The sequence below is a fragment of the Quercus suber genome, unplaced genomic scaffold, assembly GCF_002906115.3.
Source record: "Quercus suber isolate HL8 unplaced genomic scaffold, Cork oak 2.0 scaffold_147, whole genome shotgun sequence".
NCBI lineage: Eukaryota > Viridiplantae > Streptophyta > Magnoliopsida > Fagales > Fagaceae > Quercus > Quercus suber.
In genome coordinates, this window is record NW_027069608.1 from 1,193,271 (window position 1) to 1,265,359 (window position 72,089).

Below are 72,089 nucleotides of genomic sequence, written 5' to 3' on the forward strand. Positions count from 1 at the left end.
AGTTGAACACTGTTTGTTCGTTTAGACCCTTAAATCCAGATTGTTTAACCTAATAGATTAACCAAGTAATTACTTAGATTAATTATTCAAATCTAGGTTGAATAACAATAAATCATAGCATGCAAAGATGCGGAAAAGTAAATAACACATGATATAATGACCCAAAAAAACCAATGAAACGAACTGTTTTAAGGTAAAAACCTGAAGAGGATTTAACCTAGTTATCCTCAAAGTAAACACATCCGCTATAAGAGAATTGAAATTTCTACAATCAGATTTAATCCTAAATCTACTACTACCTCATGTAGTAACTTATTGACACGACAATGTGCAAATTCTGAATCCACGAACTCCTTCTCTTCTTGGATTTACACCAACACAAGCACCCTTGCTTGTAACTTTGAGATCTCACTCAAAAGTTTAGCAGCACAAACTCTCTAGTTTGTGACTCCAAGACTACCCTTGAAGGTTTAGATCATCAGTAGTTTTTGATCTTCTTGTTGCAACTTCATATCTACCAAATCTAATAATATGAAAATAATTTCCGGTAATGACTTTGAAAGAGGAAGGCACAATACCTTTTAGATCTCACAAGAGCACCTCCAAAGTCTCTCAAAAGCTTTGAAAATGTAATTAGGGTTTTCCTTTATATACTAGAAGTGTTTCACTTGAAACCCAAAACGTTTAGGCAGAGTTTGTGCTGAAATAAAATTCTGCAGAAATTTCATGTCTGCAATTTTTGATCGGTTGAATCTAATTTTCGATCGGTCAGATTTCACTAAATTTGAATTCTTCTTTCTGCAGCTTGTACATTCTTGTGTTCTGACTTGTAACACCTTGAGCATTGTCTAATAAACTCTATTGACTCTAAGATCTATACCTAGACAAGTTTGTGCTCACAATTTGCCAATTGTTCTAAACTTTTAGAACCTAACAAACACTCTTCAGATTCGAATTCAAAAGCAAAATCTCACTTCTTTCTCTTACCAATAGCTTTATAGTTTAAAGTCACTTCTTATTCTTAAAGCGAGGAGCTTTGGCTTCAATTCATAATGGGCACAAAATGTGAGGGGGTTAAGAATCTTTTTATCACTTGTAATGGCTCATGCCCAATTATAACATTGTCCACAAAAAGCTCCTCACTTTAAGAATAAAAAGTAACTTTAAACTATAAAGCTATTGGTTATTCCAAGTTTTATATGAATGATGTATGTATAAAGAAAAGAAAAGAAAAATGGTAAAAAAGAGCAGGATTAGTGGGCCAGATGGCATGGGCCATAAAAAAGATGGATTAGTAGAATCTAATCCCAAAAAAAAAGTGACCATCGGAAAAAAAGGGTGTGCGGTGTCAAATAAATGAGAGAGAAGTGAGATTTTGCTTTTGAATGTGAATCTGAAGAGTGTTTAACTCAAACGCTTGCTCGCTCGCTCTCTCTCTCTCTCTCTCTGAGGAAGAAGAGTCACCGCTAAGCCCTCTCTCTTCCCTAGTGTATTATAAGGTAACCCTGACCTTAACCCTAATTCATACCCATGTATTTTATGCAAATGACCAATTATCAAATTCATTTTAAATATCCCAGAATGTTACCTCCATTCATTCCAGCTTGTGAAAGTAAACGTTTTGAACCCATTTGATGCGATGGGAGTTTTTGTAAAGGCAAGTAAGATTAACACCAGCTATGGAAGTAAGGACTGACTCCTGCTAGTATCGCAGCCTAATGGTAGATCATAACTAGAGCCAATTAATAATTTGCCATGGATTAGAAACCAATTATTGATATTGAAATAGACTTATAAGAGCATCAAATGATACAATACACCGATATACTCTAAGCACCTTTCTCTCATTACGTTGGTTGAATTAATAGAATAAATTTAGTAACCTCTTATTTTATGTTAGCTACAGCACAAAGCAAACTAAAATTACTATAAAGGTAAATAAACTTTTCCCTACACAAATAGGTCACTTAGCACCAAAGTTAAGAAACTTAAATTAAACTTAACCTCAAATGTGTACCAAAGTCAACAATCATACTTAAATTGAAAAAATAACAGATTCACAACTAACAACTCTTAACTCCATAATTGGTTTAGCACAAAAAATCAAGTTGTAAATCAAGTGGTTTCATTCAATAATAAAATATAATCAAAGCATACCCAACCCAAAATATATACCCAACTTCAAGACCATACCCATGTTGGAAAAAAAAAAAAAAGGATAACAAAAGAGACAAAAAAATATTACAACAAATTTGAGGTGGCAAGTTATTATTGATGGGTAAAGCGATGACAGTAATATGCAAAAATTAGAACCAATAATAACATACTACTTAAGATTTGTTGTGAAATTATTAAGAATAAAATGTGGACCGAAATAGACCAAATGAGAATAAGTGGACCGAAATGGACCAAGATGGACCAAATAAACTGATGTGGATCGAATTGGACCAAAATCAACTAAATGGTCCTAAGTGGACTGAATTGGACTGAAATATACCAAATGGACTGAGGTAGACCAAATTGGACTAGGTGGACTGATGTGGATCTAATTGAAGGACCGAGTGAATCAAAGTGGACTGAAATACTACGATGATATGGTTCAATAAGTGTAATAACAATTAATGCTCAAGTTTTAGATATTCTATATAATATAATTCATAGGCTTACATAGAAACCTAATAAATTTGCATTGCGGTTTGTGTGTGTGTGTGTGTGTATAGGAGAGGAGGATGTCAACCCCCACATGCTTAGGGAAAAAAAAAAAAAAAAAGATAACAAAAGAGACAAAAACCGAAATGAAAATTGGCATTGAACACAATTGGAGTGCATTTAAAATATGGAACGCAAAATTAATGGCATTTAACACAATTTTTAAAATTTTTTAATACAAGACATAAATTTTACTCTAGCAAAATCTAAGTATATATGTGTGTGAAGCTCCTTCTTGAAAATTTGAATTCCAACTCTTGCCCCCCACACCCCACAAGTATTTATAATCTTGGAGTCACAAGCACTTATACTCTTGGAGTGATCATCACACCAAAGGTATGCAATGAACACAAAATTAAAATGTAATTAAAAATTAATTTTAATTCTTGATTTGACTTTCTTCTATTTTCTACCTTTTATATTATATTTGCATCAATATTCAACAATATCTACCACCGCAGCCCTTGTCCCCTGCACCCCACAAGCAATTATACTCTTGGAGCCACAAGCAATTATAATTATGGAGGACCATCGCACCAAAAGTGTGCAGTAAACACAAAAATAAAATGTAATTAAAAATTAATTTTAATTCTTGATTTGACTTTCTTCTATCTTTTACCTTTTTATATTATATTTGCATCAATATTCAATAATTTCTACTACCACACATCTTTGGTGCAACAGTCACTCTATAAGTATAAGTGCTTGTAGTGTATAGGAAGCAAAGGCTGAGGTTTGAGCCTCCAAGAGAGAGTTTCACACATATATACACATATATTAAATTAGAGTAAAATTTATATATTGTATCAACAAAAAAAATAAAACTAAAAAATAAAAAATCTAAAGGTGCGGCAAAAAATAAACCCTCCACTGGCAATAAATACTTCAGCAGGTCGCATGTTAACTCGGTGCACCTTTGTCCATTTGTCCTTCGAATAAGTTTGTCCATTGTCGTTTAAATTTGTAAATTAATATTACATTGAATTTAATTCGGTATTTTATTATTAATCAATAATTTCAATTTAGTTGAAAATTTTTAAGTGAACTCTAGATAAGTTTTATCCTTTATTTTTTCACATTTTTTTACTATGGCCTCTTTGGCCATTGCATTGCAAGCCATCTTTTTTGACATCACCATTTCCATCTAAATAATTAAACAATGTGAACCCAAAAGTTCGAAAGGACTTTACTCGTCCTCTAGGTGATCTGACCATCCATGTCAACTCATAATCAAATAAACAAGCCATACTAAAACCAAAAACAAACAAACAAACAAAAACAAAAACAAAAGCAAAAGGTTTCCTCATAATTTACAAGCCACAACTAATTTCTATAATTCAGGTTAAAAAATTGCAATACAGCTAAGTATCAGCTAATATCATCATCACCTCTTTGCTTTCCTCTATATCCTATTTCTTGCACGTAAAAAAATCAAATCTCTCGACTACCGCCCACATACTTTCCCGAAAAAAATGTGATCCTATGGAAAGGTGCCCCCTTGGTTGCAACTCACAGTTACCACCCACCATCAATTTCAGCAGAAGCAGCCAACTATAAATATACACCACAGTAGCATAACCCCAACAAAGGTAATACACCACTGAATCCATCCAATCTTAGCAAATTCCTTGGATAATGACCAGTCAGATAAATTCAAGTTCAGCTCAGCTTGCCTGAGTTAATATTCTGATTCAATGGACCCCCATTTTCTTCACAAGTAGAAACGTTAGGCATTGATGATGTAAGTGGACCATATCCATTACTCTTGATAGACCCAGGAGGGCTTTCTCTTGAATTTGTAATCCTTGTTTGCTCTGAATTTTTAACATCAGGTTCTTCAGTAACCACAGGCTGTTGCATTTCTATGTGCCGTGAAGATGGCACATCGCCTTTGCAGTACCTCTGCCACATGTTTCGGTATGTTGACTCAAGACTAAGGATATAGTTTTCTCCATCACAGACGGGGGACTTAGACATACGGTCTCTGAGAGCCGCCCTCAAATCTGAGAGGGCTGTAACGTCAGAGGCCAACTGCAGTGCCAATTGGACATATTCGTCTTCATTTTTGGCAACCAGATGTCCCAAACCTACAAAGCATCAGCCAGAAGTCCACCTTAATTAGGATGTTCGGGAAAAAAAAATCTTAAAAAAATACACTCTACCACTGCTAGTGCAATAAAAAAAGGCTGAAAATCTGAACCACAATGCTGGCCTGTTATTCCTTAATATTAGTCCCATTTGGTATTACCTGGTCTGAGATGCACTATTAAACTATTGTTATTAAAGAGTTGAATTGTTGACACATGCATTTTAGGCCTTGGAGTTACCAAATTTTTATCTTTAGAGGATATACATCTACACTCTTACAGAATGCAAACAGAGAATTGCATCTTCTTGGTGCTCCCCTTCCTAATCACAGATGTCTAAAGCATGGAAGATATATACTTCCTTCTTAGTCATATACAAAATATGAAATATGGCCTTATCTTTTTCAACAAATCATGCACATAAAACAAATACAAGTAGGCATGTCACAGAAATTTAGGAGACAAAAGATGGACATTAACAAAAAGGGAAAGCGAAAAGGTTCTCACCAACTTTGCTGAGAAGACTCACGCCAACATTGTGAGCATGCACTGATCCGGCCATAGTAACACATGGGACTCCCATGTACAAAGACTCACATGTTGTGGTGGTTCCAGCATATGGGAAAGTGTCCAGGCTACATAAAGAGAACATAAGTAAGAATCCCTTTATAGTTCGCATATGAAAAGCCACAAGATACATGGTTTGTAGTCCAATTGGCAGCATGTTATACATGACAAACATTGAGAATGGCTGAAAACACAACAACTAGAAAGGAACTTTAAGTGGACACTATTGTCACTGATTTTCAACAAAATTGTTTTATCTGACATAGAAAACACGATAATTCCAATTCCAACACATATCACACAAAGGAGGAAGAACAAAGAGCTAATTTTAGTCCTGTATAAAAGTAGGATGGGAGATCAAAAAAGAAATAAATAAATAAAAAATTCTGTTTATTTACATTATATGCTAAATAAACTAGTGTAAGCATCTCTGAGATTGGTATGTACATTTTGTGCTGAATAAACTCAGGCATTGGTGTGCAACCATAGAAAATGAGGAGAGGTAATTGTGTAGGACACACTTCTTAAAATGAATGATATGGTACACTGAATTAAGAACTTTTGTCAGACTTTGGCACCCATTTGATTCATTAAATAATACATAAATATTTCAAGTAACTTTTTCTATTTTGTCACTTACATACACATCCAGTGGGTCTTGGACCTGACCTCACCCTCCACCAAGCTCTTATAGATGGAAGGAAGAGGTGCCATTTGAGCTAGTATTCATTTAGTATGCAAAAAACTTCAGAGAAAAATTCCCTGTTAAAAAAACTCATTGAGTATACAAGTCACAGCAGGTTTGTCACTTTGTCTAACATATTCCATCCTTTGCATCCTTGCCCAAGTCAGATACTTCACTTTTTATTTAATTGGTAAGTTACAATTGAACCAGAGGGTTTTGAACCCACGACCTAAAGGTATTTCAAAAATCTTTTAAGTTGTGTAATGTAAGAAGTTATGATTTTATGTCACAAATCATTTGCATCAGAAAGAACTATTATACTGTTCAACTAAAAAACATATTATGCTATAGTTTCCTCTCAGATGCCAAGCATTAGACATTTTGTTCATAAAAATTGGACAGGTGTTTTATGTTAGCTATCGGCCACAAATCACAACTCCCCTCTGGTGTTCAGGCACAAAATTATGTTTGAAATTGTAAGCACAACGAAGGAGGTCAGTTAAAAAGAACAAACTTAAAAACTCATAAGTGCAGCATTTTATAATGGTCAAAAGGTGGTTTCTGAGGACATAAGTCATTGTGGGAGTGAACTAAAAATTCTAGAATTGAAAGTTGAAGCTATCAAATTCATTCCATTCAATAATTTCTTTGCCTTCCACTTCTAAAAAGTTGCCATTTCAGATGTCCTAGTAAAAAAAAGTCCTAGAAAGGCACCCTTGTCAAGTCCTAATAGTTAATGAAAACTGCCACTAACTAAAACAAATTAAATCCAATATAGCCCAAAAAAGGATAAAGAGCAAGGTCATGGGTTCAATCCCATCTGTGTGGCAAGAGTTGTATTAACCTTTTAAATAATTTTTCTTTTAAAAAAACTATAATGATTATTAATAAAAGATATAATTATATAAACAAAAGTCCATAATATGTAGAAAATATCTGGCTTCTACAGAAGCAAAATGTAAAGTTACTGGCTTGAGGAATGAAGATTTAATTACCTAATGTCCATAAGAGAATAGGCTTGCATATGATCATGGTTAAGAAGAATCAGTGGCAGAAGATCAACACGTAATGATTCTAAACCCAGTTGCTCCAATGTTGAAAGAAATCTCTCTCTTACACTATCACAACAAAAAGGTTTACATTTCACCACAAGGCGAGAATTTGGAACAGCACATAAAATCCTTGCCCAAACTTGCAACACCTTAGGGGTAATCTGATGAAGGACAAGCAAATGGAAAGGAAGATAAAGAATAAAATCAAAGGATATCAGAACATCAGTTGGACTTCAATAAATATACATTTTCAAGTAAATCAGTGATCTCATTCCAGTATAACCAATACCTTAGCTAGATTATTAAAACTACCAAATGTAATAAAGCCATTGGAAAGAGCAGGAGCTGGGGGAACTGGCCCAGCCTCAGGGGAAGGTGTATAGCAAAGGAAGCATTCTGGCAATCGAACCAACTCTTCAACATGCCTGCCATGTATTAATAATATCATTTTAAGAGAAAAGTGGAATAATATACCTCAAAGATCAAATTTAGTGCATTAAGTTGTACATGGAAATGTGCAAACTAAGACCTACTTTTGCTTTGTATCGGGAGGATCTGCCAATGAATCAGTGATTCTATAATCAATCGTAGGCAAACCAGTTGTATTTGGGTAGCCAATCCAAGTCACCTACAAATTCAACAACAGTCAATTATTTTATATGTATAACGACCAGCCTACCAAAGGATGCATTCCATTGTTGCAAATGCATAATATGTCATTCCACTTCAAAATGATGCCAAAATTTGAACTTAAATATAAAGGATACAAGACCATGGACCACCAATGCTCGCCATTCTCAAAGTGACGACAAATGCATAATTAGACTGCCAACAGTTTGAAGCAATCATCCCATACAATATGCAAAAAACCAAGCTGATCATTGCTTAATGCAAGTCTGTATGCTTGGAGTTGCATAATATTTTTTGGCAAGAGGCATTGTATAATATTTAGGTTCAGAAGATAAAATAAATCAATAACTGGCTTTTCATAAGACAATAACAGGTATATCAATTTTGCAAGTACCCATGTATTCTAAAAACAGTTCAATCATTTCAGCTCCACAAAAACAATAACTCGAAAATTAATTATACCAAAAGCTTTGGAACTTCTCCATTAAAAAAAATTAAAATAGGAGAGGTACAATAGCCTCCAACATACCTGTATGGGTGCAGGTCGACAAGCCATCATTCCCAACTTATTGTTAGCTGTATGACCAGTAAGTTCTACAAGGATGTCAACTTTATCTTCTCTCACCATGCTTGCCACCTTCTTTTCATCAATCCCATATATATCCCTCCATAGCCCACCCTTTTTTATGACTCTCTCTTTAAACCTATTAGTTTTTGCATCTGCCTGTAACATCATTTAAATAAAAAATGCTCTGTATTAGGATTAATAACGACTTGTGGAGACCAGCATGCGGAATAAGCATTGAAGAATTCACTCTAGCTTTAAAAATGCATGCGCTTGCATTCTCAATTATATACAGACATCAATTTTATATTACTGTAAGACTAAATTAATTTGAGTGTAAAATTCAAAATTCTAGTAATTACTCATCAGATTTTAAAATAAAGAATTCAAAGAAAATGGAGGGCATTTCTCAGATAGAGGCAGTGATGCCAGAGACTTTGGTAGTGTTAAATAAAATCATTGTAATGATGGAGGCTGCACTGATGGGAGTAGTGACGACCACAATAGAGATGGGGGTTGAGTAGCAGTTGTGGTGGTGAACTTCAGAGTGCTAACATCAATGTCGAAAAGCAATGGCAGTTGTCTTAGAGGTAGCAGTAGTGCGTCTGGTAAAAATTAGATGAAGTTGTGATAATGCTAACAATGCCCAGTGGTTGTGATGGAGGCAATACTGCTCATTTTTAGAATGGCGTTAGAAACAGAGGCGACAATAGCCACGTGCAATAGTGGTTACAATAACATTGACAGCGAAGACTGGCAATTCTAGTGGCAGCAATAGCATTAATCAGGAACACACAATGAACCAGAGCAGTATTGTCATAGGTGAAGCCAGCAGTGGTACTTCTGTCTTTCCAAGGATCAAACTATAAATTTTGGGCAATCTAATGGGCTCCCATAAAAATGATGAAGAAATGGTGCCATGAGTTAAGCAATTAACTTTTTTGAAATCCAAGCAATCAAACGTATAGAAACCACACAAAGAGGAGACCAAAAAATAGATGTATTGAAATAGAAACGATTGCCACAGTTTGGCAAACAGCGTAACATCAATAATATGGTTGTACGTCAGAGGATAATACCTTCACCACCGCTGAATAAACAACCACCTTGTACTTTTCATAGTTGTGATAGACTAGGGGGGCTTCTATAAAATATGATACAGAATGAGTGAAAAAATCAGGAGATACATATCCAATCACAAGCGGTCGTTCCAGATCCTTCCGGTTGTCCCATGATGTGTACTGTGGAAATAACCTCATGAAGCGCTTACCCCACTCCCTGCATTTAGGCTTTCAATTTAGATGAAAATGATCAAAGCTAGAAAATTTTCACTGTATATAAACTTCCAACAATCTAGTATTAAACCCATGCAATTTAATGAGAAGAGGGACCACCACTTGCAAACCAAATACAAACCGAATTTGTGTCAAAATCAATTTATATGAGATCCCTTATTCTAAATTAGGTGGTGACACCCACTAATGCAGTTCACTGAGAAGTGTCCCTGACCTCCAACTGAGATTTTCGTTTAGGGCAAATGATTAACATATAAAACAGTTTCCATCTAGCAGCTTGCAGAGTAAATGTACTATAGAACTCAAAAAAGATGCATTCAAGGTAGAAAAGTAAAAAACTTAACCTTGTACTCAAAATTGAAAACTAAGAAACAACTAACCTCACAATTTTCAAATCAGGCTTCTGGTTAAGACCCAATATTAGAAATATATATATATTCTAAAAAAGGTCAGTTTAGGTCTGGGAAGGTTAATAGTGAATACAGTGTGCTACTTGTCTTGACACAAAAATTCTTGGCTTTTATGGCTCAGTAACACAATAAAATCTCCCTGCATGTCTCATAAAGCACAAATTAAAATGAATATAAGTTGCTGCTTTAACATACATGCATATGCTCACAGCAACATGTAATGACTTTCTAGAAATACAGAAACCTTTAAAGAAAAATTATATGAATTCTAAAACAGGGCTGACAGATGAATCTCGTGATTAGATTCTCAGCCAAAGGAGGGGGTGAAGGCCTCTCTACATAGGTTCATAATGAAAAACTACATTGGTCACATCCAGTCATCTCTTAGAAAAGAATTTTTAATTGAAAAAACCATATGTTCCATTCCGCCAGAAGTCTGAGTATTATGTTCTTTCCAAACAGTCCACATAAGATAAGGTGGAACAGACATCCAAAGAGATGATACTATTATCTCAACCAAAATTTGCCTTCCAACATTTGAAAAGCACATTAATTGTGTTATGTATCACCACAAAATAGATTTACCAACCCCCCCACCCCCACCATACACACGCACAAAAAAAATAAATAAATAAATAAACAAATAAACAAAAAAAAAAATTAGAAGTTACTCCCAAGGGAAACACAAGAACATTTCTGGTGATGCAGAAATAAAAATTCTTACCATGATCCTGCGAATAAATCATACATTTATAATAAATATATTTTAATTTTATATTAGTCATCCAAGAATGAAGAAAAAATACATGACAGTTAATTAGTGATGGATGAAACCTGTGAGCCTCAAAAAGTTTATCATCATGTCCTTCATTTATGTAATTCTTCGCAAGCAATCGATTCTGCAAAAATGGTCAATCAACCACAGATAAGAACAATGTGGTTAAACAAGGGGGCCCAACCACCAAAAAAAGACAACACTAGCAAAGAATCAACACACAGGCATGTGGCCCTCAGATAAAATTACCATAAACTGTGCAATATGTATTACAAATTTGAAAACGTTCAGTGGTATTTGAAGAGAAAAAATCATATTTTTAAACTGCTGGCTACAAAAACCCATTAACTTCCTGATTTAGTTACAGCACAAATATTTTTTTTTTTTTTTGGATAAGTAATAGAATTTTATTGAAAATGAAAAGGGCTTCTCTATGTTCACAATGATGAACATAAAGCACCTTAGAAAATACAATCAGTTCAAACAGAATATCTAAGGGAAATTTGGAAATCAAAAAATTGAAGTACAAATAGTAAAACCCCATGTCCGAGACCAATCAAACAAAGTATGGAGCAGCAAAGACTTCAATTGATCAATAGATCTTTCAATCTCCTCAACTATGCGATTGTTTCATTCCTTCCACACTAACCACATCACACATGTTGACACCAAATTCTATACATTCAAGGAATGTTTGCCAAACCAATTTCACCAACCGAAAAGAAGGGATGCTACCTTATCCGGCAACACCCAATGGATCCCAAAAATAGTAAACACTTCACTCCATAAGGCATGAGCAAATGAGCAAACTCACAACGAATCAAAAGGTGAGTTACAATATTAACACTATATTTGGGAGGAGGGAAAGGAATAGAATAAAAAGAATTATTTTGGAATATTAGGTTTCATTTCCTTGTTTGGGAGTTTTAATGTAGGAATAGAAAGAAAATTCCCTTATTTGGTTGTTTGGGAGTATAAGTGGGAGAGAATGGAATGGTAGATGGGAACACTCATACCTCCCTATTCCCTTAAAACCTCAAAATTTCATTCCCCTTGGGAGGAATTAGAGAGTATGGAATTAACTTTAATGAAATTTTCACTAAAACTCCCAAAATACCCATATATATTCAAACATTTATTTTAAAATAAGGGTATAATAGTAACATTGTTATAAAATGAATCTCTTCCATTATTTCTAATGTTACTACCAAACAAAGTTACTTATATTCCATTCCTTTCCATTCTTTTAGTCCAAACAAGATTAGTTAATTCCATTTCATTCCATTTCTTTCTTTTCCTTTCCTTTCCTTTCCTTTATTACATTCTATTCCATTCCATTTCATTCCGTTCCTTTATGAACTCCTAAATGAAGTGTAAGGGATGAGGAAAAGTGTAACAGTATTTGTTTGGTACACGAGACAAGCACGAGGTAGTAACTCAAATAAATTAGGTTGTAGCTCAGACAATAAGTAGCTAAGCCTAGTTAAATATACTCTTTTTTTGATAAATAATAAGTATATTGAAATAAAAAATGAATACCCTAGTACAAGGGAGTGAACAAGGGAAAGGAAATCAAATACAAAAATTACAAGAGTCTAGGAAATCAATAAAAGAAGGGAATGATTGTTGTTGCAAAGCAAACAACCAATCCCTTAAAGTTCTAAAAAAGAGAAGCTTGAGGTCCGGAATAGATCTCTCAATATCTTCAAAACATCTACTATTTCTCTCCCTCCAAAGACACCACATTAAGCAATGAGGAACGATGGACCAAATGTAACCATTTCGATGACGACCAAAGCCGCCTTGCCAACACCCTAACAGCCCCAAAACAGTGTGTGGCATGACCCAAGTTACTCCAAATAGACCCAAAACCATAGACCATAGATCCATAGCAGAAGGACAATGAAGGAATAGATGGTCAACCGATTCACCATTTCTCTTACACATGTAGCACCAATCCAAAATCCACACCTTCCTTTTTTGTAAATTATCAATCGTCAAGCATTTCCCTAAGACAACAGTCCAAACAAAGAAAGCTACTCTAGAGGGAATCTTCTACTTCCAAATACATTTCCAAGGAAAACCAAAGAAAGTGTTGCCAACTAAAATTCTATGATAGTCTCTATCCAAGAAGCCCTTATCTTTGCTAGGAATCCAACGCATTTTATCCTCCCAAAATAATCATATCACTGTGGCACATTAAAATAAGTCCGTTCTAAATCTTGTGTGCCCAAAAGCACATCAAGTCTCCCACAAACACACCCACCCCCCCCCCCCCCACCCAAAAAAAACAACCCAAGAAGAAGAAGAAAAAAAAGACGGCCCTACACTGCATTTAATGTTCCAAATAATATTCTGGGCAACCTGAAAGATCATTCAAGGCTGTCAACAGTTTTCTAGAAGCAACACAAACATTTCACTCCAATTATAGTTACACATGCAACATTATATTACACTTTTTGACAATGAATTAATCAAAATTGTAACATTTTGGATGATAGGATGCCAAATGTTATGTTGTGGTAATTGTCAATCAAATAGTTATTGTAATTTCTTCTAAACTGAAAATTACAGTTCAATATTTATTGAATCAGAGTGCTCTGGGACCAAAACATTTTAACAGTAATTATCGAGCCCATCATCCACATTGAGCCCCATTCAGTATTTCAAAACACACATCAAGCTCAATTTCAGATATGATATTATTTTTTTTTGAAAAGTAATATTACTATTCTGAAAGAAAATTAAGACTGCAATGGAACAAAACACTCGAAACAATACTTTTTATGTGATGAAAAAGTTTGAAAGACACTTAACAAGCATCTAAGATGTGCAGGAGTTAATTTGCATGAGTTAAAATACCTGGCCTGCATTTCGAGAGTCAGGATCTATCTTAAGGCATTGCTCATAAGCATCAATAGCAAGAGTTATGTTGCCAGCATCTCTATAGAGAACCCCTACAAAGGACACACAGAAACAAATTTATAACAGAAGTAAATAGAAAGAGATTGCAGGAAGATAAGAGATAATATAAGCAAAAAAAATCTGCCCTGAAAAAAAAAAAAAAAAAGAGAAGAAGAAGAAGAAGAAAGGCATAAAAAAAAGATAGTTATTAATCCACTGCACCAATTAATTCAAAACTCCAAAATACCTGAAATCACCATGATAAGACTAGGTACCCCACTTTACATTACCCTATTCAGAAAATCCTATATGATCCTGGTTTTTAAATCCATTCTGCATAGCATCTGCCTTGTCCCCAAATTGATCTTTACACATACTTAGATTCAGGGGAGACGTTTTTTGTGAATTCACAATGAGCTTGTAAGCAGCTGTTGGGTCAATCCCCCACTGGAGTTCTTGCACTCAGATTCTCCAGCTTTTTGTAAGCACCCATCCCTTCAGTTAGACCTTATTAACTTACATATAGATAGACCAGGAAATGCTTGACGACAAAAGCCGGTACCCAGTGTTGGTCCAGCCAAAATATTGCAGTCAGGTTTAGGTAGGCAGACCAGATTTTCTAATTTCCTTGCCAAAGGTGATTCTTATAATGTAGTCAATTAAGTTGAAAAAGAATTCCCGTACCCAAAGATATACTGTCAAAGTAATCTACAGTTCATCAGACCTAAAAACGTCATTTCTTGCAGCAACCTAATACTGAAAGCATTTCCAACATGAACTAACTTAAACTGAACTAACAAACTTATTTTCACATCATAGGAAAATCAATTTTGCCAAATCATGCACATAGTCCAATGAGTTAAGGACCAAAGGATTTCAGAAATAAAACATTCAGGCAGACAACAGACTAACCCAAGTTATTATATGCCTCTGCGTATGTAGGATTTGCAATGATAGCTTTCTCAATCAAATTCGCAGCGGCATCCATTTTACCCTGCCAATAATGAAGGTAGTTGACTGTCTTAGACTATGGACATTTCACATATCAATCATCAGGAAGAAATTCAAAACCAAACCTGGACAGTGAAAACAACACCAAGATTGTTCAATGATTGGGAGAAGTTCGGTTTGATTGACAAAGCCAACTGCAAATGATCATAAATAACGAGGACAATGTTAAGGATGTTGATTATGGCAAAGACATGCACTCCACACATGAAGGGGGGAGTAAAAACAACAATAAGAAAAAGAAGAGGTGTCTTGCACAAGTGTTGAAAAATTACTTGATAACACTCTACAGCTTTATCAAGGTTGTCTCGATCTTTATATATTACTCCCAGATTGTTGCACGCCTCCGCACAATGGGGATTAAAGTGGATGGCAAGTTCATAGAAAACAATAGCCTTCACAAGTAGACACTAATTATTGAATCTCAGGTTTTCCAACTACAGCCAATCAATATAACCTAAAAAAAAAAGGATGAACTTGATGCTTGGAAAGAGAGAAATAGACAACCCCCAAGAATCACTTACCATGTCAAACTCAAGCATTTCACCATAAGCAACCGCTAAATTATACATAGCATCAGCATAGTGCCAATTATAATACAAAGCCTTTTTGTAATATGCCACACCTTGATTGATGTCACCCTCCAATTTAACCTAAAAAATGCCGAATCCAATATCACACATGGAACAATTGAACAGTTGTTAATAAAAGAAAACAGAATCCACAAACAAAAATCAGGGGACAGAGAACCTGTTAGGATATCAAGCTAACACAAAAGAAAACAGAAATCAATAAACAAAAATCCGTGGAAGGACTACATATTAGGATATTTAGCCAACACATAATGGTAAAAGAATAACACAATCATAGATATGGCAACCATTGCAAGTGCATGATTATCATGTTGACTGTTATGATTCAAGTAAAATAGGACAACCAAGTTTCTACAGGAAAAAGGCAAAGGCTAGTGATCAAAGTGCAAGATGCAAAGTGAGAGTGAAGAATTTTGAAAGGAATTTGTCACAAAAGAGGTTGCAGAGTCTCTCCTTTAAGTTGCTGATCTCTTTCAATAGTGACAGATAACTGCAAATGGAATTAAGCCACAACTTATACCGCTATTCTTCCGAGAAATTCTAAGCCATGAAGAAGAAATATTATCCATTTCTAGATTCACAACATTAAGAGTGATATGCAATCTTTTCCCTTATATGTCTAGATAACTCCGTATTTAGTTTTTTTTGGGTACACAAGGTTACAATCTATTCTGAATTCCAACCAACATCGAGAATGTTATGTCCCTTCACCCAAAGTTAAAAATGGGATTTTGTCAGCCAATCAACAACCATAAACCACGCCAGCATAAGCAGATATTAACAATGGTTTAAAAAAATAAAATAAAAAATAAAAAATAAAAAAAATAAAAAAAAAAAGCAAGTTAACCCTTGGGGTTGGTAGTTTTTAAGATAGTATCAAAATCCTGTTTATCTAAAAGGTCCTTGGTTTAAGTCTTGGTGCCACCCAGTTTATCAGTTTCTTCTTTTCTGTATAAGCAAGGCCTATGGTTGGCTCAGGATTGTTGGGCAGGCCTATAGGAAGGATGAGTGCTAGTGTATCTGTGAACTCAATATACTTTATTGACACAATTTCTGACAGCTTAAACTTTGAAGGCCGATGGTTACCAACACAGAACATAAAATGCAAATTCAGATGTAGTTACAAGAAGTAAATGTTCAGGAAATAAAAAAGTAAATGAAAACAAACAGATGAGAAGTCACCTTTGTTCCTAAATCTGTCAGGGCTATTGCCATATTATTCTTTGCAATCTCAAAGTTTGGTGATACAGCTAGACACCTGACACAGCAAGGCAATTAAGCACATATAGCATCAGTGGTAAAACCATGAAAAGAAAATTACAGAAATCACGTGCGAGGCCCAGCTCAGATCTAAAAAAATTAATTAAAAAGAAAAAGACTTTGAAGGCCCAACAGACAGTGTACTGGCAGATTACCTCTCATAACAAGCAATAGAGGACTCCAAGTCATTACGATTTTTGTATATGACTCCCAAGTTGCAATATGCTTCAGCATACATAGGTCTCTCCAATACAGCCTTCTCATAGCAATTCAGGGCCAAGTCGAATTGCATCATCTCAGAATAGACTACACCAAGATTATAATATGCAGGCTGCATGTATCAAAGTGAATAAGACTATAAATTTGCTTGTATACCAAAAAGAAAGGCAGACAGCAGCAGAAAGTGTGTTAATGAAATTACAGCATAGTGTGGATCTATTTTGAGTGCTTCATAATACTTCTGAATTCCCTCCTGAACGCTCCCAGCAAGCTTAAAGCCAGTTCCAATATCTGTTAAGACAATGGCTAGGCATTCTGCAGCTGGTTTGTATGCAGGGTCTGCTCTCAGAGCTTTCTGATACGACTGTAAATCAAATTGATCAAGTCTTAGCAACAAAATTCAGTAAATGGCTCTAGTATAAAATTGTAATTAATTACTCGATGCAATATGTAGATCAAGTTCAAATTAAAGTGATTATCAATACTTTCTTTTCTTCTTTTAATAGGTAAAAACTTAACAACCCATGCACCTGTACATGATTGAACCCATAAACCTATCCTCCTCCCTTTACCTATGGGGTCATAATCAATGACTGCTAATAAGGCATGTACAATATGTTACAGGAATAGCTGATAAATGGTCAAGTTAGGTCAAGCTGATAATTAATTGAGCTCAGCTAGAATCATGATACCTAAAACCAAACTCAGCCATAGCCCTAATTATTCAGCCCAAGTTTGGCCCCCTAATATGTAACAGACATCAAGCAGATTCCGAACACCAAAATTAAACTACTCATGAAATTTTTTTCTTCACTCTAATGAAGTGGAAGATTGAGAGTCAGGACCTACAGGCCAAGGGCCAGTCTCAGGTAGACAGTAGAGTGCAAAGGCAGAAGGAAGCTTCACTGCAAGACCCAACCGTCAAGCAAAAGAAAGGTCACGTAGTTGAAATGTTATCAAAATATAGGTCTACTTTGGAGTAGGCTGGGCCTCAACTTCTATGCTAAATCTACCAGTTTAGTATAAATTTTGGCTCACATGGCAGCACATAGGAGAATAGCCAAATAAGAAAATATGAATTGATATGAATTCTTCCAAGTACTTTTCCTTTCACATTTCAGACATTCATCCTCCTTTGTTTCTGATAAGTACATTCATACTTTCAGACAAAAGCTTTTGATATCTACTAGACTAGTAGAAAACAGCCTTCTTGTTGATGTGAAACTCAAAAAGGAACACCATAAATCTTGTACTACACACGTTAATCGAGTGCCAAGTAGCAAGAGGCCCATGAAATTAAAGATTTTTTTAATTGTGAAATCAACTACTGATTAATCCAAATTTTAAAAAAATTAAAGTCTTTCTTTTGCCATGATAGAACTAGAAGTGACTTAACTGTCATGAGCATACCTCAGCAGCCTCCACTAGGCAACCCTCCTCTTTGTACAAAATACCACAATAAGTGAGGGCACAAGCATTCTCTGGCTCCAATCTGATGGCCTCGGCAAAGCTTTCAAACGCAAGCTTTGTCATATTCTGCATCTGCAAGCATATCCCTTTACCAATGTGAGCTTCCACATTACTACTATCCTTCTCCAATACACTCTCATAAAGAGCAAGGGCATCAACAAACTTGTTCCTCGAGCGGAGAATGTTAGCATAAGCAATGGCATCTTTCCCTTCAAACCTCTTGTGCAGTGGAACAACCCCCACAAGAGAGCCGCTAGTACTAGGAGACGACTGTGATCCATTCAAGAAACCATTATCTCTAACCGGGTCACCCTCTCTCCCATTCCCAACAACTTTTTCCGGCCACGCCATCCTAGCACCCCCCCCTACAACCTCAATTCCCTGAACCAAAAAACCATCATATACAATTCAAACCACATACACAAAAGTTGCCAGCTAGTACATTCAACTTATTAAATAAAACCAAAGTTCCAAACTTTCAAACTTTCAAAACACTAGTTCAATTGAAAAATCAATTCAGTTCAATCAACAAAAAACATTACCAGCATAACAAGAAATAATCACCCAAAAAAAAAAAAACCCCAAAAGCTGAAACCCTAAGCTGATATGATATAGCATGATCACAGTAGCTACTCTCTAACAAAGACTGATCACAAATAATATAATATATCAAAAAACCAAAAAAACCCTAGTGAACAAACTGGCATTAAAGAAAGCAAGATAGTACATTTATGAAAGATTAGGGATTCAAAAGAGAGAGAGAGAGAGAGTGAGAAATTGCTCAAAAAGATTAGGGATTTGGCGGCGCTTACAGTGAAGGTCGACGAGTTTGTTTCGAGTACTAGAAGCACATAGTAAAGAGCTAAAGTTCTTTTCTTTTTTGGGCTCAGAGAGAGAGAGAGAGAGAGAGAGAAAGAGAGAGAGAGAGCCAGAAAGACCCTCTCTCCGACAGAGTGATTCGATGTATCCTAAAACCCCAGAGGCAAAGAATAGAGAGAGAGACAGAGAGAGAGTCCAATGGTTCGGTCCGTTAATTACAATAACAAAGTAAAACAATAACAGCAACGTTTGGAATATAAGAAAGGGCAAAGTAGAAGAAGGGGGGGATTTGGTTTGGTTTTTTTGTTTAATGTTTTTTTAACCCTGTTGTTCGTCGGTATTTGCTGTTAATACCACTCGAAGCTTATGGCGTTCATTATTGTCATTTGTCGGTAGCACTCGTTGTTGACATGTTGTTAAATGATAATGCTAAGCTATCGTGCTCCTGCAACCGGCTCACTCCACCAATTTTGAACTGAGAGCTTTCTCGTCAAGAATACTAAAATTTTTAGCATTTAATATTTTAAAATTTTACTTTATTTATTATATAGTCTCATTTTAAAATATATCAAATATCAAAACTTCTACACTTTTTATCATTTCATTTAAATAATATAAACTACTTATTAAAATAATAATAAAATAACTTAACACAAACAACCAGCCAACCACTTCACCAACATGAGAATAAAAAACTTTTTGTTTTTTACAATTCATGCTACAGTGAGCTTGTATTAATACAAGCTCACTGTGCAAGTATGCCAAAAATTTTACAATTTGAAAGTTTTGATGGAGTTGCTTTTTTGGTGTTTTGATGCTAAAATTTAGCATATACCCCTTTCAGCATCCTTAATGAGGATGCTCTAAGGATCGCAGCTTTCAACACACACCATCACAGTCTAGTTATTGAATCATTTTCAAAAATATTTTTATAATTACATTTTTTATGTGTTTTTTTATTTTGTATATATTTACAAATATATATATATATATATATAAAATAAACTCTTTTAGCAAGCAAAAAACAAGATTTTTTTTTTTTGGGTAATTCGGAAATGACTACTGGCTTAGAAGTTAGAACTAAGCGGAAAAATGTTTTACCACTTACCAAACTAAAGACCCGATCTTAACTAATAATTACCCATTAATACGGGCTTACAATTTATTAAGATTTTTTAGAGTTTGATTAAATTTTCTAAGGTTTAACTTTATCATGGAGTTAAAAATCTATTCATTTTGAAATAAGTGAATTGGAACAAGTTGATCAATTTTTAATGTTTTTATTAATTTTTTTTTTTGATAATATGATAAAATATAATCCAAATAGAACTAATTATGATACAAGTAAATCCATTCATGTCTTTTGTTCACTTAATTACTTGATTTTCTTAACCTTTGTATCTCTCCTTCTAATTTCAATCATACTCATATTGTGTTGGTTCCAAAAAATAAAGATCCCAAAAGAGTGACTGGTTTCCATCCTATTAGCTTATGTAATATTGTTTTTAAATCGACATCTAAAGCTATAGCCAATAAACTCAAAAGGATCTTACCATCCATTATTAGTGATACTCAAAGTGCTTTTTTGTGCATGGTAGATTGATCAATAATAATGTCCTGGCTGCTTTTGAGAGTACGCACCATATTAATCAGAAAAAATAAGGAAAAAGAGGGGAGATGGCATTAAAGCTTAATATGAGTAAAGCTTATAATAGAGTGAAATGAAGTTCATGTCTTGAGAAAATTATGGAGAAGCTGGGGTTTGATCCAAAATGGAGAAGCTTGGTGTTGAGATGTATCTCTATTGTTACTTATTCGGTATGAATAAATAGGAAACCTTGTGGCAATATCATACTGTCTAGGGGACTTTGCCAAGGTAACCCTCTCTTCACATACCTTTTTTTATTATGTGTTGAGGGTTTATCAGCCTTGATAATAAAATCTGTATGTTCTATTGAGTTGGAAGGCATTGCGCTTTGTAGTGGGGTCCCAAGTTGTCTTACCTATTTTTTGTAAATGATAGTCTAATTTTTGTAGAGCTACCCTTAAAGAATATGACTCTTTGCAACGTGTCTTACATGTGTATGAAAAAGCTCCTGGCCAACAATTAAATAGAGCTAAGACTACCCTCTTTTTTAGCTCGAATACTGACAATGTCATTCAAGAAGAGATTAAACTCAAATTTTGGAGCTCAGGTTATCCAACAACATGACAAGTATCTTAGCCTCCCTTCTTTGGAGGGTAGGAAAAAATGTAACACATTCAATGACATTAAGGAGAAGCTTGCAAAGAAACTAGCTAGCTAGTTAAAAAAAGTTTCTTTCGAAGACGGGAAAAGAAATTTTGATCAAGACAATAGCTCAAGCTATCCTAACTTATATAATAAGCTGTTTTAAACATCATAATTCTCTGTGTGATGAATTGACTAGCTTGATTCGTAATTTTTGGTGGAGACAAAAAAGGATGGGAGGAAGATGGCTTGGTTGAATTGGGAGAAACTTTGCTTACCTAAATCACGTAGGGGATGGGTTTTAAGCAGTTTAAGCCTTGAATCTTGGCGCTAGCTCTTAGATAAACAAGGATGGCAGCTACAGAATTGGCAGAACTCCCTGGTGTACCAAGTGCTTAAAGCTAGATACTTTCCAAATTGTGACTTTGTTCATGCAGCTTTGGGCAGCAATCCATCATATATTTGGCGAAGCATTATGGCAGCCCAACAGGTGGCTTAACATGGTCTACGTTGGTTTGTGGGGAATGGTTCTAGTATACGGATTTGGAGTGATCAATGGCAACCCGATTCCTCTAACCATAAGGTGGTGTCCCTAAGAGCTAATATTAATCCAGAGTTATGAGTTGCTGACCTCGTGGATTTTGTTAGTTTCTGTTGGAAGAAAGAAGTACTTGACAACCTGGTTTCACCTTTTCAAGTTGACGTCAGTCATCAAGAGCATACCTTTAAGCAATAGGTAGCCGCCTAATAAGTTGGTCTGGTCTGGAACTCAGAATGGTTGTTTCACTGTATGGAGTGCCTATAAGTTTGCATTGGAGTTATCCTCTACCTCGTCTACGGGGTCCACGTCAGATGAAAGCCGGCTTCGTAAGTTTTGGAAACTATTATGGGGATTAGCGATTCCTCCTAAAATTCAACATTTTGCTTGGCGGGCTTGTCAGGATATTCTTCCAATGAAAGAAAATTTTGTGCACTGACATGTGCTTAATGATAATGTATATGAGGAGTGTAAAGCTGGTTGTGAATCTACGGGTCACTTATTTAGGTCTTGTCCCAGTGCGTGTAAATTTTGGAATTGTTCTGGAACTTCTGGGCTGTCTTGGTCGTATTAGTTCAATAGTTTCTATGATCTCCTTTGGCATATTATGATGGTAGAGAAGTTTGAAGAGGATAAGATCGCTCTTGTAGTATCTATGGCTTAGAGTTTATGGGTTAATCAAAATGAAATTCGACATGGAGGGAGGAGGAAGGGCGAGCTGGAATTGGTGTAGTAGACTTTGAGATACCTATACGAGTATCAGGTTGCCAATGTGGTCTCTCCACATCTGCCTCCAGACCTGAATGCTACCTGGGTGCCACCCACGGGTTCCTTTTATAAGATGAATGTGGATGGAGCTGTGTTTTCGAGTCAGAAGGAAGCCAGTGTATGGGTTATTATCAGGGATGATAAGGGATTGGTGGTAGCAGCTCCAAGCAAGAAGATTCTCGGTCCTTCAGGTGCTCTAGAGGTGGAGGCAAAAGCTTTTGAAGCTAGTATTCAATTGGCAAAAGATGTGGGTATTCATGAACTTGTGTTGGAAGGTGACTCAATTATTGTTTGTCGGGCTCTTAATAGCATCTCTCCTTCTCCTACTTCAGTAGCTCCTATTATCTATGGTATTAGGGCAACTTCTCATGATTTCGCTTTGTAGTATTTTCTCATGTGTGTAGGCAAGGAAATAGACCAATCTATCTTTTAGCTGAACATGCTTTTAGCATTATTAATTTTTCTATTTGGATAGAAGAGACTTATTGTTTCTTACAATAAGCTCTTCATCATGGTGTAATGTCTTTGTTTATTTAATGAAAGTTTTAGTTTTCCAATAAAAATAAAATAAAATAACTAGAGGATATCATATCATATATCATATACACAATTCACTCTCGTTTTGCCACGTGGCTAAAATAAATAAATAAAACTATTCAAGCCCAATCTACATGCAATAACCACCTTAAAAAAGTAAAATAAAATAAAATAAAAATAAAAATTGGTCTAAGCCCAATACATCCACAATGCAACCTTAATAACAGAAAGCAAACGCCGTTGCTTAACACATTTGCCTCCTAAAAGTTTTTTATTTTTATTTTTATTTTTTTATATACAAGATAGAAATTCTATTTTATTCTAATTTAAAGTGTATATGTGTGTGAAACTTCCTCTTAAAGACTCGAACCCCGACCTTCTCCCCCCCCCCCCTCCTAACACCCTACAAGTACTTATATTTGTAAAATAACTATTGCGCCAAGGATGTACAGTGATACCTCTTAAATGTTACCACTACTACTGCAACAACAACAACATAAAATCCATTTACAGATGTGCATGAATAGTTTTTATTTTAAAAATATTTTATAGAAATAGAAATTAAAACTGTTTTAAAACAAAGATAAAAACATCTTTTTTTTTCTTTTACCTGGTTCACATTATCAATGAAATACTTAAAAAAATTTAAAAAATTAAAAAATTAAAAAAATTATTAAAAAAAAAAAAAAAAAACACCACTAGCAAAAAAGGGAGGTTTAAACATAGTTCTCCCCATTAATGAAATACTATGACTCCATGATTTAGGCTGCATTTTTTTTCGCATGAAATGCATTTCAAGAAATCATTTTACACTTTGCTGTGTGTTTGGTTGCGCATAGAAAATTTGGTCAAACAAAAAATCATTTCTGTTGACTGTAAAATATACCCACTTTAACCATAAAATTAATGACACTCTCATTTTACCTTCAAATGAATTCCAAGACTCAAGAGAGAGAGAGAGAGAGAGAGAGAGAGAGAGAGAGAGAGAGAGAGAGAGAGAGAGAGAGAGAGAGAGAGAGAGAGAGAGAGAGCATAGGGGTTCGAAACCCATCTCCCCTTTACTCCACCCCACGCACCAACGAGAGAGAGACGCAGCTCCACCCCACACGCAGACGCCGGTCTGAGGTCCCCCACACTTCGACGAGCAACACTGCCGTATCCGATCCACTCAACCTCACCTCTGCCCACTTTGAGCTCAACATGTACCCGATCCACCAAGGCAAAACTCTCCCTCACGCTGGCGAAGCCCATCTCACCTCCAACATCTCTGATTTGTCGCTCCTTCACGCCAGCGAAACACTTCTGTCAAACCCACCCTATACAATACCTGATCCACCCAAGACTGATCCACCCAAGACCGATCTCGTTGCCACCGCTGAAGATCGTCACCTGAACCAAAGACTGATCTCATTGATTTTGATTTTGTGGATAAAAGATATTGTGGTCGGTGTTTCTTCCTCTTCTCACCGAGTTTTTGAATAAAAGATGTTTTTATTTTGAATTTTGGTTGTGTTAAGTGTATATTTTGAATTTCTCTATTATAAAATGTGTTAGGGAGCTGAGAAAATGTGAAAAAATTGTAGGAAAATAACATTTTCCGAATGTTACCAAATACCGAAAATTGTTTTCTAAACTATTTTTCATTGTAGAACCAAACATCCGGATTTCATTTTCCTTACGGAAATTTACTTTCCCCTGCATTCATTTTACACTCAGAATTCGATTTACATTGAAACAAACACAGCCTTATTTCTATTTGAAATGGAATTTGTTAGTTTTTGCCTTTGTGGTAGCTGGTAAATAAGGATGGCAGATTGTTTCTGTGTTGGGTTGGAGAGTATTTACTATTTAGGCCTAGCCCAAAATAAAATTAATGAAAGAACAATTTTGAAGGCCCACCATTTTAGGTTGTTTGGGTTTAGGATTTCGGGTATCACGTGCCGGTTTGGATAGAGATTATAGTTGCGTTGCGTTTTACTTGTTGCGTTTTCTCTCTTCTTTTTTTCTTTTTTTTTTTTTGGCCAGATTTCTTGACTTTATGGGACAAAAAATACTGTTCATGAACAGTACGTGCACTGTTTACGCACTGTTCATATATTGTTCACGATTAAAAAATGTTAAAAATGGGTCTCACGGTACTATTTATACATTTAAAAATTATTTTGCTACAATGTTTTCAGCAATAATCAGTTTTCAGGAACAATAAGTTATATCCAAACAAGCCCAATTGGAAACGCAGTGAGCAGGATTTGTCCAACTTTAATTCTTTTACAATTACATGTTTTTAAGGGCTTTTTCCACCTAATTACTCACTCTTTCACCGGGAAAACTAATGGTGCATAACATCCCGTTGAACAAAAATGGGCTTTTATTTTCTCAAATTACTTTTTTTTATATCTATATATTAAGAGGATTTAGAAACTAGGGTATATTTGGTAACTGTTTTTTTACCTTTATTTTCTGTTTTCAAAAATAATTTTTTATTTTTGAAACTAAAAAACTTGTTTGGCAACTAAAAATGAACAAAAAACAAAAACTGTTCTCAAAACTCAATTTGTGAAGGAAACTGAAAACATACAAATGTTGTTTTCAATTTTTAATTTTCAAAAGTTAATGAAAATATGCATTTAATTTTATAAATCTGTCTATTTTAATGAGTTTACATTAAAGTTCAAATTCTAATAACAACATATTTTAATATTTTCTATTTTTCTTTCAAAAAAATATTTTTTTAATTTCAACTAACCAAATATGTTTTTGATTTCAAAAATACAAGAAAATTGTTTTTTCTTTATATTCCTGTAAACAAGTTTTTGAAAATAGAAAACAAAAACTGTTAACCAAACATAACCTTTAGTTACCTCTATTTCCATTGATTAAAATACCCCTAATATATTATATTATTACTATACATAAAAAAAAAAATGGTGCATATAAGGAAATTCAATCACTAAATTCAAAAAATAAAAAAAATAAAAAATCAAATCTCACCTTTCCACAACCAAGCATTTACACAACCATTTTTTTTTTCTTTAATAAGAAATTAGAAAAAGAGGTTAAACAACCCACGTTTTCTCTTCTTCTTCTTTTTTCTTTTCTTTTTTAAAAAACACCCTCATTTTTTAAAAAAGTTTAACACATCTTTTTCCTAAAGGTGAAAATACATTATTAGTCCCTCAAGTTTACATACTAAGTGCTATTAGTCCCTCAAGTTTGAATTGAGCACTATTAGTCTCTTAGGTTTAAAAAATGATCTCAATTGGTCATTTCGTTAACAACAATTAGTTTTAGTAACTACCTGGCTAATGGAGTTACGATGTGACAAATTTTAAGTGACGTGGCATCTAATTTATTATTAAAAAATTAATATCCAATATCTGACTCATTAAAAAACCATTAATTTATTAGAACCCAGCTTAATCCGGGTGACCCATTTAGAAACAAATATTCCCAATTTCAAATAACACTACCCAGATGAGATATCCTTAACAACGTCGTCATCCACCACTCAATTGCCTCCTCCTTCCTCAAGACATATTCCTCTAACACGCAAAGCCCCTGGTGTCACATATCTTTTCATGTTAAAAAACATATGTTATTTTCTTGAGCTTTATGAGTTAGTTACTAGCCTAGTAGACTACTAGTGCCAACTTCATTCACGGACTACATAAAACTCTTTGGTGTAATTACTTGCTCTTCTATATTGTTCTTTTCATTATTCTCGATCTCATAACCACCACAAAACATCAGATATTATAATCAATTAATCATGCTTAGTTTCGATTTTAAAAGTAAAAGTAATATGTAGTTGAGTTGTTCGTCACACTAATGACTCAGTGTATCAGAGAGATGGGTCAAGATGGAGGAGGACGGTGGTGAGAGCGGTGGACAATGATGTTGTTAGGGATCTCCTTCACTAGTTTCAAATCTAGGCAGTATCATTTGAAATTGGGAAAACCCATTTCTAAACGGGCCACCCGATTAGATTGGGTTCTTCTACTGGGTTAATAGGTTTTTTTTTTTTTATGTCATATTTGAATCTTGATTTTTTAATATTAAATTTGATAACACATAACTTAAAATTTGTCACGTCATAGCTCTATTAGCCATGTAGGTAATAAAACTAATAGATGGACCAATTACACTTATTTTTTAAATTTGAGGGATCAATAAAGTTTAATTTAAATTTAAAGAACTAATTGTGCTCTGTAGGTAAACTTTAGGAACCAAAAGTATAGTTTCGCCTTTTCCTAAATATTAGCACAAACTATATTTATTTAAATATATCTCACACCTATATCTTTTTCCTAAAAATTAGTACACATGGCAAACAAAAAATATTTCCAAACTCTTTCATCAAACTTAAATTCAGTACAGAACTACAAATAAATTCTAAATACAAATTTTTTTTTTATATTGAATAGAGTTGCAACTTCATGTGAAGTGGATTATTAGATTGATTTTGATTTGTATTGTTTGCATCGATTTAAATAGGATTTCTTTTTAATACTGATATTTGTTTGGGTTTTGATTTTTGTGCAAAAAACTTATTTAAGTTTACCATTTTTCGTTGGCCCATTCCACGGCTTGGGTTGGTGTTTACGTACATGTGCCAAAATTGCTGCTTTTGTTTGATATGGGTACGTTTGCTAGGGTATTCTTTTAACATTTATGAGTACCTTTAGACCCTCTTTTTTTTTCTTTTGGAGAAACTAGGCCCTGTTTTTGGTTCAAGAGAAGGGTCATTATTTTGCTTTTTGGACATTCGTGAGTATCAGGCCAGAGATAACATGAACTACTTGGCCAAAAAGTGAGAAAGAAAAGATACATATTATTCTCTCTCTTTTTAATCTCTTTAATTTTTTTATAGGATTCAAAAGGTTCATTATTTTTCCTTTATTTTTTTATTTTTTATTTTTTGAGAATGTTTTCCTTTTGGGTTTCTTAATTTTAATTATTTCCCATCCACTTTAAAATAGGAACATTCTAGTATGAATTATAAATGTGTATAAACTAGTAGATATTCACAGGAAGGAAATGATATTTTCCCAATAAAAATATACATTAAAAATGAAATGAAAAATATATATATCTTTAACTAAATGGTTTTGAATGATTAAATAAAGGCTAAAATGCAAAACTTATTCTCTAAGTTTTATCACTTTTCATTTCGATCCTCTAAATTTTAAAACTACTTAATTCAGTCCTCTGCTAGAATACCGTTTATTGCTGCTGTTAAGCCAACCCCAAAACGACATTGTTTTAGCCTAATTTTAATATTTAATATTTATTTCTTAATTTAAAAAAATTTAATTAAAAAAAATAGAATCTCAGAATTTTTTTACCAAAAAAAAGACGTAAATACACTTTTGGTCTCTATATTTTAAAATCAATTCTATTTTAGTCCCTAGATTTTTATTTTACTCTTTTTAGTTCCTAAAATGAAAAATAGGTTTCATTTTGGTCCTCACCATCACTCACTTAACAAAAAATATCTTACGTGACAAATGGGGTACGCTGTCAATATAGTAAATACTAATGTATCTATTAAAATAATATTCACATGGAATCAATGATTATATAATATATATCATTGAAAATGCTACTGTTCAGAAAAGTAGTCATGTCAGAATTACTTACAAGCAACACAATTTTGCTTCCTTACTCTTTATTTTATGCTTGCATCATTTCATGCCTGTCCAAGCAGAATGAAAAGAAGCCGTATGAAAAGAAAGTGAAATATTCACGTCTCCCTATCTGTGCTAAGTATTAAAAGGTCATGGTTTCAATTTCATCTTTCTATCAGGACTAAGGACTCACAAGAAGAAGTGGCAGACAACTTGGCAATGCTTAAAATGAAAACAGGAAAAGTATAGTCACTATTATAGAGTGATTTAACTAAATATATAATTTAAATTTATATAAATAAAAACCTCATTGAAAAGGAGCACAACCCTAGCACAGGGGATGTTTATTACATTATTTTTTAACCCTTTACTTTCTTTCTTTTTTTCTCTATCCTACTACCTTCCTATTATTCAGTGACGGCTCTAGAATTTTTTTTTAGGGGGTCAATAATATCAGAGTTAAGAACAATCTAGAAAGAACATTTATTAATTTATTTTGCTTAACAAAGAAGCAATTTTAACAATGACGCAACACTTTCATAATAAAATCTAGGTGGCAAGTTGTTAAAGGTATGTAAAAAAGTGATGTCAGTTGTGGGTCTAAATAAAAACCAATTACAACATACAACTTAATCTTTATTGTAAAAATATTGTGAAAGTAGCACTAAGATAATTATATTCAAGCTTATTTCATTTGGGAACAACTTATTTAGCTAAAACTAAAAACTTTTTGCTAAAAATATGGTAGATAAAGCTAAAAAGTGGTTGAAATAGTATAGTGAGATTCATGAATAGTATCAAAAAGTGCAATGAAACCCATAAATAGTACAAAAATAAGTTGAATAGTAGCAAAAATAAGTTAAATAATAAAAAAACTAGTTTTTTAAGCCAATGCCAAACACAACATAAAAATGTTCAAAATTTTTATTTAGGGGTCAAAAAAAAATTATATATAATTTTTTTTTTTACCAGGTCCAGGGGTATTTGAACCCCTGGGCTGGTTGTAGCGTTGCCCATGCTTTTACTCCTACTCTTTTTGTCCTCTCACCTACTTTTTTTTTTTTATCTATCTTCCAACTTTTTTATCCTTCCTACCAAATGAGGGTAGGCTTTCTCATCCCATCTAGCTCATTAAGTAGCTTCCCTGTTCTCTCTTGAAATGGAGTTGACGTTACTCGTTAGTTACACTAGTTCCACCTCACCATCGTTACTAATCCAGCCATGGTAAGGTCGCTGCCTTCGGGTAGGAAGACTGTTCCCATGAGTTTTAGCTACACCAGAATCTTCTGCTGCTAGGAGATAAACCTATCATCAACAAAACAAGGGCATAGATAGTATGGTTAAAGTCAAGAGATGTTCTCATTCAATTTATTAAAGGATTAACCACACATAAACCTTTTGGTTAAAGTTGTTACTGTGCTTGAATTTATATGTTAATTGTTTGAAAAAAGAAAAGAAAATGAGGAAAATATTATTGCATATGCTCTAGCATTGTTTGTAAGGTTGGTTCGAGGTCCGGCCAAACTTAAATATTTTACTTTTGTCGTCAAGCCTACCACAGACATTTAGCACTCAACAAAACTCAGCACGTATACAATCCTACATTCAAATGATTATTCATGTGACTTGTTTAGATACACATTGATAAAACCATCCCATTAATTTGGAGTGAAATTAGAAAAATGATAAAGGTAATTAAAATTTACTAGAGAAATATTGAATTTCATTTGTAATGATAAAAGTATACTTGTTAAGTAGTAAATATGATTAGTGTTATTTCAACATCATAATAAATATATATTGGATTCTTTTTTTTTTTTTTTTGTAATTGATGACCTATCAATTTATAAACTTTATATAATAAAATTTGTAGTATCCTTAATGTGGGGTTAGGATTTGTGGCCCAAGCCCAAAATAATAAATTTGTAAAGTGTGGGTGATAGAGCTAGGTTGATTATGGAATTTACAACAGTTAATTATAACCTCCAAGTATAAACCAGCGTAAAGATACACCTGAAGACGAAATGAGTTGAAGTCTGAAGAGGTTTTATGATAAATTGAATAATGATTACAGTTCTTAGAGCTACAGTAAAGTTTTTCTTTTTTTCTCTCTCGTATTTTTCCTTTTTCTTCTATCAGGAGCCCTTCTTCGTTATATAGCATCCTTTCCCATCATCCTCATCGTCCATTTATTCTTCATCTGTGTACCTACTTAAGTGTATGTCATGTCATGTATCTTTTTTAGATTTTTGTGAGTGGCGGTAGCTGAGGTTACACTGTTCAGGGGTCTTCTCCACATTAATGCAGCCAGAAAAATAGATGTAGTGCATTTAATGTGGTGGTAACAGCTTTTCCTTTTAGATATTTCTCCATTCTTCTTATCTCCAGGTATGTCCAAAACTTACCCAGATTGCTGAAGTCATTAGTAAGCTCATCGAATCCCCTAGATATTTATTTGACCAAAAATCTTTACATCCGAGAAGAATGATCTCTTTAGAACGCTAGTGTTCTCTTCGGACGGATCTTCTTCACTCCTAAGTAACTTTCTTTCATGCGGAGTACTCCTCAACAATTTTAGCCTCTTCAGACATACAGTAACCTTCACATAGGGCTTTGGGCTCAATATATAAGTTTGAGTTTCTGCTCCCCACACTTAATATTACTTGGAAAATTATATCCTTTAAATATTTTTCTTTTAAGCACTTTTGTACTTGGATGCTTTAATTTTTCACCATTGATTTAATTTGTTTAAAAATAAGCAGTAAATCCTCTTTTCACCAATTATTGAATTTGATAAAATAAAAAAAGAATTAATGAATCGTTTAGAATATTAAACATGAAAACATAACTTAAATTTTTATGGATGAAAAAAGGGATAATTTTCGTTAGTCACGTCATTACTCATTAGACACCCCAAAAGCCATACACTAGGTGGATGGAACTTGATCAGGTTTATAGCATGTCTTTTAAGTCTATTGAAACTATTAATAACAAAATTTATAAGATAATATCTTTTTAAATATTAATTATTTAAGTTGTCACTGTTCTCATTCTTTTGAAATTATTTAGAGATCTAACATATTTTTCAAAGTCGTGTTTTAGAACATGATTTGATCACTTAAAATTATGTCTTAAAAACACATTTTTTATTAACCGTTAAATTTCAACTAAAAATCTTATTTTGGAAACATGATTATAAAATAATAATATTACGTACACAATATTTTTACAACAAATTATAGGTAATTATAAAAAAAGTGATTCAACCATGGGTCCGAATTAGAATCAATTAACAATCTAAAATTCATTGTGAGAATGTTATGGCGTTACTCCTATCAATAACCTAAACCATTAACCTTTTTTCTTTTTCTTTTTTCTTTTTTTTTTTTTGAGAAAGCTAACGATTAACTTCATGGTTTCTTAAACTTTATGATACCTATGAGATAATAGATTTGAAACTTCTTGCCCCATTTTGGACACTCAGTTATCTCAAAAAAGGGAAAAAAAAAAAGAAAAAAAAAAAGAAAAGCTACATTCCAGAATAGGAGAAATTATAAGATCCACATGGTGGACAAGTGATGTAATCCACCATTCCACTAAAAAACTTCCACTTGTTTAAAATTGTTAGTTAAAAAAATTTTTTAAACAGAAATTAATTACTGACTCAGCAATTTTAAATAAGTTGAAGTTTTTTAATAGAATGATGGATAAATGACATAATCTACCAAAAGGCTTTATAATTTATCCGCAATAGATTCTTTTTTTTTTTTTTTAATTGGAAAATTTCCAAACAGACTCACAAACATGCGAATTTAGATTATAATTATTAAAATAGTATTATTTTTCAAATAAAAAAAAATAGTATTATTTTACAAAATTTGTCACCCACTAAACCGAGCGTACCGTATTGGATTGAGTATTATTATGAGTAATAAACAGATAAATTAATAAATGATTATAACAGTAACAACCTAGGCCTACAAGAGCGTGAGCCCAGACAGGCAAAGAGTCAAACTGAAACCACACTGAGGGTTTTGTCGAAGAGGATCAGCTTCAGGTACCATTTAATAATCTCTCTTTTTTTAGTTACTTCTGTTCTTAATAATTAGCGACAAACCCTCCTTCTCGATTCATGTCTGTTTCTTTATTATCTCCTCTTTGGTTCCTCAGACAGAAATCGATTTGACAAAAAAAAAAAAAAAAAAAATGAAGAATTACGAAACAAAAAATCAAAATCGAATTTTATGTTTAGTTTGGTCTCTCTTTAGATACAGCTGTGTTTGTAGTTGGGCGCTAGTATTCAGTTAAAGTTGATATACTCTCATGTTATACAGACTGATTTTAGAGTGTGTTTTTAATAAAAATGATGAATTTGTTAACTACTAAGGGCTACTGTTTTCACGAGAAAAGCATGAATTAGAAATACTCTCTAGTATTTTTTTTAATTATTTATTTATGATTTTATTAATTATGTTTGATTTATTTAACATAATTAGGATATGTTAAGTTTTAATGTCTTGTGTTTGTAAATAAGACCATAGTTTTTTGATAGATACCATAGGATTCGAAACCCAGTTCACTTGTTGGGGGGTGGGGTGGAGAAATTTTGATTATGCCTATTGCTTTCATTTAGGAGGAAGTATTTGAGGAGAAGGGTTTGGATTTTAGTTTCTAGTTTAAAGGGCTTTAATAAGATACAAAAAGTACAAAGTTTTTATTGTGAAATCAATGGATGGATTTAAGCTTTATTAATATGTTGATTTGAAATGATTAGGTGTAAGTCGTTTTTCAAATTCATAATATAGGTTTTTGTGTTATGTCATGTGTTGTTAAAATTCATATAAAGCGTTATATACCAGCAATTATTCTTCATCAAATTTCTTGATTTTAAATTCTCAAGTCCAAATATAATGTGTGATTTTCATTTCGTTTAATAGTTAGTTTTTGTTGGTCCTCACTCTAAGGTTTACTTTCTTAATAGAAAGAGTTCCTCAACTTGTATGATTCTATTGGAGATCACAAAAAGTGCATGGTGCAATGTTTGAAAGACAAAAGTAGTGAGTGGTTTTAGATACTGTTTTCAATTAGGAAATTGGATTTGTTATCATTTTTATTGGGTTAATAGAGAGCCTGCCATTTAATGGTGGTATGATTTGGGTGTGGAGCATGGCTTTTAATGAGAGTTCTAAACTTCCCACAAAACTTGTAGAATTTGCTGATCTGTACTGAAATTCATAATTTACTAGTTAGGCTTTAGTGTTGAGGCGTACTTGAGACAGATTGAAAGTGTTAGTATTTTAGTATTCACCAGCATGATTATCAGATTGTGGTTTGACACTCTGGAGTAGTCACATTGGTTCTAGCATCTTCTTGCAGTACAAGAAAAGGTATTTGGACAGTCTATTTTGTTTATATGCTTCCTTGGAGAGTTTTTCTTTTCTTTTGTTTTATTTAAATTTAATGTGTTTTTACAATATTTTCTTTCATTTTAGTTAGGATGTGTCCGTATCCTAAAATACATGGCAATGCACATGCCTCCACATGCATGAGATTTTTGGATCATGTTTAGGATCTTAGAAAATGGCATTTGTTGTCTGTACTTTTGTTTGTGCGTTAATGGCTTTGTCAGGGTAGCTTTTTACAGAATTTTTTGGTAGAAGAGTAAGTTGATTATCCAATAACAATGAGTTATGTGGTTCTTTACTTTTTGTTTCCTATCTTCCAACCCCCCCCCCCCCTCACCCCGCGGGCGGTCCCATTGGTTCCTTATTATACTTAAGGTGGCATAGTGTAACTTTGTTGATTGTTCATTCTGATAGGTTGGCCAGAGATTGCTGCCTGGTTGAATTGAGCATCAATCCAAACATAAATTGCAAAAATTTGTCATGTGTGAATTACCAGATATCTGATCTCTTTTTCTTTTTCTTTTTTTCAATTCCTAATACATATGTTTCAATTCTTGTATATCTTATATGCTAATGTGTTTGAGTTCGTATGTACACTTAGCTGCAATCCATTTAGGTTATACTGTCCTAAATATTAAGTACAATTCAAGTCTTTCAGTGATCAGCTGAAAATATCTCTTCATGAATAGAATTTGTTCTCTGTTTTTTTTTTTTTTTTTTTTTATAAGTGAAGAGAATTTGTTCTCTGTAATTGTTTTATCAATACAATTGGAGTAAATGTGGATGTTTGAGTGAACTTCACCCTCCAAAAGGATTGTGATACCTTAGTAGTTTGAATAGCTTACCAGATTTAGATTCACTTTTATTCTAAACATATATAACCCTTTACATCTTAACAGACGTTGTTGCTGTTGAGCTGTGTCTGTGAGGAACAGAACCATTGTTCAGCTTCATTTCACTCTCCTTTACCTAGTGTAATCTTTTCTTTGCTACATATGAGGACTTCCCTTATAAAGAACAAGTATTTTTTGGAGTAATAAGAAGTAATTAAGCTTAAACCAGACACCATTGTTAATACTTGATCCTTGATTCCATCTCTATTTTCTCCAATATGTGACTGCTTAAAAACTTTAACAAGTTTTAATTTATGTTATTGTCAGCGACTTCAACCATCTTCAAGTGCAGTGCCTTTACATTATGAAGTATATTTAATTGTAATACACCAGTCTTTCAGCAATTAAAAAGAAACTATATGATGTAAGGAACTAATAAAGAATAATTGTCCATATTCTTGCTTTAGCATCTTGAGTTTGGTCTGTATTGAGTCTTTCTGTGCTTTCATTTCTGTTTTTTTGGTTAGTGATCTGTTTTGGTTCTTGCTTTGTTGCTTGTTTCTCTCTGAGTGGTTTTCTGTTCTGTTTGGTGGAGTCTGTTTGTGCTTACTGCTCAGCAGTGTGTTGTATTTGTGTTTTTGATCAATGAAATTATCATTCATAAGAGTAAATTAGCATTCACATGTTCACATGTTAAAATCTAAGGGTTGGGAATGAGCTCTAGCTCACATGGCATATTCTTTATCCATGAGAAAGGGGATAATGCAGCCACCAACTTAATATCCACTGAGTGTGTGATTAACTTACCAAATTTAATCTAAAAGGATCTGTATAGGAGCTCTTGTAATTGAATTGCATCCTTGTATAACAGAAGTTTATTTTTCTTTCTGTTTTTTGTTTGGTTAAGTGGTATCTATGTTCATTACCTATCCAAAAAAGAAAGCTAGTATGTCTGTTTATCTATGTGCAACAGAGAGCAACTAATGCATCAGTAAGAAAGATTGAGTTGATTCAAGTTGAGAGAATGAAAAAGGGCAGAGGAAGTCCAAAAATAACAGAGTAGTGGTAAAAAAGGACATTTCATTTAAGGAAGTGATAGAGACTATAACATTGAATAGAATAAAATGGAGGAAAAAAATAATGCAGCTGACTAATCTGGTGAGGATCCATAGCCGACCCCAAAAATTTGTGATTAAGGCTTTGCTGTTGTTGTTGTAACTGTATATGAGGAAATGATTTCTTGCCAGTGTTTATAATGTTTTACTGGGGAACGTGCTTATCAAAAAAAAAAAAAAATGTTTTACTGGGGAACGTCAGTTTTCTTTTTTAACTTGCCTATATCTGCAAAGGGCTTCTGCTATATTCTTCTTACCCATATTTTTTAATGGCATATGTTTCAGAGAATGAAAATCATAGTTTCAGGCAAAGTTGCAAAAGTTGAACCATGAACCTAGGAATTTCATCATTTGTCAGGCCTCATTCTACAATGTCAACCATTACCTTTTCCCACATCCACCTTGGAAGCCTAAAATTGTGGAAATCGTCAAATGTGCTCCGTGTACTCAGCTTCCCTCAAGTTCGCATTAAACAAACCCAGGTTGGCTGCACAAAATTGACTCCTTGGGAATCTCCACAAGTCACATATGCTCCCACTGAGACTGCTGGTGATAACTTCTTGAAGAAAACCAGTAATATATTTGAAACCCTTAAGTCTAACAATACAGATGAAGAACCAGTTACCAACACTGAAGATGTTACTGACTCAAGTAATCAGCCAGTGGTACAGCTTCAGTTCCTCAAATGGCCAATGTGGCTTCTGGGCCCTTCTCTTCTCCTTGCAACAGGCATGGTTCCAACCTTGTGGCTACCTATATCTTCCATCTTCCTTGGCCCCAACATAGCCAGTCTGCTCTCCTTGATTGGACTTGACTGCATTTTTAATCTTGGTGCAACCCTCTTTCTCCTCATGGCTGATTCTTGTGCCCGTCCAAAGCAGCCATCACAAGCTTGCAAAAGCGAAGCTCCTTTTAGTTACCAATTTTGGAACATGGTTGCAACTGTAACTGGATTTATCATCCCTTTGATGTTGCTTTATGGATCCCAAAAGGGTGTCCTCCAACCACAGCTATCTTTCATCTCATTTGCTGTTCTATTGGGTCCATACCTTCTGCTTCTGTCAATACAGATTCTGACTGAGATGCTCACATGGCATTGGCAGTCTCCAGTATGGCTGGTGACCCCTGTGGTGTATGAGGCTTACCGTGTGTTGCAGCTGATGAGGGGGTTGAAGCTAGGGGCCGAACTGAGTGCACCAGCATGGACTATGCACACAATTCGTGGGTTGGTGTCCTGGTGGGTGCTGATTCTAGGTATGCAACTCATGAGGGTTGCTTGGTTTGCTGGTTTCACTGCTCGAGCTCGTCCGCAACAGTCTCCTGCTGCTGAAAGCTAGCAATATCCAGCCTCAGGGAGAACTTCGTATCTTCCCATATAGATTTTTTAGTACACAATTTGAATAAGTTGTAAATCAGAAAACATGTTCAATCACCATGTTCGTTTCATTTTTATTTATGTTAAGAGACATCTAGTCACATATATATATATATATATATATATATATAAAGATTAGTCATGATTTCACTAATTGTAATTAGTTTGATACTAGGGCTTGAGGTGCATCAGTCATGGGCTGTATTATGTCAGGTGTCAACAGGTTTGTTGCATGGCTTGGTACATAAACATCAAATTGATTATGTGAATGTAATAGTTGTGGACCTTTGGGGTAAAAGAACAGCAATATGTGAAAATACATATGCATCATGATCCAAGAAAATGAAGTTTCCTTACAAATGGAATGTGTGCCAAGAGTAGGATGACAATTTCATGCGGGAATGTTTTTACTTTTTGTACAATTTCTTTTAAATGGATATATTCTTCAAAGGGTCCTTTTGTGTTGTTTAACTATTTTGGTCAATGGTCTATGTCAAATCAAACAAGCAAACAAATCATGAGCTTGAGATTATTGTTGGACAAGTTTGTCTGAATTATGACCATGTATTTCCAAATTAATTGCCACTGCAACTTTGATGTTGCTTTTAATTATTTAAGAAATAAAAGTGGAACTTTAAAGGGTACTTTCTGCTATCATCATCACCACCTATCTGTGAGAATTCGGGACCGGTTCACATAATTTTCTGGCAAAAGAATGTACCTATCATGTGCAAATATGAAAATAAAGAGTACATTGACATGATAATATATGACTTTTCGTTTTCACTATTTTAGTAGAATCATAGCGCCAAGTCATAAAGCTTAAAAATTCTCCCATTAAAGTCTCGAACAAGTGTCATACGTAAGTGTTTGTATATTTGCAATGATTAAACCCAAGACAGGATCTAAGCGTTGAGAAAAACAGTGTGCTTGCCCCTTTAAAATTCCAACAATTAATAGACTATCCAACATTAACACATCTAATTAGATGGACTTTGTTAATTTGCTTAAACTTTGCTGATTTGTTTATTCACTTAAAACTTAAAAGTAGTGTAGAAAATAAGAGGTAAAAGTTCCTTTTTTTTTTTTCTTATAATATAAATAATAATAATATATATGTATATATATATATATATATATATATTTTATGGCCATAGACTTGTTGTAGATTTCTTATAATATAAATAATAATAATATATATGTATATATATATATATATATATATTTTATGGCCATAGACTTGTTGTAGATGATGTTGGCAAATGTCACATAAACATGCGAAGTCCATAAACTTATTATATAACTAGCAAACATGTACGAAAAATTATATAAGAGGCACTACAAGCATAGATTCGTGACCTTTCATGATTACATTTGTACCATTCTTTTAGTAATGTTGCCCACTTTACATACTATGCTATTAGATTCACCAAACCAATTATGTGAATAGTTTCACTCATGGTTCTTATTCTGGTCAAACGTCGAATCTCTTAACAAATACCATCATGAGAATCAATTAAACAAGTAACTTTACCTTCATTTTTTTTTCTTTTCCATTTCCTTTCAGTGTCAAAACTCAAAATGAAGTAACTCGTCAACATTCCATTATTTCTATTTGAAGATACGTTAAAGTAATTTTAATCAAGTCTGTCTGTCTACAAATACTTCACTTGCATTATTATATATATGCCTGTCACCTTGGCTTGTACATAATGTCATAATGATAAGAATGAGGTCAACATCTAGTCCTCCTCATTTACTCAGTTTAATCGATCTATAACAAAATTTTTATTAAAAAAAAAAAATTGATAGTATAATAGGAGAAGGAGAATTTGAATGTTCATAATAAAAAAGAAGAGAATTTAATATTTGGATAGTATACTAAAAAGTATCAACTGAGTTACAAAACTCTTAACTCAACTCGACTCACTTAAAAACTAATCAACCCACGAATTAAGACGTCGTTCTTAGGATTGCACTGGACATTAGAACCATTATGCCTATTAATCATGACAATAAAATTTCGAAAAAATCCTTTAGAAGAAAAGGATTTAGAAAATCATTCCTCAAAACAGTTTATAAAGATTCTTAATAAAGCGGGGGGAAAAGTTTTCCAAACAGAAAAAACCAAAAAACAAAAGTACTTATTTCTCTTGAAAAATATATTCAATAATTTAAGTATAGTAGAATTAGTAACGGACGTCACACCAATATTCATATAATTTCTTATTTCATAAATATTAACTGCACAACAAATGTGTTGACGCTCTAACTAAAACCCAAAAGGGATGTCAAGCATGAGCACGATTTAGTAATTTTTTATGAACCCCTACAGATGTTACTTATTTATTATCTTTAGACATTTTGGGCATGTACTTATAGCTATGTTCCTATGAAAATCCTTTGTTACAAAATAATAATAATAATAATAAGGCGAAAAGCACATTTTCGTCCCTACATTTTCACACGATTTCCATTTTGGTTCCTAACTTTTTTTTTTACTGCTTTTAGTCCCTATCCTGGAAAACGCCTATCGTTTTAGTCCCTGCCGTTACATCAGAGACGGAAAATGCTGACATGGCAAACGGATGGCACTGTTGGCTAACGTGGTCATTAAAATAATAATAAAAAATATTATTTGGTATTAAAAAAATTTAAAAATTGATTTATTAATTTTAACTAAGTAAAAAAAATCAAAACAAAAATAAAAATAAAAATTTATATGAATTAAGATCAAAAAGTATCTTGAAGAAGAACACTAAGAACACCAACACCAAACCACCATTTCCGGCCAAACACCAACCCAGCCACCTAAACACCAACCCACAGCAACCTAGCCCCCTAAACACCAACCCACAGCCACCCAAACACCAAACCACCATTTCCGGCCATCCAAACACAGATCCGGCCAACCCAAACACCAACCCTCGGTGGATTTGTGGTTGGGTGTCGTTGGATCGGGGGATTTGTGGTTCCCACAGCCACCCAAACACCAAACCACCATTTCCGGCCATCCAAACACAGATCCGGCCAACCCAAACACCAACCCAGCCACCTAAACACCAACCCACAGCAACCTAGCCCCCTAAACACCAAACCACCATTTCCGGCCATCCAAACATAGATCCGGCCAACCCAAACACCAACCCAGCCACCTAAACACTAACCCATAGCCACCAAACCACCATTTCCAGCCACCCAAACACAGATCCGGCCAACCCAAACACCAACCCAGCCACCTAAACATTAACCCACAGCCACCCAACTCAATTCCAATGGCACCAAAGCAGAGGACCCCACAGGTTAGCCGGAACCCAGATCTGGTTCGCGGGGTCGGCAAGTACTCCAGGTCCAAGATGTACCACAAGCGAGGCCTCTGGGCTATCAAGGCCAAAAACGGCGGCGTTTTCCCTTGCCACGACGCTCAGCCCAAGGCTCCTGCTCCGGCTGCCAAAGCTCCCAAGTTCTACCCAGCTGACGATGTGAAGAAGCCGCTCGTTAACAAGCGCAAACCCAAGCCCACCAAGCTCAGGTTTTTATTATGGCTGTCTCTATGTTTTTATTTTTTTATTTTTTTATTTTTTTTTTGAGTTTTTGTAGTTGTTTTGCTTGTTGGGTATCTGGGTTTTTTGGGTAATTGTTTGGGTAAATTTTTTTAATACCAAATAATATTTTTTATTATTATTTTAATGGCCACGTCAGCCAACAGTGCTATCCGTTTGCCACGTCAGCATTTTCCGTCTCTGATGTAACGGCAGGGACTAAAACGATAGGTGTTTTCCAGGATAGGGACTAAAAGCGGTAAAAAAAAAAGTTAGGCACCAAAATAGAAATCGTGTGAAAATATAGGGACGAAAATGTACTTTTCGCCTAATAATAATAAATAAGAATGTGTGGCCCATCAATAAGCACCTAATATACTTTTTGACTAAGATTCTAGAACTTTTATGGTTCTTAATTTACTGTCCAAATAAATCCAAATCAAACTATTTTCTTTTGGCCTCTTCCCGCAGGCTGCCATATAAACTCAATCTTATAATTGGAATGTCTTTGGAACTTGGGACATATCAGACTCATTCAGGTGTCGTTATTGAAACACATTGAAGGGTATGAGTGGGATTTTAATGAATCGTAGCAAGGCTTTATTGAAGTTCTAAGTTATTACGTAGATTGTAGAACAATTTACTTCTAATTTATTTTATTTTATGGGTACTTCTAAAGATTTATGACTATATTATATATTATAGTCGTAGGAACGTATTACTGAAATCACCAAATGGTATGATAACTAATAATACATTTTCAACAAACATGTTGGAGAATTTTAAAAGATTGTTTATAATCGTGACTATTGCCCATGCCCATGGGAACCTATTAATTCATAAGTCACAAGAGTGTTGGCTGGCTTTTAACTTCTTCTTATTTATTTATTTATTTATTTATTTATTTATTTTAAGTGTGTTGGCTTTAACATTGCATCACAAAAAGTCAATTAATATTGAACTACACCTTAGGACCCGTTTGTTACTATTATTTAAACAACAGTTTTTAGTGTTTACACAACATTACACATATTTTCATATATTTTTTCACCTACACGTATTTTAAAAAAATACAAACAACGTTATTAGAAAACATTACCAAACGAGAAGTTTTGCTTTATATATATATATATAAGAGAGAGAGAGAGAGAGAGAGAGAGAGAGAGAGAGAGAGAGGACCTATTAATTCATGAGTCACAAGAGTGTTGGCTTTTAACTAAAAAAAAAAAAAAGTAAGTTTGTTGGCTTTAAGATTGCATCACAAAAAAAATCAATTAATATAATTGCAAAATAAGCTTAAATACTACACTTATAGTTGGTTTCAAATTAAGCTTTATACTTACGAAAATTTCAAACTAAATTCTAAAATTAAAATTTGCTAAAAATTAAACCCTATAGTTTTTTTTTTTTTTTTTTAAATGGACCATGAACTATAAAATCTTACCAATGTAACTTCTCAATCAAATTCAGAATTTAATTTCTAAAATCATATTTGTATGGTTCAGGATTTAAATGATTTGAATGCAACAATCCAAGTTTCGACTTGAAACTACAAGAACTATAAAGTTTAATTTGTTATAATCTTAAAATTTTGTTTTGGTGGAGATTTGAAGGTATGGTAATAATCTAACTTCCAAAGGAATGGTCAACATCCATGCACCTTAGAGGCGTTACAACCACCGTGTTAGCCAAAGGCGGCTCTACATAGAGTACAATCACCTTGTTAGCTAAGGGCAGCTCTGCATAGAGTATAGGGTGGTCCAACATAATTAAATTTTGGACAAAATTTAGCAACAAACTTAGTTATAAACTAAGACTACAACTCTATTCAATATTTTTTTTATTGAATGTGAATTTTAACAAATCCACAATTTAATTACATTTTTTTTCTTAAATCTTCCATACTTGCAAAATTTCAGGAAGATAAAAGATCAATAGCTATGTCGTCAATCAAATATTTAAATTTTGAGTTTTGTAGTCTAAAATTATACATAAAAAATAATTTTATTGATTGAATGATAAATAACATTTGATTAGTATGAAGTTTTGACGTGTTTTAAGAATATAGAGAACATGCAATTCATTGATTATGTTTTCAAAATATGTAACAATGTTTAATTCATTTAGTGAGAGTGACTACAACTAAGTTCGTAGCCAAATTTTATTCTTAAACTTTGGTCCCCTAAACAATATATTAGGTCTTTACAAGTAAAAAGAAAAAGTCCAAGAAAAATTTTATTTAACTAAACTTTTGAAGAAATGTAGCTTGTAACAATGATAATAAAACTATCATGTAATGATTTCAATTTTTTTTTTTTTTCAAAAAAAAAAATTGTAGAAGGAAATTGTAAGATTTTATGTATTTGTGTGTGTGTGTTTGTCAATGTATGAAGTTCTCTTTTTATTAAATTTTGTATAATTTAAGTTTTTTAATGACCACCCTTAAAAAAAAATTCTTGGAGTTGCCACTGTTGTTAGCTTAGGTAAATGTAACCCTCAAAAGAGTAGTGTTCCAACTTAGATAAAAGGAGGAATTCTTGTTTAAAATGAACTAGTTATTACCATCATGATGAACAGCCACGAGAAATGAAAATGAGGAGAAATGCAAAGCAAATTGGTGGGGGGTGTGCTAGCTAGCGAAGGCAGTGAGGTAACTCTAAGGGACCGAGCCCAAAACTTGAATGACTTATGACATCTTTAAAAAGTGAGCACCTACTACCGTATCCTCCTTCCTTCTTCTCCTCCTATAAATGAGAAGATGAAAAACCTATTTATAGAGAAAAAAGAAAAAAGAAAAAAAGAAGAGATATAATTAATGATAGATCAATAAGATAAGTGTTACAAGATTCAGACAACACGTGTTACTTGATAACATGTGTATAGTAGCAACATTTGTGAGGTCACGATTAAGGTGTTAAGCTCCTTAATTTACTCTACTCTCCCTGATCAATCCAAACGAACCATTATACTAAGCACCTTTGCCACGAATACTTTGCTTCAATCCCTTCAACCCACCTTGTTTAAAGTTGTCTTCCTCCGAGGTTGCCTTGATTTTTGGGGGAGCATTCCATAAAGGTCACCTTTTTTCATATCCAATGCCGAAGAAGAAAAAAAAACCAGTGCTAAAGCACAAGTATGGACCATCTTGGGAGGACTTAGGTGGTCCTATATATATAGACTGCACATGCATACGTGGAGTAGTTTTCTTAAAGGCTTGTCATGCCCCAACTTTGACTAAAAGTGCCTTAGATATAACCATTCTATTGGTGGTGTCATGCAATTCGGTGAAGAGTTTGTTGCCTTTTCCGTCATGACACCTTGAATCGGCTTCATTAGTTATAACAGGATAAGAACCATGTGTGGTACATATAATAAAGTAGTGAAGGACTGAAGGTAGCCTAGCAAGACATGCTTGTGCAACAACAAACTTCATGGAAATAATAATAATAATAATAAAATGAACCTCTTAAAATTTTAGTTTCTAGTTTGTAACTTCTCCTGAAATGTTGGTTAGTTTGTAAACAGATTCAGTTATTTAAAAACAACTTGGTTTTTTTTTTTTTTTTTTTGAGGAAAAAAAAAAACTTTTTAATGTTCGATTATTTAACAAATGAGACAGCTCATGCCTAAGTTTAAGCTTAAACTATAAACTAGCTAGCCAGACTCAAACATAATGTTGTGTTGGTAAACAAGCTCGTGATTATGTGCATAAGTTCACTTTTTTTTTTTTAATTGATAAATTTAATAGTAAATTTTATAGTAAATTGAGCAATAAGTTGTAAGCATATTAATGATATACATATTCTATTTTAGGGCAAAAATTATTATTTAATTTTATATAAGAAAAAATTTATATTTAATTAACATTATTTAAAGTTTAAACTCAAATTTTATCATTGATTATTAGCCAAAATATTTGTAAATGAGTAAAAAATTTTAGTCATGATATTTATTATAAATGGAAAAAGAATAAGGTTATATTTGGTAACAGTTTTTGTTTTCTATTTTCAAAAAATTGTTTTGGGGAATATAAAGAAAAAACAAATTTCTTGTATTTTTGAAATAAAAAACATGTTTGATTAGTTAAAATTAAAAAAATAGTTTTTTGAGGAAAAAAAATAGAAAATACTAAAATATGTTGTTACTAAGATTTGATTCTAATGCTAACTCATTAAATGAAACAGATTCATTAATTAAATGTATATTTTCATTGACTTTTGAAAATTAAAAACTGAAAATAGTCTTTTACATATTTTCTGTTTCCTTTATAAATTAAAATTTGAGAACAATTTTTGTTTTCTGTCAATTTTGAGTTACCAAATAAGCTTTTTAGTCTCAAAAATAGAAAATTGTTTATGAAAATAGAAAATAAAAGGAAAAAAAAAAAACAATTATCACACATACCCTAAGTTATTCAATTAGCTTGAGAACAAGCTCGAACTTGTTTAATGAATATTAAAAAAAAAAAAAAACAAAAAAAAACTAAATTTGATATGTAATATAATGTGGTGATAAATTCAAACTTAACTCATGTTCGAAATAAAATTAAATGAAAAATTTTCTTAATTTTTAATTCTTAGTTTATGTATCCAATTTACCATCTTAATTCCTAAATATAATTTTTATATTAAAAAAATATGCATGTGTGCATGCTTTACGTCGTAGGTTTACGTCGTAGGTTCCAGTTAATTTAAGTGATAAAATCTCTTGAATTGACACCATTAATTAAAACTATTTAAAAAAAATTCTAAATACCCTTTTCCAAATATCTTATATAAAAAAAAAGAGAGTCAAAAGTCAAACATCTCTCAATTTTTTTTTATTTGGTAAGAAAAAAATGAAGTGAAAAGACAAAAGAGCCCCCCATAATTGGAACCTGATGAAGTGTACAAAGGGGTACCGGAGGCAACAACGATCCCAGACCAAAGACAGACAAATACAGCACTGTCCCACGTAACGTTGTTGTTCTGCTTTTGCATCGTTCTCGCTCTCTCTCTCTCTCTAATCCGAACTTCCATCTCTCTCTCTCTCTCTTCATCACCGGTAAACCGCTTTCTATCTTTCTCCGGCGGTCTCTCTCCGATCGCCTCGGGATGAGTACCGGAGACCTTCTCAGCATCGAGCCTCAAGAGCTCCAATTCCCTTGTAAGCTTTCCCAAATTCAAATTTTCTATTTCTCTCTCTCTCTCTATTTTGCTTTTACAAAGTAGAAATTTTTTTTTGATTTTTTCTGCTTTCAGATCCGTGCTTTTGTTTTCTGTGTTTCTAATTGTTTCCTTTTGTTTTTGTTTCATGAACAAAAATAATAATAATTATTATTACAAAGTTGAGCCGAGGAAGCAGATCTCGTGCTCTTTGCAACTGTTCAATAAGACCGATAACTATGTGGCTTTCAAGGTACTACACTAATACTACTTCATAATTCACTTTCAAATTTCCAATTTTTTGTACACCTTTTGTGGTTTCTGAAGTGGGTTTTTTTGTGTTCTGGGTAATTTGTAATATTGATTTGTGTGAAAATTTGGATATGGGTTTGTTTGATATATAGGTGAAGACTACAAATCCAAAGAAGTACTGTGTGAGACCCAACACTGGAATTGTGATGCCCAAGTCTTCCTGTGATGTTACAGGTCTCTCTCTCTCTCTCTAATAATTACTTGAATTTTGTGCTTAATACATGTTATTTTTTAATTAGTTTATGCTTAGTCATAGTTTCTCTTTTATTAATTTTCATCTTTAGAACTATTGTTGTCACCAATATTATGTGCTTGAGTGATGTATCTTTGAAATTCATATATGATGCAGTTACAATGCAAGCTCAAAAGGAGGTACCGCCGGATATGCAATGTAGGGACAAGTTCTTGCTCCAAAGCGTGGTGGCGAGTCCCGGAGCTGCTGCAAAAGATATAACCCCAGAAATGGTACTAATATAAAAAAATGATACAATCTCTTATGTGGGTTTTTTCTTTGTTGGTTGTTGTAGTAGTTTAAAGTGGGAAAATATATAGATTAAGGAAATGGTTTTTTTTTTTTTTTTGGTTGTTGTTGCCTTTTAGTTTAATAAGGAGTCAGGGCATCATGTTGAGGAGAGCAAATTAAGGGTTGTCTATGTTGCTCCACCTCGGCCACCATCGCCAGTTCACGAAGGATCGGAAGAGGGGTCTTCGCCTAGGGCTTCAGTATCTGATAACGGGAACATTAATAATTCTGAATTTACAACTGTGAGTATTTGATGGATCAGCGTGTGAATTCACAAAAGGGTTTAAGTTTTTGTTTAAGAAAAAAAAGGTGTTATTGTTTTAGTCATATTGTGTTTTAGTTTGATTGATTTTGTATACATGTGATTGTGCTTGTAGGTAACATCACGAGCTTACATGGCGCAACCAGATCCTCAAGATAACTCATCCGAGGTTACTATACTCATCTTTTTCATTTTGAAATAGTTTGAATTTTCAGTAAGTGGTTGTCTGGTTGAATTTAGGGGTCTGTTTGGTGGTTGGTCATAAATTACGCTAAGATTGTGTAATTATTTGAGTGGTTCACGCTTCCATTTGTTTATTTGGTACAGTTTAATAAGTGACACAATGTTTGACTTTTGAAAGCTAACAAGTCAAAGTTTATTTAATCACAATCTTGGATTTGAGGAATTTTCTTTCACTAAACAGTCAATAAGTGGGAAAAATTCCATCTGGAGTTGTGAACTTTGTTATTCTTGAGTAGATTGATCTACAGTTAAACAAGCAATAATAGGGTCCACTAAATTCAATATCTATTTGATTGCTAGAGAATTTAGGGGGAAAAAAAAGGAAGAAGAGATATAGAGATCCTGATCTTAGATGTATGATTGTGTGGGAGCCGAGAAAACAACAAACTTTCACTAACCTGAGTTTATTAAAAAAAGAATTGGTTTAGTTGAAATAAGTTTTAAAACAACACACTTAATTAATACTAAATTTTATTTATTTTGTTGTCGCTTTTATTAGTTTTCTCATAAAACAAATGGAGATTGATTTTATATCTTTTCAATTTTTTAGAGAATTTATATTAATGTACAAAATTCTTTGATATCCATCACTTTGTCATTTATAAGATATTCTTCAACCATGAACATTGGTCTTGTTTAGCTTATACCTGATAATTTCTATCTAGTGGACTGTTTCTTTGGGCAACTTTCATATATATGTTCTCTCTTTAGTCATGCATACATCTAAACACAAACGCATACATTTTTCTTTAATCTCTAGCTTTGGGCTTTCTGTAAATTCTTCTTTTTGGGAAAAATATGTTTCCTTCTAATTTTTGAAGTTAAAATATGCTTTATTGCTGCAGTGCAAAGAAAAACCAATAGTGTAGTTATTGATGTACTTTGTGTAAATTCTCAGCACCAAAGTCAAAGAGACTCTTCTTTAGAAAAAAAATAAAAAAATAAAAAACCAACCACCAAATGACACAGGACGGAAGACATTTTTTATAGCTCTTTCCATAAGCCCTTCTTTTCTATTGTAAACCAAAGGTGGGATATTTTCTATAAAACAGCTTCTTAAAGCCCTTCTCTTGTTCTATTCATTTTCTGATGTGCAATATCTATAGTATGACAATTTCATATGATGCTCTGGCTTTGCACAGTCAATATAGTACAAATCTAAATTTTGTCTTAAGGGAAATGATTGGGATTGTTGTAGACTGTCTTATGCATCACATTCTTGTTAATTGCTAGTTTGTGTATCTAAAATAGTTAACGACATCAAAAGCCTTTTTATTAATTTTTTTTTTAATGGCTTTTTAATGTTATTATACAATGACTGATAAACATCTTGAAGCTAATCTATGAACTGCAATTTACTTATTTATATGCCGGCATATGTACATACATATAGATATACAGAATCAGATATATATATATATATATATCATTAAATATTATGAATATCTATATATGTTTATAAACATTGTCAGGAAAAACTCAGTCCAGGGCAGCTGATGATATTAATTCTGACCATATATTTTTCATCATTAATTTCATTAGTTATACCCCTTATGATTGGTGTAGTTGAGGGAAATATTCTTTCTTTCTCGATAACAACTCTTTTTATTTTTTGGATAAGTTCTTGCTCAATAGGAACTTGAACATTGGTTATCTCCCTCTGAGACTTCCTCTAATGTCCAATATGAGAAATGCATTACGTGAAATGAGGAAATTACTTCTTGGATTTAGTTTGAACAGAACAATAAAGCCTCAAATAATGTCAAATCTCCTTGCTTCTTGCATCATTTTCAAGCATCCATTCCTCCTTTACAGACCATATTCTCCCTTTACCTTGTTATCTTGTTTTAAATATACCTACTTGTCAAAAAAACTTGTTTTTAATATACCTGATTTCCTATTTTAAGTGACCTTATGCCTAATTTCCATCTTAAGTCAGGTGGCAGTTCAAATCCCTATTCTTCTTGTTCCTCCTGACCACTTGTATTCAGCTTATCGATGTTGTTGTAAGCCACTTTTACCAGTCAGGTCCACTTAACCAGTTATTCATGGCCTGGCCGGTTATTTAAGTAAGCCAGCTGGGCAGTTTATGTCATACTTTATTAATTGAACAATGACTCCAACCCATTGAATCAGCTTACATGACCATATAGAGGAAACCTGCTATCTTACTGAGAATCTCTTAGGCATTTAACCAATTTACACCATCCATTGGCTTCTTTTAAGATTTTGCTTAATCATTAAATTTGTGTGAACTTGCCGCCTCCAGCAGCAGTCTGTAATTGTTTTCCAATTCTGCATTTTGGATCCAAAGGACTAATTGCAACACGCATTTTGCTTGAAATGAAAATTTAAAAAATTTGGAATATAACAAGAAGATATTGAGTTTGTAATGCTATGAAAGCATGTCTTCTTGGATTTTTTTTTCTTTCCTTAAAGTTTTGGCCACTAATGAAAGGGCCTTCTTTCAACATGTCAATGAAACTTGAGTGTTATTTTAACTTGTATGGACAGTACTTTTAGCTATCCATTTAGAAATTAGCTATTTATTAAAATTTACTAGAATGGTGTACTAGAGGTTGTTTCTTAATTATGGAGAACTTGGTGGATCAATTTCTAGGATATTGATTGTACATCTTGGTACTTATGTTTATATTTGTAATTCCAGACAAGGGCTCTCATTTCAAAGCTGACCGAGGAGAAAAGTTCTGCTATTCAGCAAAATAACAGTGTACTAGAGGTTGTTTCTTAATTATGGAGAACTTGGTGGATCAATTTCTAGGATATTGATTGTACATCTTGGTACTTATGTTTATATTTGTAATTCCAGACAAGGGCTCTCATTTCAAAGCTGACCGAGGAGAAAAGTTCTGCTATTCAGCAAAATAACAAGCTTCAGCAAGAACTGGTAAGGGATTTTGTATTTCAAATTATTTCATTTTTGTTATTGAAACGCTTCTGAAGCAAATTTTTATTTTCTAGATATATGCTTAGTGAAAGAGATAATAGGCACAAGACAAGCTGAAACAAGTCATTTGAATTAATGTTTAACCATAAACAAAGCCCATAACTAAATTTTCCTTTGGTATGGCTTAAATTTTGTGGCTTATCTGGCTTATGTTTTTGAAGTGGGGATCGAATAAACTGTACCTGGGAAAAAATGATACTATAAAAGTTTGTACTTGATAAGCCAAATAGACTGACTTTAAGCTAGAACAGACGCTAATACTTATAACTTCTGTTTTGTAGTTCTCTTGCTCCAATTTTTGGAAAAAATCAACATATATATTAGTCTTATTAGTTGACTTAATATACCCTGCTGTGATGAATTGGGAGAATTTATTTGGTGTTTAAATGCTTCTGAAAACAACTGATTTTTTATTTTATTTATTGTTATAACAAACAGATTTAGAGAGTTCCTTTCAGATTGTCTACTGATAATAATCTAGAAAAGTGTTGGTATAATTTGAACTACTGCTGAATTTCTGCATGCAAGCCATTCATCAAATCCAGTATTTCTTCACACTCTTTGCTACATGCTAGAAAGTTTTTATCAGATAAAATATTCCCAAGTTGTGAAATTCTTTAAATTTGAATTAGAGAATACTGCTGAGGGCTGATTTGTGTGATTTTCTTGAAATCATTGTTAGAAACTTTACTGGATCAGTTGTATTATGGCTCTTCCTAGTTTATCTTTGCTTGGGAAAGGGAGGGACAGAGAGAACCTAGCAGTCTTTTTCAAATATACGAAGTCTTTTCAAAGGTAAATGTAAACAAACCCCCCCACCCACGGTGGGGTTAGTTTAAAGAAAATTTACTTTTAATTGCATCTCTTGTCTGTTTTTTAGAGGATTTAGTGGGAGATTTAGGAGATACTAGCATACAATGAGTAATCTATACTCAGTTTCCTTCACAATGAAAAGCACGCAATTAATGCAACTTTGAAAGTTGAAAATTATTCCATATTTTTGTATGTTGCTCGGATAAAAATGGTCTCGTATGTTTGTTGTATTTTCATCCAATTAGAGGGACATCTTAGTTATGCAGTAACAGTGGCAAATTGTGAGTTCTGACCCATAATAACTAAGGGGTCATCCAGTAAGCAATCAGAGATATATTGTAAACCTAGATAAGTTGATGGCCAAAGTAACAATAACCCTATAATTGCAAATCTTATGCATAGTAGTTGTATACATTCTAGTTTAGTGCCAGGTTGATGTGGCAGTACAATATTGATACCGATTACCATGCAAGAAATTATTGCAACCTTATTATAGGATAGGACTGACTTTGATACTTGTGCAGGAGCTCTTGAGGCGTGAAGCCAACAAAAGCCGCGGTGGTGGTATACCACTTATATTTGTGCTTCTTGTCGGCTTGATTGGCATCATTTTGGGGTATTTTCTGAAGAAGACATGACGAAATTGAGTTTAGCTTTTATTCCTTTTCTGTTAGCCCATGAAGTGGGAAACGAAATGTAGAAAGCCAGAAAAAAACAAGATTTGTGACTGATTAGCATAAGCTTTTGTTTGTTGTATTTACCAACCTGTGTTGACACTAGGAGTATTTGAAATTTGTGGTCGGTCAGAGGAAACTTTTGTTCACTGTATTAGCAGTTTCTGAGGTTAGAGAACATGGTTAAGGGGTTTTATCGGTTTTTTAATTGCCCTAGTAAAACTCCAAATTATTCATTGTGTGGCCCTTTTTTTCATGAATGTCTTTTCATGTTAACCTCTTCTCTTCCCTGTTCAATGTGTTGAATAACTAATGGTGTTTAACCGAGGTATTCAAGTAAAAACTAGTAGAATTTCCTTGTAATTGAGGTTTCATGAGGGAATACATTGCATGATTGGTGGTTGGAAAAAGAGAGCTTCATTTTTAACATTTAATGCAGGGATAACGGTTCTGTTTTGGTTTTGGATGGGTTTGTTTTTGTTCTTATTCTATTTGAAAATAATTTTTTTTAGTTGCAATAGGTTTTAACTGTCCAAGGCTTGATCATGGGTATTGAGTGAGGCTTTTTTTGATTTTTTAGTAATTTAATAGTTGGAGGAGGAGAATTTAAATCCTAAATGTTTCTGTTGAAATCATTAGGAGGTGCCAGTAGAGTAATGCAAAAATTGAATTAGGACTTAATTTGAGATTTAACCCAAATCGACTAATGAAGCAAGTTGGGCCAAGTTAAACCCAGTTCATGGGAGGCAATGCAAATTCTCATTTGTATTGCTCTTTGTGTCAGGTTTAACCAATTGTCCAATCATTAAACTTAAAAAATTTTCCGAATCAAATGATATCTAGAAGGCTATTGCTAAAAATTGAATGATAATCAAGAGGCTGCTTTTCCAAGTCTTGTATACCATTTACAGTTACCCTTACTGGGCCAAATGATGGAAATGATATAAGTAAATAAAGGTGGAAAGTATATTTTAGTCTATACATTTTCAGGTTATTCTCATTTTAGTCCATATATTTTATTTTTACCGCTTTTAGTCTCTATCCTAAAAAATGCTTCACATTTTGGTCCTTGCCGTTATATTAGAAACGGAAAAAACTGACGTGGCAAATGGCTGGAATAAATAATACTAAATTAATATTCACGTGACCTAAATTAATAATAAAAAATGTTTTTTGGCATTAAAAAATGTCAGACAGCATCTAAATTAAAAAAAAAAAAATTAATTTATTAATTTTAACTGAATAAAAAAAATTAAAAACTAAAAATTATATGAATTGAGATCTAAGTGTGTCTTGAGCAAGAACAACAAAAACACAAATCCAGAAGAAGAAGAAGAAGAAGAAGAAGAGAGAGAACGAACTAGATGCTGAAGATCAAGTTCAAGGCGGGCTTTAGCCCTATTTGAAATGTAGGAGGAGATTCCGATGAACCAAAAGTTTCCGATCGACCTCAGAGGTTCTCATCCCTTGAGGCGTCTAAAAGATCAGTATCGGTCGGGAAGAAGAACATCAGTGTTGCGGTGGAGAGAGATCCATTGCCAGCCAGAAATGGAAAGAGATCGGCGTATCCGGTGCCGGCCAAATGTGTGGTTTTGAGCTTGATTGCAGCTTGCGAAGAGAGTTGGAAAACGTCGAAGGAGCCGGCGATTGTCGTGCCGTCGAGGTATCGGCAAGCGTCTCTAACGGGTTAAAGACAAGCTTCACCTAATTCACGCAGGACTTCGCTTTTTCCGGGGAGGAGATTATCAGGTGTGAAGCTTTCGCCAATGTGACCACTGCAGATTCGACCTGTAAGAAGAAGATGGCGAGTATTGTGGCCGAAATTTCGAAAGTCTCAGAAGCACTTGTTGGCTCTGTAAAGACAAATAGGAAGAGCTGGGATGAGCCGCCGCCATCAGCAGCTGACACGACAGCAGCGTTAGCCCCTGTGGAGCCAAAAGAGAAGGCTGTATCAAAGAAGAAACCGGATCAGCAAGCAATTTTGCAGACTCAGGTAAATTTGATATCTGTATTCTATACTATACTAATCTAACTTGTTCATGTGTTCCATCATCCATGTTGTGTTGTCTCTAAATTCGGTTTTTTTTTTTTTTGGTTTGTGTTCTTGTTCAAGACATACTTAGATCTCGATTCATATAATTTTTAGTTTTTAATTTTTTAATTTAGTTAAAATTAATAAATTAATTTTTTTTAATTTAGATACTGACGTGACATTTTTTAATGCCAAAAAACATTTTTTATTATTAATTTAGGCCTTGTAGACATTAATTTAGTATTATTTATTCCTGCCGTTTGCTACGTCAGTTTTTTCTGTTTCTGATGTAACGGTAAAGACCAAAACGGAAAGCGTTTTTCAAGATAGAGACTAAAAGTGGTAAAAATAAAATATAAAGACTAAAATGGGAATAGCCTAAAAATGTAAAGACTAAAATGTGCCTTTTGCCATAAATAAAAACATATTCCAGTCCACCGTGCTCTGTAATTCTAGCAATATTTTTATTCTTTTAACCTTGGCATTTTGAATGACATTTTATTCTTGTCTAATATGATATTTCTCAAACCCTTTCGAAGCACCCCTTAGAGCTAATTGAATCTAATCAGACATATGGTTAACACATTGACTGATATTATAGTCTTCGAATGTGTTTATTTATTTCTTTATGTTTCAAATCATGCTCGCAAACCACTGAATGAATGAGGTTGAGCACCATGCTGCATATGCATATCATGGCAATCGACAATGATTCACAACCAAATTCAATATGCATGATCATGATATAAATATCGACCTTTATATATGTACGATCATCCCAAGTCCAATAGCAAAAGAAAGACATACTAAGGCAAAAAGAAATAAGAAAGATAAATAAGGTTTGGGCTTAACCTAATCAGGTTGGGTTAGTAGATTTATGACCTGCCATTGACTGAATGGTCGGTTGAAACTAGATTTCTCGGTTTACCAGTTGCACCGGTCAGTTTCATTAGATCTACAAGTTAAAGGTTAAAGGTGTATACAATTGATTTAGGTTTCACAAGTTAGGAATCTAGTGATCACTTAAGGCTTGGACCAGAAATAAAAAATTTAAGGGTTTGAAACCTACTACTCAATTGTCTGTGCAGTAGGTGTCAACCACGAGTCTCTAGGTCGATTCGGATTGGCCGATTGGGTCAGGTCTTATGAGCATGGTTTTGAAACTTGGACCGGACCGTACGGTCCGACCGGAAAAACCGCGAACCTCTGAGTTTTGTGATTTTTTTAGCTTCAAAAACCGTTCTATGGAAAAAAAAACAAGAACCGTGCGAACCGTGGTCGGACCGTACGGTTTTGAGAACCGTGACCGGTTTATAAGGTTCGAACGGTTCCCTTTTTTTGGCAAAGTTTTGGCCAATACTTCAGCAGTTCTTTGGATTTTTTAAGATCTGGAACCAAATGAAAGGGAGAAAAATAAAAATAAAAAAAAAACAGAGAAGAAGAAGAAGAAGAAGAAGAAGAAGAAGAAGAAGAAGCAGAGGAAGAAGAAGACAACTAAGAAGAAGGAGAAAAGCAAAAATGAAGAAATCAACCCTCACAAGTCACAACAAGTAGCCTTCATCATGTGAACCCAAGCATGTGACTAACTTCCAGATGACTAACCCAAGCATCTTACTCTTCTTCTTTGCTTCGTCCTCACCTCCAGATGCTAACTTCTCTTTTGCTTTTTTTTTTTGGCTTTCTTTTGTACTTGTTATTAAGTATTCAAGCCATTGAGATACTCCAAGAGCCAGTGCTTTCTTTTGTACTGATTTTTAGTTTTATGAACCCAAGCATGTGACTACATTGGAAATGACAAAGGATGGTGGAAATGACTACATTGACAGCTTGCTTTCTGTCAACCACTCTTTTTAAATTTCGTTGGGCTCCTTCTTTAATCAATTTTGTAAAGCTTAAGTCTTTATCCGGCCACTCCTCTAGCTTTTGTTTATTTTTTTATTTTAAAAATTTTCTTAAAGAGTTAATTTTCAAATGGGCTTGGGCATAAAACAATTGATTGGATGGTCTAATGGGCTTGAGTATAACTTGAGATAGTTTACACATAAACTCTTATAAAAAGATTTAAAAAAAAAAAGTAAAATACTGAGTTTTATCAAACAATATTTATGTTTGCTTAAGATTTCATATTTTTTATTTGCCTTATGAAAGTTGTGATATAAAAAAGACATTTGAAAATTATATGTTTATATTTATTTAGACTATTTTAGTTCATTTTTTTACTTATATTAATTTAATATATTAATTTATATTTTTAATAATTATTAAATTAATTATGACGTCATCACGGTTCGACCCCGGTTCGACTTCGGTTCGACCTCAAAAACCTTGAACCTCTCCCTTTTACGGTTCATTGAATGGTCCGGGTCTGAAAACCTTACTTATGGGTGGATGGATAGCCCTAATTTGGAATTTGGGTAGTAGTAATACATTTTTTATAATAAAAAAACTATTTAAATAAACTTAATACCATTTATAAGATTGATGTGGGGATAAAAGAATTGGATAAGGGTATTGGGCCGTGGGCCACACCTAAGGATGCCAAAGAGCCTGAGGATAATTGTGGTGGGCCTTTTGGATATACTGGGTTAGGCTGCCTCCTGCTGCACTGAGGCCCAAGTGTTTTGGGTAGGAGAGTCAGGACTTGTTCAATTGCAACTCACTTTGATCTAGCTTGTGCACAAACTATGTCCATTTTTGCTGAAACTTTGATCATATGCCCATGGTAGGCATAGTTGTTACAATAGAGTTATGGTAGGCAGATACAATGGGGCAATAATAAAGGAGACACACTTGCTGTTAGACAAAACAAAACTATTGCAAAAAAGTTATAATAGATAAATGTAATAAAACAATAATGAAAGGGATATGCTTACTGCCAAGTAAGACAAATAAGGGATTCTTAATGAAAAGGACAACACAACAAGAGGATTCGTATCATAAGTAAAATTGCAAAGACAAGAAAAGAAATAATAATGAGATCAAAGAAATAAGATTAGTCTGCTGTGTTCAATTGTGCTACAAGACTAAGACCAAGGAGGGTGTTAGGATTAGTGCCCTTAAATCCTATTGTATGATGCTATGTATGATATTAAGTGTGACATTGTATATGACATTATGTATGACTTAATATTGTGTTAAATGAAGTTGTTTTATTATTATTTGAGATATTGGTAACATGAATATTTGGACATTATCACATAGTCTATGAGATGCATAATATGTGATGTATGTGATTTAGTCACAGAAGATATAAGTCACAAGTTCTTTGTAAACTCAGAATTATACTTCGTAGTCGGTGATGAAATTGGGCATTTCATCTGCGAAGACTATAACATATCAACTACGATAATTTGTCTTGATCATGGAAGTGAAGACTTCTAGTTGATGTATTGATATGTTTTAAGAGTTAAGACATATTGAACTGGACCGCTGTGAGATTTATTATTCTTCTAAGGACTGTCAAATGAATAATATATCTCACGACTTATGATGTTGTTTAAATTTAAATTTAAGTACGTTAAATTGAGTTTTAAGGCTATAACATCAGTAGAATTCAGTTTTGACATCAATCTCTGTTTGTAATGTTCATATGTTGAATGTTTGTTCATGAAAAACGAAGAAAACTGCCTTAGAAAATTTCTGAAAATTCGAGTTTCGCGATTTTTGATCGATTGAAAATCACTTTCGATCGATCGAATGAAACAGTGATCAGACTTTTTAAATAGATAGATTTTCGATTGCTAGTCGATCGATCGAATCTATTTTTCGATCGATCGAAAGGCAATTGAGTATCGATCGAACAAGTCAGGAAGTCAAGATCGAATTCTTTAATTTTTTCGATCAATCGAGGGGCACATTCGATCGATCGAAAGAAAGAATATCAGAATTTTTTCTAAGTGTTTTCACATGTAGAAAGAGCAAGGCTACGTGTAATTAGATTATGCATGTTTCAAAATTAAAAACCTTTATTTTAAAACATCTAGTAGGAGAGAGATACAAGGGTTGCATCTCATGGCCTCCATTGTTGGTTTATAGTAGTGTGATCAAGCACCTTGCCTTGGTTTATATGCCTTGCTCCCTTCAGAGGGTGTTTGATTCATGGTACTACAGGTTAAACTTCTTAATGATAGATGAAATGTGTTTTTACATTGAGAACGACCACGCTTCCGTGGAGTTACTTGGTGATTCACATTGATTCTAGGCAATGGTGTACACTAGACTAAGTGTAATGTTAACCTCCCTTCGGAGCTATGTCATTATTACTTAGAGGCTAAAAGGAAAACGACAAATTATTTTTGTTTGGTAAGAGTTACCATGATAGCATTAATAATGAGAATAATTCTTGCCTGATCATAGTGATTGGTATGACCTCGCTTCTGAGGAATATTAATCGCGGGATTGGGTTGTCATTGCATATATTATAACTATGGTTTTATTAAGGTTCCATACTATATGATTATATGCTAAATTAATAATGTCCAGTTTACTTATTATATTCATGCTTATTGTTTTCAAATTTGAACATGGCATCATTTAGCCCACTTGTAACTATTCTTAATAAAAACAAACTGATTGGATCCAACTATGTTGACTGGAAAAGAAATTTGGATATAGTTCTTACTGCTGAAGAGCACAAATATGTGCTTACTAAACCATGTCCAAGCTTTCCTTCATTAGATGGTCCTCTTGAGGAAAAACAACAATATGATCGTTGGCAGAAATCTAATGAGATGGCCAAGTGCTACATCCTAGCAGCTATTTCAAATGTTCTACAGTATCAAATGCAGGATGTAGAACTAGCTTCAGACATTATGTTAAGTTTGAAGGAGATGTTTGGTGAGCAAGGCCGTTCTATAAGGCAAGAAACCATGAGGCAAATTTATAATATCAAAATGGCTGAAGGTAGTTCAGTGAGGGAGCATTGTCTTACAATGATTTCCAATCTGAATATATTGGAGGTTTTAGGGTCGATATTGATGGAGAATCCCAAGTGGATATGATACTCCAATCACTACCGGAATCATTCAAGGAATTCAGACTCAATTATAACATGAACAAAAAGATTTATTCATTGTCTGAATTAATGAATGAATTGGTAGCGGCGGAAGGCATTCTTAGTACTTCTAATATTGAAGCCAATGTAGGTGAAGCTTCTACTTCTCAACTTAAGTCGAAAGGCAAGGGTAAGAAGAAAAAGAAGAAAGACTTCACCAAACAAGAAGGTAAACAAATTGCCTTAGGGGTTGCTGATAAAGGAAAGAAAATAAAAGGAAAGTGTTTCCATTGTGGTGAAAAAGGACATTGGAAAAGGAATTGTCCAATATTTAAGGTTGCCCAGAACAAAGGTATGATTAATACATTCCTTCTTGAAATATGTTTGGTACAGAATCCCACGGATTCTTAGTGTGTGGATTCAGGTTGTACTAATTATATCTGCAATTCCTTGCAGGGGTTCCAGGAGACCAGAAAGCTTAAAGAAGGGGAGTTGTTTCTTATTTTGGCTGATGGGAGCAAGATTCTGGTTGTAGCTATTGGTGTTTATAATTTATGTTTTAAATCTAGATTTCTAATATTAGAAGACTGTTTGTATGTACCTAATGTTCGTAGGAATTTAATTTCTGCTACTTACTTAGGTAAACATGGATATTGTGTTATCCTAAAAGACAATGTTGTAATAAAGAAGGATAAAGTGTTTATCTGTTCTGGCAATATTGTGGATGGTCTTTATTTTTTAACTCCTAATAAGCATGAATTATATAATTCTGAATTAGATAATAACTTTTATGTGAAATCATTAAAGAGAAAATTTCCTTCTACTAGTGATGCATATCTTTGGCACTTGCGTTTGGGTCATATTAATTCAAATAGGATTCAAAGACTGATCAAAGATGGACTCTTAGAGCCCATGGATTTTGATGAATTTCCAGTTTGTGAATCTTGTTTGGAAGATAAAATGACCAAACGATCTTTTAAAGCAAAAGGTAGTAGAACCCAAGATTTGCTAGAACTAGTGCATTCTGATGTATGTGGTCCTATGTCAACCCAAGCCAAAGGATGTTATGAGTATTTCATCACTTTTACTGATGATTACTCAAGATATGGTTATGTGTACCTAATGAAACGGAAGTCCGAAACTTTTGAAAAGTTCAAAGAGTTTAGGGTTGAAGTTGATAATCAATTAGGTAAATGCATAAAAGCTATTCGATCTGATCATGGTGGTGAATACCTTCTTGGGGATTTCAAGGATTACTTGACTCAAAATGGGATTGTATCCCAATTGGTTGCACTTGGAACTCCCCAACAGAATGGTATAGCAGAAAGAAGGAATAGGACTCTTTCAGAAACGGTTAGGTCCATGATGAGTTATTCAACTTTACTGATTTCTTTTTGGGGTTATGCTCTAAATACAACAATACATCTTTTGAATTTAGTTCCTTCAAAATCTGTTCCCAAAACACCCATGGAATTGTGGAGTGGGCATAAGCCTAGTATGAAATATCTTTACATTTAGGGTTGTCCTGCACATGTATTAAAAGGGAAGCCTGATAAATTGGAACCAAAATCAGAATTGTGTTTGCATGTAGGTTATCCAAAAGAAACTAGGGGTTATTTATTCTATAGTTGTAAAGATAACAAAATATTTGTTAGTACAAATGCTAAATTCTTGGAAAATGACTATATGAATAATTTTACTCCTAGAAGTAAAGTTGTGTTGGCTGAAATGAATGAACCTGTAAATGAACAACCAATGGTTGAAACTAAGGATGATGTGGCTGTATTAGATATACCACAAGATACTACTCATGACATGTCCAGTACACAGGTGCCTCGCCGTAGTGGGAGAATTGTTTGGCCTCTTATAAGATTCATAGGTTTAGGAGAAACTTATGAAGCTATCTCAGAAGAGGCTGAATCGGATCCCTACACTTATGAAGAAGCAATGAATGATATAGATGCACATCATTGGGTCCAAGTTATGAAATCTGAATTAGATTCCATGTATTCCAATCAAGTTTGGGATCTTGTAGAGTCGCCTAACGGCATTAAACCTGTTGGTTGCAAATGGGTTTACAAGAGGAAGAGAATGATAGATGGAAATGTTGAAACCTTTAAAGCAAGGCTAGTGGCAAAATGGTATACACAAAAAAGGTATTGATTATGATGAAACCTTTTCTCTAGTAGCAATGCTTAAATCTATCAAAATTCTTTTATCCATTACTGCTCATTTTGATTATGAGATTTGGCAAATGGATGTCAAGACTGCATTTCTTAATGGCAATCTTGAAGAGGAAATTTCTATGTGGCAACCGAAAGGTTTCATAGCTAAGAACCAAGAGCATATGGTATGCAAGTTGAAAAGGTCCATTTATGGACTTAAGCAAGCATCTAGGTCATGGAACATCAGATTTGATCAAGCAATCAAGTCATTTGGTTTTGAGCAAAATCTTGATGAACCTTGTGTGTACAAAAGACATCGAGATAAAGTAGTAATGTTTCTAGTACTTTATGTTGATGATATTCTACTCATTGGAAATGACGTAGGGGTAATGTCATCGGTAAAGGTTTAGTTGTCAAGCCAATTTCATATGAAGGACTTGGGTGAGTCTAACTTTATTCTAGGAATCAAGCTTTGGTGAGATTGTAAGAATAAAATATTAGGCTTATCACAAGCTGGATATATAGATAAGGTTTTAGAACAGTTTAGCATGCAAAACTCCAAAAAATGATTACTTCCTTTTAGACATGGAGTTCCTCTGTCTGATGGCCAAAGGCCTAAGACTCAAGAGGAAGAAGATTTGATGAGACAAGTTTCTTATGCTTCTGTAGTGGGAAGTCTTATGTATGCAATGCTTTGTACTAGACCAGATATTTGCTATTCAGTAGGCATGGTCAGCTGATATCAATCAAATCCAGGACCAAACCATTGGCAAGTTGTAAAGCATATTCTCAAGTATCTACGGAGAACGAGAAATTATATGCTTGTTTACCGAAGTGAGGATTTGATACCTATTGGCTATACAGATTCAGACTTTCAATCGGATCTAGATTTCAGAAAATCCACACTAGGATGTGTTTTCACTTTAGGAGGTGGAGCCATAAGTTGGTGGAGTATTAAGCAATCTTGTATTGCAAACTCCACCATGGAAGCAGAATATGTTGCTGCTTGTGAGGCAGCAAAGGAAGTTGTATGGCTTAAGAAATTCTTTTCTGACCTTGGTGTAATGAGAATGGAGCAAGTTTCAATCACATTGTTTTGTGACAACAGTGGAGCAGTTGCACAATCTAAAGATCCAAGGAATCATAAGAAAGGAAAGCACATTGAGAGAAAGTACCATATCATTCGAGATATTGTTGCTCGTGGAGATGTGGTGGTAGCAAAGATTGAAAGTGCAAATAATCTAGTAGATCCATTTACTAAAGCCTTGCCTTAAAGGACTTTCGAGTCACATTTGGAGGGAATGGGAGTTAGATTAGTGCACAATAGTCTTTAGGGCAAGTGGGAGATTGTTAGGATTAGTGCCCTTAAATTCTATTATATGATGCTATGTATAATATTAAGTGTGACATTGTGTATAACATTATGTATGACTTAATATTGTGTTAAATGAAGTTGTTTTATTATTATATGAAATATTGGTAACATGAATATTCGGACATTATCACATAGTCCATGAGATGCATAGTATGTGATTTATGTGATTTAGTCACAGAAGATATAAGTCATAAGTTCTTTGTAAACTTAGAATTATAGTTCGTAGTCGAAGATGAAATTGGGCATTTTATTTGCGAAGACTATAACATATCAACTACAATGATTTGTCTTGATCATGGAAGTGGAGACTTTTAGTTGATGTGTTAATATGTTTTAAGAGTTAAGACATATTGAACTAGACCACTGTGAGATTTATTATTCTCCTAAGGACTGTTAAATGAATAATAAATCTCACGATTTATATTTGCGTGAACTCTTAATCCTGAGAGAATAATGGACTTGATTATGAAGTGTAGGTTGCCTTGATATATCAGGAGTGAGATTTAAAGTAATGGTCAAAACCTCAGTATGATGGGCAGCCACATTTAGTGTTGATGGAACATATATTCTCAAGATGAAATTCATAGTCTCTTAACGGAGATATAAAATATTCTCTTGAGATAAGTTTAATGAGTTTGTTATTCAGAGAGTTAGGCCTAACCACTTTGGTAAGAAATTACTAAAGTATATATTTATGAAATTGGATTTCATAAATATATGATGAATAACTTAAATAGGATTAAACCGGGTACTCAAGGATTAGGATGTAGTAATCTACAAAGTGGCAGTCCATATTTATGACTTTGTATTACTACATATATTTTATGAAGGGGTTTGCATGTATAATCAAGTCTTGGGATATAATTTATAGATACGGCCTAGAGTACAATTATATTTATATAGTGGTATTAAATATAGTTAATGTTAACTTTGGACTTGTCAAGAGTTGACAGAAAAGCCCAAGGCCCATTGAAGATAGTATCTTATTGGTCCCTTTTGATCCCACACCAAGCCACACACTTAAGCCTAATTGAGAAGGCCTAAAAGGCCAGCCCAATTAGATGATTGGTTAGATACAAAAGGAAAAACGTACAGAATTCATATGGTGGGAAAAACATCATTGTAAGTGAGTGTATGTGAGTGAAAGTCACTCAATTTTAATTCTCCTTTTGTAACCAATTGAGAGTCCACACTTCTTGGGCGTTAGTGAAATTGGAGTGAAAATTAAAAGTATTCCTAAGAACTTCGATCTTTATTTTGAAATTCATCGTTTCAAGGTACGCTTTCTTATACTCTAATTCTGAAATATACATAGTGTATGTTATAGATTGAGAATGAAGTAGATCTGTTAATTTTCCGCTGCCACATACTTATTTCCATCAGAGAGTACTGCTGCCTCAACGTGGACAACTTTGCAAGGGAATCCTGCTGTAAAAATTGTCCACTTTGAGGGAACGAGCCTAAATGGTTTATACCCAAACAAATCCTTTATCCTTAACAGATGGTGGGCTTTTAGAGGGAGAAAAGAAAATAGACTATTGGTGCATGTCTGCCATTCTACACTCTCTCTTTCTCTTCCTGGTCCTCTGCTTATTTCACTCTGTTTTTGCTTCTTCCCTTTCTTTTCTTTCTTTCTTAGTGCTTACTTGTGTAGTGTAATGGTGGTGCTGTGATTTTCTCTTAGTGGTCACTACTGTTGCAATCATGTTCCTGTGCATGGCAAGGACCCTTTATATATTGCCTGCCGTGATTGGTTTTAACCATTTTAGCCTTTCACTACTTTATCTGGATTAGGGTGTCCTTCCCAACTGCCCATTGGTCTATCAGTTGTCCAGCCACCACCATTTACCAGTGCTAGCTGTGGCACTCCCCATTACCAGACAAATAAGACTGTTTTGTTTGCTTGTTCACCGTGGCATTCTTATCCACCACAGTGTGGGTATTCTCTCTTGCTATCCCTCATGGCATGCACCTAGTGGTTCCAACTCATCCTTCCCTCTTTTGGGTGGTATGTCATTCTAGCAGGACATCTCTCCCAAAAGGATCTCAGCGGGAACCCTAGAATAGGATTTTCCTTTCTCTCCACCGCCATACTATACCCTCTCTTACCTCTTCCATGACCTACCACTCCTGTATTGGCTTAGTACAAGTTGGTAGTGCCTAGGCCTTGCGTGTGCTCCACTTCTGTGTACATCAAAAGCTTGTTTGCTACTCATGCGTTTGCCACAGTCTAGAAGTTCATCTATGCATTCTATCGCTCATTTTTTACTTCTTATGGCGTGAACTGTCTTCTGATTTTCCATTATTTATTGGCTTGCTCCTTTCAAGGGCTGGGCCTTGCTTGATTGTGGGTTTTCTCCCCCCTTTAGCCCATTCTTTGCTCCTTTCGTAATCTTGTTGCCATTCTTGCCACACCACTCTGCTATTCCTGCCATGGTGTTATTTGACCCATGCTTGCTGGGCCTGTTGCATGTTCTTCCCTTAATTGGTTACAATGACCTAATATGGTCATTGGATTTATACTCATGCTACTTTGGGCTTTCTTGACCCGTTACATTGCTTGTGGGCTCCTTTAGCCCATTTCTTTCTCCTTAGGCGTCCTTGGCCCATTTGCTTTCCTTGGGCATCCTCGGCCCATTTTCTAATTCTACATTTCCATGGGCTTTTATTAACTCTTTTGAGCTTCCTTGGCCCAATTACCTTATCCTTCATCCTTGGGGCTCATGGATTTTCCACCAACCCCTTACTTTCTTACTTCATTACTTCGGTCCTACTGTGGCCCATCCTTACTTTTCTATATCATATAATGCCCATGAGTTTACTCATTCTTTCTCTGGGCTCCTCTAGGCCTATTTGCTTTCTTCAAGGCCCATTTATTTACTTATGGGCTTATGATCCATTATTCCTACCATTCGGGCTTAAGGGTTTTTCTATCAATCCATTAACTCTTTTCTGCCCATATTGTTGGGCTTCTTCTCGCTATTAGGCTTTCAAAATGAGCATTAACAATAATCAAGTATTAATAAGGGCAAGTATGTTTTGGGGCTGAGGACAAGGACTAGTAAAACTAGATATACAAGAATGACTTCATAAAACCAGTTCATATGCTTTGAACACACACACACACACACACACACACACACACACACGCAAAGTTATAAAAAAAAAAAAAAAGGGACTTACTCGAGGGTAGAAGTAGGTATGTCATTCTGCTCATACACATTTGGGTTGGCTTTGTCGACATCCTTAGAAGAGCGATGGAATGTTTGTTTGAGCAGAAAAGAATGGCTAATGGAACAAAAAATGCTGGTAATGGGCCTTTTTTTTTTTCCTTTTGCATAGCAAGCAAAAAATAGGGAAGAGAGAAATCAATTTTCTCCAAAATTAATTAGGTAAGTTGATGTTAATAACAATAATGATTAGTCATATAGTTAAGTGTTTATTGTTTATTGCTTATGTTCATGCGCTAGAGTAGTTTCGGTTTATTGCGCTTCATTTCTCTTGTTCTGCACTTAGATAAGTTAGAGTAAAAGCAATTTGCACCTCAGATATTAAGACCCTGATGCTACAGTCTTTGAGTCGATAAGTCAACTGCTGCTTCAATCTTCGAGCCGTTGAAGCTAAGTCACTAGAGCAATTGAGCATACAAATCTTTTAACATTTGAGGCAAGTGATGGAAATTAAATACTGATGAAGTGCAAATCGCCAGTCTTGAAAGTTCATCCAGATGCAACCGGGTCCTCGTAATCTATCCTCGCAAATGTAGAGCAATGGCTCCCTTTAGGTGGTCACCGGTGTGGTGCCTGCCACCATGTCTTCGATGTTATATTCAGTATATAAGAGTTTTTTTGAGAATAATAAGAGATTTCAGAATATCGAAGTTTTAATGAATACCTTATAGGTGAGTTTTTCTATTCTCCATTTGTCTCTGATTAGTGTGTATATTATGGTTTCATGGTTCCGAGCTACTGGGGCCTTAATTGTGGCTTTAGTGCCCTTTTGTAACGCCTCAAGGCTCATGAATATGGGTTTTGATGAGGCTCCAACGGTCTGTCCACTGATTGGTAACTGTTCGTGGCATTGAATTCTCTTATTAATGGTGATCCTGTGTTCATCCCTATCCTGCCAAGGTGGACGAGTATATTTGATGAGATCGTCCAAGGGAGGTGAGTTCGTCAATCCCATCAAATACTTATGTAGCACAAGGATGATAAACTTAAAGATTGACATTTGAGTTTGTACAAACATTGAAATTGAATTGCTTAAATACAAATTTGTCTCTAATCTCCATAACATTGATTGAAGAAAAAATTTCTAGGCAGTATGCATAAAAATATTGATAGATTTTTTAGTAAAATTTTGAAAGTCCATAATTTTGTATTAGGCAATATAATAAGAGCAACAAAGACCTAAAAAAAATAAAGCGTGCATGCTAGCAAATGTCATATCAATTTATATGGGACATAAAATTAGAAGAGTGCTACATAAATAAACACAAAAATAAATACCACTAGACTTGTCTTGTTCCTTACAAATATAAGAGCTGCAGCATCTGATAAACATTTTGTACTCCCCCAGACATTTCTATTTTCAATCCCACATTTGTATAGAAATTAGAAAGTGGCCTCTCACAACACCCACAATGACAATTTTCCTTGGCATGGCATAGTTTGCAATACATGAGTTGTCATTGATTAAAGCATGAACTCCACATGTCGCTCTACCCCAAGTCACTGGAAATAGTATAAATCTTTCACAGACCAAAGGAAGCCATCCACTACCTAACACCAAACCAAGATTAATTTCCTTATATCAATAAGAGATTTTTATGCAAGGTATGAATATTTTGTATATGCAGATCAACACTCACCCAACACATCAATAAAGGGTTTCAAGTCCACAGGTCCTTCCTATAACATCATTCACATCACATATCAACAACAAAACCAAGGATAAACATTTCTAAAGATATAGAAGGATGAACTTACTCCAAACATTATAATCCCAGCTGGGTCTAAAGATGCCAAAATAGTTGCTGTGTAATCCCTAATATGCTTCACAAACTTGTCAAGCACCAATTGAAGAGATTCCTAATAATGTCCAAATATTTCTGAATGGCAATGTCCTCAAACTGCTCAAGAGCTCATAAAAACTTTAACACTTCCTTAAAAATTAATGATTGACAAAAATTTACACAAGTCCACATATCTCAATCTAATCTGAACTGGCATACTTGCTACATTTTCCAATTTTCTCTCAAAAATGAATGTTGTAAGCACATTATCTTGCCTACCCTGCCACATCATCTAAGATGGGCATTTTTTGATACATTCCTTATTTTAACATATTATCAATATTTCTATAATAATAAAATGCCTATTGGAGAAAATCAGCATACATTTTTCAGTGCCAAAGTTGTCACCCTTACTAATTGTCGAAGCAAGACAGCATCAACTTTTAATCCTGGTCCATAGCCAACAATCAAAGCAATCCTATTATATCTATTTCCTATGTGCCCACCAAATTCCTCGTCTGAATCCCCAGCAATATCTTTCCATTTGACCTACATTCACATTTACATAAAATAATAAATAAATAAATCAATAAAATTAAAATCCTTATTCTTCTGTGACAACTTCCCTAGAAAACGACAATTTACCAATAAAAAGTACCCAACAAAAGAAAAAATGAGATATAAACCTCTCTAAATTCATTCGTAAGAGCATCTCTTCTGATTATTCCGCTAGCAACAGTAGTAATTAATGGAGTACTCTGACCCAATCTCTTTGTTATCTGCATTACAATCATTAACAAAAAAAAAAATTAAGTAACAATTTAAAAAGGCCAAAATACACTTTTTGTCTCTGAAATTTGGTTTAAATTTAATTTTGGTCCCTCAAATTTAAAATATTGCAATTCCATCAAGGAAAAACCCAAAATGTAACAAAAAATTAAGTAACAATTTAAAAAGGCCAAAATACACTTTTCGTCTCTAAAATTTGATCTAAATTCAATTTTGTTCCCTCAAATTTAAAAAATTGCAATTCCATCCATGAAAAACTCGAAATGTATCAATTTTGTCCTTCAATCTATTTGCCATTAAAGAAATTGCAGTATTGGTAAACAAAACAAAGTGCTGATGCGTTAAAAAGATGAGATGGCCTAAAATAAATTTAAAAGAAGGAAAATGCTAACATAAGTGACACAAAAATTTACAACTTTATCACTGCTATTGAGCTAACATATTGTGACTAGTGTATAATAGTACTATCAATGAAGAGTCTATACTCACCATCTGGAAGTGATGTTTCACAAATTAATTACAACTTAACACCTCAACAATTTATGAAAAGGAAATATAAAAAATGCCAAAGTTATTATAAATATTTGACTACACAAGACTTACAAACTTAAGTGGCTATAGTAGGATTTAGTTAGCTTAATTGTTAACATCTCTAATTATTGAATAAGAGATTTAGGTTCATTCTCTGCTTACACCAAAAACCGATCGGTATCTTAGTCCGATGATAAAGAGATCAATCATGAGAAGCAGATGACACAGATTGAAACTCTAAATGACAAAAATGTGATTATTGATTCAACACAAAATAAATAAATGTCTTCATACTACTTTGTGATTGATGATACATTAACTTACATGTAAGGTTTATGTACTTCTCAAAATATTTAAAAATAAAAATAAAAAAGCATCTATAAGGTTATGTAAAATTGGTAATATCACACTATCAATAGCATTACCCTATAAAAATATGAAAAGTTTTTGGCTCTAGCATTGTTGAAATACTAAAATTACTACTAATTTTACTATCAAAAATTACAAATTGAGATGAGAATGAATATGATTGGTATTGCATATTCGGTTCACAAGGAACCCGGGAAGGAAACCATATCTTTCAAGGTATAACAAAAATTAATCCTAAATTCATCCTAAGTTTATTTAATCACAATCTTGGATTTGAGGAATTTTCTTTCACTGAACAGTCAATAAGTGGGAAAAATTCCATCTGGAGTTGTGAACTTCGTTATTCTTGAATAGATTGATCCACAGTTAAACAAGCAAAAATAGGGTCCACTAAATTCAATATCTATTTGATTGCTAGAGAATTTGGGGGGAAAAAAAGGAAGAAGAGATATAGAGATCCTGATCTTAGATGTATGATTGTGTGGGAGCCGAGAAAACAACGAACTTTCACTAACCGGAGTTTTTGAAAAAAAGAATTGGTTTAGTTGAAATAAGTTTTAAAACAACACACTAAATTAATACTAAATTTTATTTTTTTTGTTGTTTCTTTTATTAGTATTCGCATAAAACAAATGGAGATTGATTTTATATCTTTTCAATTCTTTAGAGAATTTATATTAATGTACAAAATTCTTTGATATCCATCACTTTGTCATTTATAAGATATTCTTCAACCACGAACATTGGTCTTGTTTAGCTTATACCTGATAATTTCTATCTAGTGGACTGTTTCTTTGGGCAGGAAAAACTCAGTCCAGGGCAGCTGACGATATTAATTCTGACCATATATTTGTCATCATTAATTTCATTAGTTATACCCCTTATGATTGGTGTAGTTGAGGGAAATATTCTTTCTTTCTCGATAAGAACTCTTTTTTTTTGGATAAGTTCTTGCTCAATAGGAACTTGAACATTGGTTATCTCCCTCTGAGACTTCCTCCAATGTCCAATATGAGAAATGCATTACGTGAAATGAGGAAATTACTTCCTGGATTTAGTTTGAATAGAAATATAAATCCTTAAATAATGTCGAATCTCCTTGCTTCTTGCATCATTTTCAAGCATCCATTCCTCCTTTGCAGACCATATTCTCCCTTTACCTTGTTATCTTGTCAAAAAAAACTTGTTTTTAATATACCTGATTTCCTATTTTAAGTGACCTTATGCCTAATTTCCATCTTAAGTCAGGTGGCAGTTCAAATCCCTTTTCTTCTTCTTCCTCCTGACCACTTGTATTCAGCTTATCGATGTTGTTGTAAGCCACTTTTACCAGTCAGGTCCACTTAACCAGTTATTCATGGCCTGGCCGGTTATTTAAGTAAGCCAGCTGGGCAGTTTATGTCATACTTTATTCATTGAACAATGACTGCAACCCATTGAATCAGCTTACATGACCATATAGAGGAAACCTGCTATCTTACTGAGAATCTCTTAGGCATTTAACCGATTTACACCATCCATTGGCTCCTTTTAAGATTTTGCTTAATCATTAAATTTGTGTGAACTTGCCGCCTCCAGCAGCAGTCTGTAATTGTTTTCCAATTCTGCATTTTGGATCCAAATGACTAATTGCAACACGCATTTTGCTTGAAATGAAAATTTAAAAAATTTGGAATATAACAAGAAGATATTGAGCTTGTAATGCCATGAAAGCATGTCTTCTTGGATTTTTTTTCTTTTTTGAAAGGGCCTTCTTTCAACATGTCAATGAAACTTGAGTGTTATTTTAACTTGTATGGACGGTACTTTTAGCTATCCATTTAGAAATTAGCTATTTATTAAAATTTACTAGAATAGTGTACTAGAGGTTGTTTCTTAATTATGGAGAACTTGGTGGATCAATTTCTAGGATATTGATTGTACATCTTGGTACTTATGTTTATATTTGTAATTCCAGACAAGGGCTCTCATTTCAAAGCTGACCGAGGAGAAAAGTTCTGCTATTCAGCAAAATAACAAGCTTCAGCAAGAACTGGTAAGGGATTTTGTATTTCAAATTATTTCATTTTTGTTATTGAAACGCTTCTGAAGCAAATTTTTATTTTCTAGATATATGCTTAGTGAAAGAGATAACAGGCACAAGACAAGCTGAAACAAGTCATTTGAATTAATGTTTAACCATAAACAAAGCCCATAACTAAATTTTCCTTTGGTATGGCTTAAATTTTGTGGCTTATCTGGCTTATGTTTTTGAAGTGGGGATCGAATAAACTGTACCAAAGGAACTACTGCTGAATTTCTGCATGCAAGCCATTCATCAAATCCAGTATTTCTTCACACTCTTTTGCTACATGCTAGAAAGTTTTTATCAGATAAAATATTCCCAAGTTGTGAAATTCTTTAAATTTGAATTAGAGAATACTGCTGAGGGCTGATTTGTGTGATTTTCCTGAAATCATTGTTAGAAACTTTACTGGAGCAGTTGTATTATGGCTCTTCCTAGTTTATCTTTGCTTGGGAAAGGTAGGGAGAGAGAGAACCTAGCAGTCTTTTCAAAGGTTTTACATTTGTTTGGGGGGTGGGTGGGTGGATTTCAAAGGTTTTACGTTTGTTTGGGGGGGGGGGGGTGGGTGGGGTAGTTTGTTAGGACATATGTGTTTTCATTTGCTAAGAACATATGTCACTTATTTATGTAAATTGGCTAAATCCTTTGACAAAACGCACTCTACTTGTAATTGGGTAGTTCTAGGTATTTTTAATACTTCAAGAAATAAGGTTTCAAGGTCAAGTGTTGAAGTCATCAAGTTTGTCCAAGAAAAAAAAAGCTGAAGTGCAAATTCATTAAAACTCGACACCTACTCAAT

General features: G+C 33.9%; 4 protein-coding genes and 1 long non-coding RNA gene across 6 annotated transcripts in view; 4 read left to right on the plus strand and 1 right to left on the minus strand.

The window, feature by feature from the left end:
• Window positions 1–3,990: 3,990 nt before the first annotated feature.
• Window positions 3,991–19,419, minus strand: LOC111996774 (probable UDP-N-acetylglucosamine--peptide N-acetylglucosaminyltransferase SPINDLY). 2 transcript variants are annotated; one of them, XM_024028772.2, is made up of 18 exons: window positions 19,042–19,419; window positions 18,170–18,610; window positions 16,962–17,123; window positions 16,696–16,871; window positions 16,463–16,538; window positions 15,212–15,340; window positions 14,963–15,082; window positions 14,756–14,824; window positions 14,592–14,673; window positions 13,638–13,732; window positions 10,835–10,899; window positions 9,375–9,573; window positions 8,260–8,454; window positions 7,634–7,728; window positions 7,390–7,525; window positions 7,044–7,261; window positions 5,304–5,431; window positions 3,991–4,796 (listed from the first exon to the last, which is right to left on the minus strand). In XM_024028772.2, exons 2-18 carry the CDS (start codon window positions 18,578–18,580, stop codon window positions 4,369–4,371), a joined length of 2,784 nt encoding a protein of 927 aa, XP_023884540.2. In that variant the 5' UTR covers window positions 18,581–18,610; window positions 19,042–19,419; the 3' UTR covers window positions 3,991–4,368. The 2 variants fall into 2 exon arrangements, with proteins under 2 accessions (XP_023884540.2, XP_023884541.2); XM_024028773.2 differs by lacking the exon at window positions 19,042–19,419 and having other exon boundaries at window positions 18,156–18,270.
• Window positions 19,420–22,426: 3,007 nt separating this feature from the next.
• On the plus strand, window positions 22,427–22,969 carry LOC112001619 (uncharacterized). The gene is made up of 2 exons (XM_024033791.1): window positions 22,427–22,462; window positions 22,580–22,969. The coding sequence occupies exons 1-2, from the start codon at window positions 22,427–22,429 to the stop codon at window positions 22,967–22,969; spliced, it is 426 nt and encodes a 141-aa protein (XP_023889559.1).
• Window positions 22,970–32,675: 9,706 nt separating this feature from the next.
• Window positions 32,676–37,836, plus strand: LOC112001638 (uncharacterized). The gene is made up of 2 exons (XM_024033812.2): window positions 32,676–32,805; window positions 36,387–37,836. The coding sequence occupies exon 2, from the start codon at window positions 36,431–36,433 to the stop codon at window positions 37,436–37,438; it is 1,008 nt and encodes a 335-aa protein (XP_023889580.1). The 5' UTR covers window positions 32,676–32,805; window positions 36,387–36,430; the 3' UTR covers window positions 37,439–37,836.
• An 8,101-nt stretch (window positions 37,837–45,937) lies between these two features.
• Window positions 45,938–52,193, plus strand: LOC112001622 (vesicle-associated protein 1-2). Its single transcript, XM_065777077.1, has 8 exons — window positions 45,938–46,163; window positions 46,345–46,415; window positions 46,567–46,648; window positions 46,824–46,939; window positions 47,075–47,239; window positions 47,375–47,428; window positions 50,333–50,410; window positions 51,808–52,193. Exons 1-8 carry the CDS (start codon window positions 46,112–46,114, stop codon window positions 51,919–51,921), a joined length of 732 nt encoding a protein of 243 aa, XP_065633149.1. The 5' UTR covers window positions 45,938–46,111; the 3' UTR covers window positions 51,922–52,193.
• Window positions 52,194–71,074: 18,881 nt separating this feature from the next.
• The window catches only part of LOC112029725 (uncharacterized), a 10,492-nt gene continuing 9,477 nt past the window's right edge, over window positions 71,075–72,089 (plus strand). Inside the window, exon 1 of the long non-coding RNA XR_002884787.2 lies at window positions 71,075–71,260. This is a non-coding gene — a long non-coding RNA (uncharacterized LOC112029725). The remainder of the gene's footprint in view (window positions 71,261–72,089) is intronic.

Coding starts and splice junctions, on each gene's coding strand:
- LOC111996774 (XM_024028772.2), bottom strand. CDS start 18,580: ATGGCGTGGCCGGAAAAAGTTGTTGGGAATGGGAGAGAGGGTGACCCG. Junction 16,539..16,695: donor TCTATTGCTTGTTATGAGAG/GTAATCTGCCAG, acceptor TTGCTGTGTCAG/GTGTCTAGCTGTATCACCAA. Junction 5,432..7,043: donor TATTCTCTTATGGACATTAG/GTAATTAAATCT, acceptor CTCTTTATGTAG/CCTGGACACTTTCCCATATG.
- LOC112001619 (XM_024033791.1), top strand. CDS start 22,427: ATGGTAGAGAAGTTTGAAGAGGATAAGATCGCTCTT. Junction 22,463..22,579: donor AAGAGGATAAGATCGCTCTT/GTAGTATCTATG, acceptor TACGAGTATCAG/GTTGCCAATGTGGTCTCTCC.
- LOC112001638 (XM_024033812.2), top strand. CDS start 36,431: ATGAACCTAGGAATTTCATCATTTGTCAGGCCTCATTCTACAATGTCA.
- LOC112001622 (XM_065777077.1), top strand. CDS start 46,112: ATGAGTACCGGAGACCTTCTCAGCATCGAGCCTCAAGAGCTCCAATTC. Junction 46,649..46,823: donor GTCTTCCTGTGATGTTACAG/GTCTCTCTCTCT, acceptor TATATGATGCAG/TTACAATGCAAGCTCAAAAG. Junction 47,240..47,374: donor ATAATTCTGAATTTACAACT/GTGAGTATTTGA, acceptor TTGTGCTTGTAG/GTAACATCACGAGCTTACAT.